The sequence below is a fragment of the Eumetopias jubatus genome, unplaced genomic scaffold (assembly GCF_037043125.1).
Source record: "Eumetopias jubatus isolate StellerSeaLion01/CBP00866 unplaced genomic scaffold, mEumJub1_p1.0 scaffold_105, whole genome shotgun sequence".
In the NCBI taxonomy this organism is placed as follows: domain Eukaryota; kingdom Metazoa; phylum Chordata; class Mammalia; order Carnivora; family Otariidae; genus Eumetopias; species Eumetopias jubatus.
In genome coordinates, this window is record NW_028274911.1 from 583,726 (window position 1) to 645,284 (window position 61,559).

At 49.5% G+C, this 61,559-nt stretch overlaps 1 protein-coding gene across 10 annotated transcripts; it reads right to left on the minus strand.

Annotated features, from left to right (window-relative positions):
• Positions 1 to 22,294: 22,294 nt before the first annotated feature.
• On the minus strand, positions 22,295 to 59,517 carry LOC148161652 (testis-specific Y-encoded protein 1-like). 10 transcript variants are annotated; one of them, XR_015767443.1, is made up of 16 exons: positions 59,378 to 59,517; positions 58,170 to 58,312; positions 54,093 to 54,177; positions 51,995 to 52,149; positions 50,487 to 50,624; positions 44,929 to 45,042; positions 44,241 to 44,401; positions 42,818 to 42,941; positions 41,901 to 42,022; positions 39,840 to 39,926; positions 36,964 to 37,090; positions 33,193 to 33,252; positions 32,900 to 33,054; positions 32,523 to 32,727; positions 27,299 to 31,819; positions 25,793 to 27,167 (listed from the first exon to the last, which is right to left on the minus strand). XR_015767443.1 is itself a non-coding variant. In XM_088020684.1 (7 exons), the coding sequence occupies exons 2-6, from the start codon at positions 25,779 to 25,781 to the stop codon at positions 23,151 to 23,153; spliced, it is 921 nt and encodes a 306-aa protein (XP_087876810.1). In that variant the 5' UTR covers positions 25,782 to 27,167; positions 27,299 to 32,630; the 3' UTR covers positions 22,295 to 22,507; positions 23,131 to 23,150. The 10 variants fall into 10 exon arrangements, 1 of the variants encoding a protein (XP_087876810.1); XR_015767439.1 differs by having other exon boundaries at positions 27,299 to 29,917; positions 31,007 to 32,727; XR_015767442.1 differs by having other exon boundaries at positions 27,299 to 27,573; positions 29,818 to 32,727.
• Positions 59,518 to 61,559: the final 2,042 nt, after the last annotated feature.

A 61,559-nucleotide genomic window follows, 5' to 3' on the forward strand; every position in this document is an offset into this window, starting at 1 on the left:
TCCACTCCAGTCCAGTGGTTTTGGGACTATGAACATGGAGCTGCCAGCCGCAGGCACGACATCACCAGCCTTAAATTCTTTTTCTTTTTGTTTTTTTAATTGTTTGTTGTTATGTTAATCACCATACATCACATCATTAGTTTTGATGTAGCATTCCACGACTCATTGTTTGTGCATAACACTCAGTGTTCCACGCAGAATGTGCCCTCTTTAATACCCATCACCAGGCTAACCCATCCCCCCACCCCCCTCCCCTCTAGAACCCTCAGTTTGTTTCTCAGAGTCCATCGTCTCTCATGGTTTGTCTCCCCCTCCAACTTGCTTCCATTCATTCTTCCCCTCCTGCTATCTATTTCTGGTTTTTTCTTATCGTATATTGCATTGTTTCAGAAGTATGATCTGTGATTGAACAGTCTTGCACAATTCACAGTGCTCACCATATTACATAACCTCCCCAATGTCTATCACCCAGCCACCCCATCCCTCCCACCCCCCATCATTCCAGCAACCCTCAGTTTGTTTCATGACGTTAAGAATTCCACATTTCAGTGAGGTCATATGATACATGTCTTTCTCTGATTGACATATTTCACTCCGCATAACACCCTCCAGTTCCATCCACGTCGTTGCAAATGGCAAGATCTCATTCCTTTTGATGACTGCATAATATTCCATTGTTATATATACAACCTCTTCTTTATCCATTCATCTGTCGTTGGACATCTTTACTCTTTCCACATTTTAGCTATTCTGGACATTGCTGCTATAAACATTGGGCTGTACATCCCCATTCGGATCCCTACATTTGTATCTTTTTGTAAATACCCAGTGGTGCAATTCCTGGATACTATGCTAGCTCTATTTCCAACTCTTTGAGGAACCTCCATACTCTTTTCCAGAGTGGTTGCACCAGCTTGCATTCCCACCAACAGTATAGGAGGGTTCCCTTTCTCTGCAATCCCGCCAACATCTGTTGTTTCCTGAATTGTTCATTTTAGCCATTCTAACGGGTGCGAGGTGGTATCTCATTGAGGTTTTGATTTGGATTTCCCTGATGCCGAACGATGTTGAGCACTTTTTCATGTGTCTGTTGGCCATTTGAATGTCTTCTTTGGAAAAATGTCTGTTCATGTCTTCTGCCCATTTCTTGATTGGATATTTGTTCTTTGGGTGTTGAGTTGGATAAGTTATTTATAGATTTGGTACACTAGCCCTTTATCTGAAAAGTTGTTTGCAAATATTTTCTCCCATTCTGTCGGTTGTCTTTTGGTTTTATGGACTGTTTTTTTGCTGTGCAAAAGCTTTTTATCTTGATGAAATCCAAATAGTTCATTTTTGCCCTTGCTTCCCTTGCCTTTGGTGATGTTGTTAGGAAGAAGTTGCTGCGGCTGAGGTTGAAGAGGTTGCTACCTGTGTTCTCCTTTAGGATTTTGATGGACTCCTGTCTCACATTTAGGTCTTTCAACCATTTGGAGTCTATTTTTTTGTGTGTTGGAAGGAAATGGTCCAGTTTCATTCTTCTGCATTTGGCTGTCCAAATTCCCCAACACCCTTTATTGAAGAGACTGTCTTTTTTTCCATTGGACATGCTTTCCTGCATTGTCAAAGATTAGTTGATGATAGAGTTGAGGGTCCATTTCTGGGCTCTCTATTCTGTGGCATATGCGGTGAGATTCCCAACACACACACACACTTTGCCACGGGTAATCCCACATCCACAACATACACAACCCTTCTCCAGTACAGAAGAATACAAAATTGTCACCGAAAACACACACACACACACACACACACACACACACACGGCGCATACTGCACAGAAACACTCAAGGAACACAAGGGTCCTCATTACACAGGCATGCACTGCTGGTCCCGCAACAACAGACATGCACACACACATGAGCTCATGCAAACACACATACATGCAATGCACACAGTGCCATACTTGTTTTCGGGACACAGGTGTGCACACATGACTACCCTAATACACACACATGTGCTAATTCTACACACACACACACCAAGTATCACACAGCCATAAGCAGTTGGCTAAAGAAATGTCCACCCCCCCACACACAATCACTGAAAGGCCTGCAAACACAGAGAAATACAACAGACACTCTTGCGCGTGAAAGCACACATACACTCAACCCTGACATGGAAGTTCTCTGAAACATTTCCATACATATGTAGCCCCACAGAAAGTCAAACACCCAGGTGCACCTGAAAATACACAAATGCCATACCCCCATGGACTTGCACACACAGCCAGGCAGATTTCTGTTCACATGCACACACATGTTCACGTGCACTGGGAAACACACACACCGCGCAACACACACACAGTGTCACTGCACACAGGCAATCACTCTTGGCCGCACAACACAGACCACCATGCGTGGGCAAAGACACAGGAAACACACACCCAACACATAGAATATCCAGTGCACAGGCATGCACACTTGACAGGAACACACACTGACATGCACAAGAAACACACACAAACACACACTCACCCTACACTGGGAAGCACACTCTCACCGGCAAACAGGCACACACACATGGCCACACACAGACACACAAATGCATGCAGGGAAACACGCACACACATGAAATAGAAACACACATGGTGCCCACACACAGGTATGTGCACTTGGCCACGCACACACACACACACACACACACACACAGGCCCATCCATGTGCAAACAAACACTCAGGGAACACCTGCCAAATCACAAGGTCTGTGGCACACAAAAATGCACACTTGGCCACACACCCCAACACATACTTGGGCATGCAACCAGGCAACACATAAAGACCCAGGATCCCCAACAGTGGCACACACATGTAGCCTCGCAAACACACACATCCATGCACGTGCAAACACATCCTACTGATATACACAACAAGACACATGGTCTCCAGTCCACAGGCATGCACTCTTGCCACACTCACACGTGCACATATGCAAACTCACACACACCACAGAAACAACATGATCCCTGGCACAGAGGCATACTCAGGTGGTCGCACGCGCACTCAGAGACACACAAACGAACACACGCGCACACTAACACAGCCAAATGCAGAACTCCCTCACACAGAGCCCACTCAAAAAGCCACAGTGCCTTCCACCTCTCACACCTGCCTTCCCTCAAACGTCATTCGAACTGTCCTCAGGGGGTGGGTTTTGCAGCCCGGTATGACAGGAGTACGCAGGGACCGTGTGAGATGGCCTCCTCTTTGGTCCTCCCAGGATACAAGGGTTTTGCGGTTCTCCTGACCGGACGCATACATGAGACCGCATTGCAGCCACACGGGGCCCGCTTCCAGGAGCAAGGGTAATTGGCCAAGCTCCCTAAGTGGTGTCAAAGCGCCGGAACCAGGAGCCACCTGGCCACGAGTGCCCCGCTCACCAGGACCCTACCACACCTGTGTGCCCTGCGCTGAAGAATAAGCCACCCATTAACAGAGGTCTGCCTTTTCCGCCCTCCTCCAAGAGCCTGCCTCATGTGTCCTCATGCCATGCCCTACCCTGCCCTATCCCCATGCTGAACATCACTGCCACACAGGCAATTCCACATGTCAGAGGTTGGAGGGTCCCACCAGGAAGACTGCCTACTCACCATGTCCTGGCTCAAGGACAAACCCAAACACAGTCGCAAAGCCCTTCTTCAATTGTTTATGTCTCATTTCCCGTCCCTTTAGATACGTGCTGGATACTCTCCAGAGCTGCCAATGGTGATCCTTTCCCCCATTTCTGTCCTGTGCAGGCAAAGCACCACGAAGACTTGTCCACCCATCTCTCACTGTGGTGAAATCCTCCTCGACTTCTTGTGGTTGGTCATACTCCTATGCTCTGCAGGTTCCACGTCCACACAGCTGCCGTGCCCCGGGCGTGCGCGCGCACACACACACACACACACACACACACACACACACATTAGGAACTCATGAAATTGCTTAATGCAAAGATAGCCGAGGTGGGATGAGGGTGTCCTCTGTCCTTGTGGGATCCCTCTTCATCCTCACCTAGAGATTCAGGAGCCTCCAGCCCATGGCCCAGTACCATTTCCAAGAATGGTCATGTGGCTGTGGGAGGCCACGGAGTGGTCGGGAACACAGAGGGAAGTGGGTGATTCTCGGCACAGGGGTGGGATGGGACAAGGGAGCCCGGCTGTCGCGGTTACCAGCACTGGCACTTCCGGCGGCAGCTCCTGCATCTTCTCGTACTGCTCGGTAAGTGCCACCTCCTCGTCTTCCGCCCCCAAGACCTACACCACTGCCATGATATACTCCACCACGATGACCAACTCCTCACCTGGGCCAGGCTCGCCTATGCGCTGCCAGGCCTCGCGCACCTGTACAGCATTTGCCGCCATCGCCCCTCAAATAGGGACTTCGGCACCCGAATCTCGCCTCAGGTGCCTGCCTCCCCATCGGCCCCTGCCTCCTCATGACCCTCTCTGTGGACTAAGGTGGTCCAGGATTCCAGGGTGGCCTGAGGTTCCCCGGACCACGCCTCGCTCTCCATTTGGACGTGGACCCGAGCCTCAGCACCGAGCCACGGTCTCAGCATAGGGAATGAGCTGGAGGTGTGAGCACGTAGGTTCTGCAAGCAGCCGGCAGTTGGAAATTTGGCGCTCAGGCCTAGAGGCGGGCTCGTATCAGAGGCTGGGTGCCTGCGGGATGCAGGCACACAATGTTTTGGTGCCACACAAACACACACACACACAACACTGGGAAGTACATACTATCGCTGGCACACAGGCACGCACACATGGCCACACTCATACACACATATGCACACACGCAAACACGCACATACATGAAACAGAAACACACACGGTGCCCGCACACAGCTATGTGCACTTGGCCACGCACACGCACACACACATGCCCATCCATGTGCAAACAAACACTCAGGGAACACCTGCCAAATCACAAGGTCTGTGGCACACAAAAATGCACACTTGGCCACACACCCCAACACATACTTGGGCATGCAACCAGGCAACAAATAAATACCCAGGGTCCCGACACAGTGGCACACACACATGGCCTCGCAAACACACACACCTGTGCACCTGCAAACACACCCTCCTGATACACACACCAAGACACCTTATCTCCTGTCCACAGGCATGCACTCTTGCCACACACACACACGAGCCCATGCAAACTCACACACACTACACAAACAACATGATCCCCGGCACAGCCCTCTCAAAAAGCCACAGTGCCTTCCACCACTCACATCTACCTTCCCTCACATTTCCTCGAACATGTCCCCAGTGGGCAGGGTTGCGGCGTGGGTTGACGACGGTCCACAGGGACCGTGTTGGATGGCCTCCTCCTTCATCCTCCTGGGACACGTGGGTTTTCCGGTGCTCCTGACTGGAGGCATGCATGAGACCGCATCACAGCAGTGAGGGGCCCGCTTCCAGGAGCAAGGGTACTGGGCCAAGCTCCCTAAGCAGTGTCAATGCACCGGGACCAGGAGCCAATGAAGCGACGGAGGCCCCGCTCACCAGGACACTTTGCCACCTGTGTACCATGAGCTGAAGAATAAGGCACACATGAACAGAGGTCTGCCTTTTCCACCCCCTCCTAGAGCCTGCCTCGGGTCTTCCCATGCCATGCCCTGCCCTACCCTGCCCGATACTGAACACCAACACCACACAGGCAATCCCAAACATCAGAGGTTGGAGGGTCCCACCAGGCGGACTGTCTCCTCGCCATGTACTGGCTCCAAGGACAAACCCACACACAGACACAAAGCCCTTCTTAACTTGTTTATGTCTCCTTTCCTGTCCCTTCAGATATGTGCTGGATACTGTCCAGAGCTGCCACTGGTGATCCTTTCCCCCATTTCTGTCCTGTGCAGGCAAAGCACCACGTAGACTCGTCTACCCATCTCTCACCAGTGGTGAATGTCTCCCGACTTCTTGTGGTTGGTCAGACTCTGATGTTCTGTGGGGTCCTCGCCCACACAGCTGCCATGCCCCACGCACGTGCGTGCACGCACGCACACACACACACACACACGTTAGGGATTCATAAAATTGCGTAATGCCAAGGATAGCTAAGGCATGTTGAGGTTGTCTTCTGTCCGCCGGGTCAGTGACCTCAGGGCCCACTCTTTGGAAGGCCAGGTGGCAAGGAGCTTCAGACAGCACCCAGGGGACAGGCAGCATGAATGCCTTCACCACCAGAGACAGAGGATCTTGTGTTGCATGCTGCCAATAGCACAAATGACCGGGAAGGGTTTCCCGGCTCATCTGGCCTTTAGAGGAGAACCCATCCACTCTCAACTTCCCCACTCCAGGCCAGCCGGGTGATACCGTGAGCAGCACAACTAGCCGGGCAATCAGGTCCACAGAGCTGGCCAACAAATGAGGTGAGAGAATGCCCATGTGGTTTCGAGGCAGCAGATTAGGCGTGGGGCTGTTGGTCTGGCCCCAATGCAAGCCAGTCTCTCCAGGCATCACCGACAAGCAGCGTCTCCTTGCATGCCCCCCACCCCACCGTCTCAGTCGGGGGAAGCATACACATTTATCCATGCATAGTCCCCAACCAGTTCTCTACGCTTATCCCCCAGTGTGGATTTCATATGCGTCCCCAGTCTTGGACCTTGGTTTCCATCTGTTCGGCCTTCATGTGGATGCTGTCCACGTCCACTCCCACTCCCAGGTGACATTCGTGCAATGACAGACTTCTGGCATTGTGCTTGTCGGGGAGGGAAGATGAGAGGGGCCACATGACAAGAGGTGTGCTGCCCGGGAAGGAGACTGAAACCCCTAGCTATTTCCCACACCTGGGACCATCCGTGCAAGCAGCACAGATGGGTGGTGTGCCTCACACCCGCCTGATAACTCCCACCCCTCCCTCCTTGCCTTGGCCCCTGTGCGTCTGTGCATCGAGAGGGGAGACAGACCACTGAAGAACCACGGAATGCACACGAGGCCTGTGTGTCTGCAGGGACGTGGCTGCCCTCGGCCTCTAGCCCCTTTCTCCATGATCAGCGGAGCTTGAAATCCCGCAGTCCCTCTCCTTTCTTCCCCGGGGCCTACACACACCCTCCTACACACGTGTGCACATGCAAATGTGTAGACACAAGACACACACGCATACGGTCTCCACACACAGGCATGCGCTGGTGGCCACACACTCTAACAATCACAAGACTGGAAACACACAGAGACACGCAACACACACATGAGCTCATGCATACACACCAACATAACACACACCCACACACCCAGGCTCGACACACAGGAAAGACGATGGACACACGCGCGCATGCAAACTCAAGCCCATGCAGACGGGCTCCGCTCTCTCTATCTCTCCCACAGATGTACGTGCATACACACACATGCACACACTCTTTGGCCCACAGGCATGCATGCGGCTACACACACCCACTTAAATGCACAGTTATGCATGTCCACACATTCAGATCACATAACACACAAACACACGCATCACACAAAAATGCATGCCCACTTGCCCTTACAAACACACATAGCTGCGCTCGCAAAAACTCACACAACACTCACAGAAGGTCTCTGGCACAGCCATACACGCATGACCCAGCACTATCACACACGCCCCTCCATAGAACTCACACAAACACACGTACAACAAATACACACGGGTTTACACACATATACATACACAGTTTTTCCTCACCGAAAAACACACATACCTGCCCTCAGGATAACCACAGGAAAAAGAAACACATGGTCTATGTCACACAGAAATACACACCGCTCCGCACCAACATACTCACTGCTCACGCAAACACGCACCCATGCACTCCACACAAAGTCACTGCCTCACTGGCATATGAGCTGACATTCCCAACCCACACACACACTTTTGCATGTATAGTCTGACACATATAGCATACACAAAACTTCTCCAGTACAGAAGAATACATAATTGGCCCCAGGAAAACACACAAACACACACACAAACACAAAGCCCCTACGGTACAGCCCCTCCACCTCCTGGCCCCTACGGTACAGAGACACTCATGGAACACACAGTAAACAGTCATACACCGCTGGTTCCACACCAACAGACACGCACACACATATGAGCTCATGCCAACACATATACATGCAACGCACACACACCAACACGTGTTTTCAGCACACAAGTTTGCACACATGATCACCCAAATACACACGCATGTGCTACGACAACAGACACCCACCAAGCATGCACACAGTCTCCAAAACCGAGGCATGAGCAGGTGGCTAAAGATGTGCGCACACATCGCCCCCCCCCCCAATAAACCAAAGGCCTGCAAACACAGACACACAATAGGCACCCTTGCGCATGAAAGCACACATACACTCAACAATCACACGAAAGTTCTTTGGCACACGTCCATACATATGTAGCCCCGCAGAAAGTCAAACACCCAGGTGCACCTGAAAACACACACACATGACATACACCCATGGACTAGCACACACAGCCATGCAGATTTCTGCTCACATGCACTACTGCCTTGCCACTGGTATTTCCAGGGTCTGGTCAGCATCCTGGGCTTGGCCATGGGGATCCAACCAGCCAAGGCCGAGTGCCAGGAGAACACATTCCCACGACCCAGAAAAAACCTGGCCCCAAACCATTTTGTGCATGCATCCCGCAGGCGAACAGCCTCTATTAGGTTCCTGCCACTAGGCCTGGGCGCCAGATCTCCACCTCCCGGCTGTTTGCGGGACACACGTGCTCTCACCTCCAGCTCACCCCCTCTGCCGCTCTCACGGCTCAGTGCTGAGGATTGGCTCCACGTCCAAATGGAGAATAAGGCATTGTCAGGGGACCCTAGGACTGCCCTGAAATACTGGACCACCTTAGTCCACAGAGGGGGCCGTGAGGATGGGGAGGGCATGGGGAGGCAGGCGCCTTGGGCGAGGCGGAGGTGCCGCAGGCGCTAAGTGAGGGGGGATGGTGGCACAGGCTGTGCAGGGGGCTGAGACCAGCAGCGCAGGGCAAGGGTGGCCCGGGGGAGGAGTTGTTCATCGTGGGGAGGATATCATGGCGGTGGTGGAGGTCGTGGTGGCGGAAGATGAGGAGGTGGCGCGACCTGAGCCAGAGAGAAGATGCAGTAGCTGCTGCAGGAAGAGCGAGTGCCAGGTCCCGAGTCACCCAGAGCACGTCTTTCCACACTGGATGTTGTTCTGTTAGCGCTCAGCTCTGTGGATGCCCAAGCTACCAGGGCCTACTTGTGGCACAAGCACAGGATGAATCAGAAGCGGAGTTCTCACCTGGCTCGCCGGAGGGCCATCATCCAGTGCATCTCTGGCTTCTGGGCCCAAGCCATATCCTTCCTCTGGCTGGTGGGGCTCGGCTGCTGTGGAGGAGCACCGGGAGGAGGGCAGCAGCTGAGCCATGGCCACGGCCATGAGCGCGGGGGGAAAAGCTCTTTGCCCCATTCTGTGTTGGGAGTGAGCCCCGATCCCTAAATGAACAGCAGAGGAAGGCGGGGCGGGGCATGGTTTGAACTCAGGGGCTGAGACCTGTGCAGACCGTGTGTGATCAGAAGCTGCGGGCCGAAGCTTTGGGGCTGCGGCACTCCCAACAGCCTTGCAGGGTTCAGGGAACACGGGTCAACACGCTTAGACAAGGAGTGTAGAACAAAGCACCCTTGGCTCAGAGCAGTATTGGAAGGGAACGTTTGCTGGGGAAATGTGGCAGACGGAGAGGCTGCCTTCCCCCCTTCCCTGTCCCTCAGAGCCTTTGTGGTTTTCCAAAGAGTTCAGGGCAGACCCACAATGTCGTCCACTCTCGGGTTGCCAAGTCAGTCAGTGGGCCGCCTTGCTTGGGCCGACCCCAGGAACACAGACATGGTGCTGCTGGGTTGCTGCAAACTCTGTCTCCACAGGCCCCACACAGCCAGGGCGAGGCCCCAGGCCCAGGCGACTACATGCACCTTTCCTCCCTGCCTGTCTCTCCCCCTCTGTGTCCTCACCCGCCCCCTCGCTCTGTCCTCTCTGCCCTCCCCCTGTGTCCATTCCTCCCGGTATGGGGTCTCTCTGTCCCTCTCTCTCTTTTGCTTTCCCCCTGCCCCCACCTACCGCTTTCCCTCCCTCCTGCGCTGACTCTGCCAGGACCACCCTTTGTGCCGTGGGTGCGCAGCCATGCTCCAGGTGACCCGAGCGGCCCCCTCCTGTGCACAGGAGGCCCCTCAAAGTCACGGGGCTTCAGGCAAACACACAAGCAAACACAGCTGTCAGTGTGGGACGGAGCACATCCAGCCATCCAAAGTAGTGACTGCCTGCCGGCTGCCCGCACTGGCCAGGGAAACATGGGAACAAAGAGCAATCATGCCCTCAGCCTTTCCCTGTCCAGTGCAGGCAGCCTCAGAGGTTCTGGAAGCCAAGGGACTCCCCAGGGTGGAGCAGGTGGGAAGAAAGGGCAGGAGCTGACGAGGTTGGAAGGGCGGCAGTGCCTGTTGTTTCTGCACTTTTGCACCTTCAGTTGGCTGCTCTCAGCTGGGAATTTTCAGGTTGTTCCTGGTCCCTTTCCATAGCACGTGCTGGCAAGGCTCCTTGACCCAAGGCAGATCCTGAATCACCCCAAGATATCAGCCGTGACGGGTGACCAGGACAGAGACGTGCTCAGCTACATGACCAATTGGGAGGTCAGTCCTGGGCGAAGGTGGCTGGGGAGGCCCGGTGGCCTTGGGGTTTGAGCAGGAGGGGGCCCGGCATAGTGGTTCAGTGCCGCAGACAGGCATGCAGCTGGGACACCTAGAAGACACATTCCCCCTCCCCTCCTCTTTCTTCGGAGGGGCAGGTGGTGGAAATGGGCCATCCCAAGTATCGCTGCAGGTTGATGTTTGCCTTTGGGAGCAACCCCTACTTCCAGAACACAGTAATCATTAAGGTGTATCGGCTTAGCATTGCCGGTAGGAGTGGGCTTCAGCTTTGAGATGGTGGAGAGGGGCAGGGGGCCACTTGGGAGTGGGTGGAGAGGTGCACTGTGTCCCCAGCATGTGGTGGGACCATGTCCAGGAGCAAGAGAGGCGGGAGTTTGAGAGGGAGAGAAGGCGAGAGGGCATGGGTTTTAGGCCGTGGAGAGCATCTCCTAAATTTTCCCTTCCTGCAGGATAGAGGGTGTCTCGTTCCATGCCAGTCCAGTGGTTCTGGGAAAATGAAGGTGGAGCTGCCAGCTGCAGGCACAACACCAGCTGTAACTTTTTCAAATGCTTGTGTGACCCCAGCTGCCCCGGGTCTAAGAGGATCAGCGAGGTGGGGCCACTGCAGGCCTCGTCAGCCATGGTGATGCCTGAGAGGGCCCCGGGCCCCATGCTTAGCTGGCCTGTTTCCCCTACCAGGTCGTCATTGAGGACCTGTGGCCCAATCCCCTCCTGTACTACCCGAGGCAGGAATCAGCTGTAGGGAATGAACTGAGAGGAGGGCCTGTCCGTGAGGCGCAAGGGGGGCTAGGTCCTGATGTGTATGTGTGTGGAAGTTACCAGGGGACAGGGAGATTAGTCGTGGGGAAACTGAGGCTCAGCGGAGCCTGGACCCCATCTGGCCCAGGGAACTATTGGCAGGGTGAGAAGGGAACCTGTGGCAATGCAGGCACACATCCAGGGCTGTGCGTCCACGAGGGCAAGTTCAGGCCTCCCAGGCTGGCACCTGGAACATCCCAGGTCACTCGGAGAGGCCAAGCTCCTTCACCCCATTTCTCAGAACTGTCACCCGTGCCCGTCAGCCCCTCTGTCAGGTCTCTGGCCGCTTGTTCTGTTGGGGATGACCTGCCAGTCTTTGGGAGTGGGGCTCCCTTGTCCCATCCCGCTGCTGTGCCAAGAATCCCTCACTTCCCTCCATGTTCCCGACCACCCCGTGGCCTCCCACAGCCACATGGCCATTCTTGGGAATGGCACTGTGCCGTGGGCTGGAGGCTCCTTTGTCTCCAGGAGAAGAAGAACAGGGATCCCACGAGGACAGAGGACACCCTCATCCACCTTGGCTATCCTTGGCATTATGCAATTTCACAAATCCCTAACGTGTGTGTGTGTGTGTGAGTTTGAGTGTGTTTGTGTGTTGTGTGCACCTGGGGCATGGCAGCTGTGTGGACGTGGACAGAGCAGAGCATCAGAGTCTGACCAAGAACAAGAAGTTGAGGAGGCGTTCACCGCTGTGAGAGGTTTGTGCACGAGGCTACGTGGTGCTTTGCCTGCACAGGACAGAAATGGCGGAAAGGATCACCAGTCCAGATCTGGAGAGTATCCAGCACGTATCTGAAGGGACAGCAAAGGAAACATAAACAAGTTAAGAAGCGCTTTGCGTCTGTGTGTGGGATAGTTCCTGGAGCCAGGACATGGCGAGGAGGCAGTCTGCCTGGTGAGGCCCTACAACCTCCGAAGTGTGGGATTGTATGAGTGGCGGTGACGTTCAGCGTGGGTGCAGGGCAGGGCAGGGCATGGCATGATGACATCCTAGACTGGGTCTAGGAGGAGGGCGGAAGATATAGACCACTGTCCGTGGGAGCCTTATTCTTCAGGGCAGGGCACACAGGTGGGGAAGGGTCCTGGCGAGCGGGGCCCCCGTGGCCTGGTGGCTCCTGGTCCCGCCACACTGACACAGGTTAGGGAGCTTGGCCCAGTACCATTGCTCCTGGAAGCGGGCCCCGCACTGCTGTGATATGGTCCCACTTATGTGTCCGGTCAGGAGAACCGGAAAACCCACATATCCCGGGAAGACTAAGGAGGAGGACATCCCTCCTGGTCCCTGCAGACCCTCGCCATACCACGCCGCAACACTCGCCCACAGGGGACAGTTCCAAGGACGTGGGAGGGAAGGTAGGTGTGAGTGGTGGAAGGCACTGCGGCATTCTGAGTGGGCTGTGTGTGAGGGAGGTCTGCGTTCGGCTGTGTGTGTGTGCAGAGTCATGCATGCGTGTGTGTGTGCTTGCATGTGCGGTCACCCAAGCATGCCTCTGGGCCATGGATCATGTTGTTTGTGCGGTGTGTGTGAGTTTGCATTAGCACATGTGAGTGTGGCAAGAGTGCATGCCTATGGACAGGAGACCATGTGTCTTGGTGTGTGTATAGGGAGGGTGTGTTTGCAGGAGCACTGGTGTGTGTGTTTGTGAGGCCACGTGTGTGTGCCACTGTGTCGGGACCCTGGGTGTTTATGTGTTGTGTGGTTGCATGCCTACATACGTGTTGGTGTGTGTGGTCAAGTGTGCATATTTGTGTGCCACCGACATTGTGAGTTGGTGGGTGTTGCCTGAGTGTGTGTCTGCACACGGATGGGCGTGTGTGTGTGTGCGTGTGTACGGCCAAGTGCACATACCTATGTGTGTGGGCAATGTGTGTGTTTCTATTACATATGTGTGAGCTTGTTTGCCTGCGTGCCTATGTGTATATGTGTGTGGACATGTCTGTGTGCCTGTGTGCTGGCGATAATGTGTGCTTCCCAGTTTAGTGTGAGTGTGTTTGTGCATGTTTCCTGTGCACATCAGTGTGTGTTCCTGTCAAGTGTGCATGCCTGTGCCCTGGAGATCATATGTGTTGGGTATATGATCCTGAGTGTGTCTTTGTCCGCACACAGTTATCTGTTCTTCTGCGGCCATGTGAGTGTGCCTCTGTGCGGGGACCGTGTGTGTGTTCTGTGGTGTGAATTTCCCAGTGGATATGAACATGTGTGTGCATGTGAACAGAAATCTGCATGGCTGTGTGTGCTAGTCCATGGGTGTATGGCATGTCTGTATGTTTTCAGGCGCACCTGGGTGTGTAACTTTCTGCTGGGCTACATATGGACGGACGTGTGCCAGAGACCTTCCGTGTGAGTATAGAGTGTATGTGTGTTTTCATGCGCAATTTTGTCTGTTGTGTGTCTCTGTGTTTGAGGCCTTTGGGTGATGTGTGTTGGGGGGTTGTGTGAACGCACGTCTATAGCCACCTGCTCATGCCTCTATATTGGAGACAGTGTGCATGCATGGGTTGTTTGTGTTGCATTATCACGTGTATGTGTATTTGGGTGGTCATATGTGCAAACTTTTGTGCCAAAAACACGTGTGACTGTGTGTGCGTTGCTTCTTTGTGTGTTGGCATGTGCTTGTGTGTGTGTGCGTGTCTGTGGGTGTGGGACCAGCGGTGTATGCCTGTGTACTGATGACCGTGTGTGTTCCTTGATTGTCTGTGTGCGGTATGGACCGTGTGTGTGTGTGTGTGTGTGTGTGTGTGTGTGTGTCTGTGTGTGTGTCTGTGTCTGTGTGTTTTTCCAGGGCCATTTGTGAATTCTTCTGTACTGGAGACAGTTTGTGTATGTTGTGGGTGTGGGACTACATGTGCAAAAGTGTGTGTGTGGTTTGGGAATGTCAGCACATACGCCAGTGAGCCAGAGACTTTGTATGGATTGCATGTGTGTGTGTTTGCATGAGCAGGTGCGTTTGTTGTGTTGGTTCAGACCAGTGTGCGTTCCTGTGTGACGCAGACCGTGTGTTTCTGTTCCTTGTGGTTATCGTGAGGGCAAGTGTGAGTGCATGTGTCTTGGTGAGAGCTGGTTGTTTAGGCATATGTGCCTAAAACTGTGTGTATTTGTTGCACGTGTGTGTGTGTGAGTTCTAGGACGGAGGGGGCCTGTGTGATAGTGCCGCGTCATGCGTTTATGGCTGTGCCAGAGAACTTCTGTGAGTGTTGTGCATGTGTTCGCAAGCGCAGCTGTGTCTGTTTGCACGGGCAAGTGCGCATGGCTGTGTGCAGGACGCGTGTGTTTGTGTTTTATGTGATCTGACTGTGTACATGCACAGGTGTGCATGGGAGTGGATTGTGCAGCCAACATGCATTTCTGTGGGCCGTGTGTGTGGGTGTGTGTGTGTGTGCAGGCGCACACCTGTGTGAGACAGCGTGCATGCAGCCATATTTCCCGTGTGTCTAGCCCGGTTGTGTGGGTTTGTGTCATGTGTGTGTGTATGCATGAGCTCGTGTGTGAGTTTCATGTGAGTTTCGTGTCTCTGTGTGTTTCCAGTCACATGTGATTGTGAGTGTGTGTGGCCACCGGTGCATGCCTGTGTGTGGAAACCGTATTCATGTGTGTCGTGTGTCAAAGCGTTTCCATGTGCACACATGTGTATGAGTGTGTGTAGGTCCCGGGCAGCAAAGGAGGACTGTGGGATTTCCAGCTCTGCTGATTATGGAGAAAAGGGCAAGAGGCCGAGTGCAGACACGTCCCTCAGGACACACAGGTTTCGAATGCATTCCGGGGATCGTCAGGGGTCTGTCTCCCATGTCCTTGCAGAGACAGAAAGGTGCCAAGGCAAGGAGGGACAGGTTTCAGTTGGCAGGTGGGTGTGAGGCGCACCACCCATCTGTGCTGCTTGCATGAATGGTCCCAGGTGTGGGCAATAGCTCAGGGCTTCAGGCTGATTCCCAGGCCGCACACCTCTTGTCATGTTGCCCCTCTCATCTTCCATCCCTGGCAAGGACAATGTCAGATGTCTGTCATTGCACAAATGTCACCCAGGAGTGGGTGTGGACATAGAAATCATCCACATGAAGGGCGAACAGATGGTAACCAAGGTCCAAGACCATGGGGACACATATGAATAACACTCTGGGGGAAACACTTGGGGAACCGGTCGGGGACTATGGTTGGATATAGGTGCACGCTTCCCCTGAATGAGATGGAAACACTCAGTGACTGGAAACACACAGAGACACACAACACACACACGAGCTCAAGCATACACACACACACGACACACACCCAGACCCCCGTGCTCGACACATGGACGACAAGATGGCAGCATGCACGCATGGAGACACAAACCCATGCAGACATCACCTGCTGGTCAGTGATGCCTGGAGAGACTGTCTGGCATTGGCGCCACACCAACGGCCCCAAGCCTAATTTGCTGACTCAAAACCACACTTGGGCAATCTCTCACCATATTTGTGGGCCAGCTCTGCGGACATGATGGTCCCACTTGATTTTCCGCTCACGGTCTAAACCAGGTGCCGTGGGGCCAGGGAGTCGAGAGTGGATGTGTTATCCTCTGTAGGCCAGACGACCTGGGAACATATTCCCGGGGCATTCGTGCCTTTGGGAGCATGCAACACAAGACGCTCCGTCTCTGCTGGTGAAGGTGTTCGTGCTGCCTGTTGCCTGGGTGCTGTTCTCAGCTCTTGCCACCTGGCCTTCCAAAGAGTGGGCACTGAAGTCACCAAGCTGGTGGACAGAATCCACCCGCTGCCCTCTGCACAGGTTTCACCCAGGCTTCCTCTTCATGGTGGGGCATCTGGTTCCACTTTGCTGTATGCAATTGGCTCCGGGAAAGGCAGGCGTCCCTCTGTCCTCCTTGCCGAACACACTGCATGTCAGTGTGACTGTGTGAAAGTGGGTTTGTGTGGGCACCCAGCTTCGCACCATTCCAAGGCTCACCGGCCTGGCTGCTGGTAAGAAAAGGGCGAGGGCTTTGAATTCCTGTGAAAGGAGCTGCTCAGAGATGCATCTGCATCTTTCTTCCGGAATCCTTTAGGTTTAAGAGGCCATGTGGCCAGAGGGGTCAGAGAAAGAGCCCTGGAAGAGAAAGTCAGAAAAGAGGATGGAGAGGAGAGCATGAGGAATGGACAGGCAGACCGATGGCCAGAGCACTCTTTGATGCTCTGCTCCTGACCAGCAAAGGGCACGCACTGGGACAAAATGTAGCCGCACATTTCCCCTAGCAGGCAGACCGCTTCATGGCCTCTTCTCCTGGAATCACACTATTCATACCCCAGGGCCTGGGCTGAACATTTCCAAGCACATCTGACCAGCCTACCCAGTGGTGCACACAGTGTCATGAGCCTTACAGGAATCTATTCGGGAAGGATGAGGGACCGCTTCCCACTGGCAGTACAAATTCCAGGCAGACTGCGGGCCTGATGGGGCTGTGGGAACAGCTCGCGCTGGTGTTGTGGGTAGGGGTGGGTTTGCGGCGTGGGAGTGGGTGTGCGAGGGGTGTTTGTTGTGGCTGGGAGGCCGAGGCCACCCTGGAGGGGGCGCATGGTCCGGCTCCCTGGCCAGCTGTCTGGCTCCCTATGGGGCGAGGGGTGGGGCCGGGTACAGCCCCAACCCCCGACTGGCCACTGGGTGGTCCCGGGGTCCAGTCAGCATCCTGGGCTTGGCCATGGGTTTCCATCCAGGCAAGGCCACGTCCTGGGAGCCCTTGCACCACCACTCAGAAGCGACCTGGCACACAACCATTGTGTGCATGCATCCCGCAGGCGCGCGGCCTCTGATAGGTGCCCGCCTCTAGGCTTAGGTGCCAAATCTCCACCTGCTGGCTGCTTGCAGAACCCCCATGCTCACACCTCCAGCTCATTCCCTCTGCCGAGACCGTGGCTCTGTGCTGAAGCTCTGCTCCATTTCCAAATGGAGAAGGAGGCGTGGTCTGGGAAACCCGGTCTGCCACGGAATCCTGGACCACCTTTGTCCGCGGAGAGAGGCGTGAGGAGGCGGGGGCCAATGGGGAGGCAGGCGCTGAGGCTAGGCATGGGTGCCGAAGGCCCTACATTAGGGGGTATGGCGGCACAGCCTGTGCAGGAGGGTGAGGCCTGGCAGCGCATAGGTGAGTCTGGCCCGGTGAAGGTGTTGGACGTCATGGTGGAGGATATCATGGGGTGGTGGAGGTCGTGGCGGCGGAAATGAGGAGGTGGGGCGAGCCAAGCAGTACGAGAAGCATCAGGAGCTGCCACTAGAAGAGCCATTGCTAGTTCCTGAGACAGCTGGGCTGCCTTGTCCCATCCAGCTCCTGTGCCGAGAATCCACCAAGTCCCTCCATGTTCCCGACCACCTCGTGGCCTCCCACAGCCACTTGGCCATTTTTGGCAATGGCACTGGGCCATAGGCTGGCATCTCCTGAGTCTCTAGGTGAGGAGGAAGGGGGATCCCATGAGGACAGAGGACACCCTCAACCCACCTTGGCTATCCTTGGTATTATGCAATTTCATGAATCCCTAACATGTTTGTGTGTGTGTGTGTGTGTGTGTGTGTGTGTGTGTGTGTGTGTGTGTGTGTGTGTGTGTCTGGGGCACGGCAGCTCTGTGGACATGGACCCCGCCGAGCATCAGAGTCTGGCCAACCACAAGAATTTCAGGAGGAGTTCACCGCTGTGAGAGATGTGTGGACAAGTCTACGTGGTGCTTTGCATGCACAGGACAGAAATGGGGGCAAGGATCATCATTGGCAGCTCTGGAGAGTATCCAGCACATATCTGAAAGGACGGGAAAGGAGAGATAAACAATTTAAGAAGTGCTTTGCGTCTGTGTGTGGGTTTGTCCTTGGAGCCAGGACATGGTGAGGAGGCAGTCTACCTGGTGGGGCTCTCCAACCTGTGAAGTTTGGGATTGCCTGTGTGTCGGTGTTGTTCAGCATGAGGGCAGGGCAGGGCATGGCATGGCATCAGGATACCCGAGGCACGTTCTAGGAGGAGGGCGGAAAAGGCAGACCTCTGTCCATGTGTACCTTATTCTTCAGCGTAGAGCACAATGGGGGAAAGGGGCCTGGGGAGCGGGGCCCTCGTGGTCTTGTGGCTCCTGGTCCCAGCGCATTGACACTGCTTAGGGAGCTTGGCCCAACACCCTTGCTACTGGATGCAGGCCCGCACTGCTGTCATGCGATCTCATGCAAGTGTCCAGTCAGGAGCACCGCAAAACCCATGTATCCCAGGAGGACGAAGGAGGAGTCCATCCCACATGGTCCCTGTGGACCCTCATCTTCCCACGCCTCAAAACCCATCCAGTGGGGACATTTCCAAGGACGTGTGAAGGAAGGAAGGTGTGAGTTGTGGAAGGCACCGCGGTTTTTGAGTGAGCTGTGTGTGAGGGAGGTCTGCGTTCAGCTGTGTGTGTTTGCACTTGCGTTCGTGTGTGTGTACTTGCGCGTGTGGCCACCTGAGCATGCCTCTGTGCCGGGGATTATGTTGTTTGTGTGGTGTGTGTGAGTTTCTTGTGCATGTGTGAGTTTGGCAAGAGTGCCTGCCTGTGGAACGGGGACCATGTGTCTTCATGTGTAACAGGATGGCATGTTTGCAGGTGCACGGGTGTGTGTATTTGCGAGGCCACATGGGTGTGCCACTGTGTCGGGACCCCGGGTGTTTACGTGTTGAATGTTTGCATGCCCACGTATGTGTTGGTGTGTGTGGCCAAGTGTGAATGCTTGGGTGTCACAAACCTTCTGAGTTGGTGGGAGTTCCCTGAGTGTGTGTTTTCACACGGATGGGTGTGTTGTGCGTGTGTGCACACTCAGAGAACGAGTGTGTTTGTAAGGGAGGACAGAGGGACACATAACTTTCCTGGAGCCAAGAGCATACAGGAAAGGTGACCCAGATGCCCCTCCCTGAAGAGGAAGTCTGACCCAACCCTGTGGAGAGGGCGGCAGGTGGATGCTGTCCGCCGGCACAGTGAACTCAGTGCCCACTCATTGGAAAGCCAGGCGGCAAGCAGCTGAGGACGGGACCCAGGCGACCGGCAGCACGAACGCCCGGCCCCCCACCCCACAGACGGAGCGTCTAATGTTGCATGCTGCCAAAGGCACGAATGCCCCGGTAAGGGGTTGCCAGCTCGTCTGGCCTACAGAGGGGAACGCATCCTCCCTAGCCTTACGTGCTCTGGCCAGCCGGGTCAGACTGTGAGCGGATTGGCAAGCTGGGCCATCACATACCCAGAGCTGGCCCACAAATGAGGTGAGAGATGCCCAAGTGTGGTTTGAAGCCTGAAAAATGGCATGGGGCTTCTGGTCGGTGCCAAGGCCAGCCTGTCTCTACAGGCATCACCGACAAAAGGGGCTTCTTACACGCCCCCCTGCCCCCGTCTCAGTCAGGAGAACCGTGCACGTATATACAGGTAGAGTCCCCGACCGGGTCTCCACGTATTTCCACCAGACTGGATTTAATATGCGCCCCCACAGTCTTCGGACCGTGGTTTGCATCCGTTCGCCCGTCATGTGGATGCTGTCCACGTCCACTCCCACTCCCGTGTGACATTCGTGCAATGACAGACGTCTGGCCTAGCCCTTGCCGGGGAGGGAAGGTGAGAGAGGCCACACGACAAGAGGTGTGTGGCCTGGGAAGAGGGTGAAACCCCTAGCTAATTCCCACACCTGGAACCATGTGTTCAATCAGCACAGATGGGTGGTGTGCCTCACAACCGCCTGCCAAATCCCATCCCGCCCCCCTTGGCTTGGCCCCTTTGCGTCTGTGCATCGACACGGGAGACGGACCACTGAAGAATCACGGAATGCACACGAGGCCTGTGTGTCCGGAGGGACGTGGCTGCCCTCGGCCTCTTGCCCCTTTCTCCATCATCGGCAGAGCTAGGAATCCCACAGGCCCTCTCCTTCGCTGACCGGGGCCTACACACACTCTCATACACACGTGTGCACGTGCAAATGCTTGGACACACGAGACAGACGCATACGGTCTCGACACACAGGCATGGGCCAGTGGCCACACACACTCATACTCACACGTGCCTGCAAACACACAGAGACATGCAACACATACTCACGAGGTCATGCAAACACACGCACACGACACACACACACACACATTCCCCAGGCTCGACACGGGAATGAAGAGGGCCGCATGCACGCACATAAACACAAACCCATGCGGACGGCACCGCTCTCTCTCTCCCACGTGCGCGCGCACACACACACACACACACACACAATCACCCAAAGCCTGCAAATACACACACAACAGACACCCTTGTGCCACCAATGACACTTACATTCAACGCTCACACGGAAGGTCTCTGGAACTCTTCCATACATACGGACCCCTGTGAAAGTCGCACGCCCAGGTACGCCTGAAAACACACACACACGCAATATACCCATGGAATAGCACAGATAGCCAGGCAAATTTCTACTCGCCTGCACACACACGTTCACGTGCACTGGGAAACACAAACACCATGCAACACACACACGGTCTCCGCACACAGGCATGCACATTGACCGCCCAAACACAGACCAACCCACGCATGGCCAAAGACACCCTCAGGAAACAGACACCCAAAATATTTGGTCTCCAGTACACAGACATGCACACTTGCCAGGAACACACACAGATGTGTACATGAAAGATACACACACTCACACAACACATGGAGGTACAAAACATCCCCGACACACAGAAACGCACAGTTGGCCACACACATACACCCATGTGTCGCATGCAAACACGCATTCCCATTAAATATAAACACACGGTGCCCGCACAAAGGTATGTGCATGTGGGCCCACACGCACGCGCACACACACACATACACACACAGACAAGCCATCTGTGTGGAAACACGCAACACACACCAACTCACAAGTTCTATGGCACACAAGCATGCGCACTTGGACACACACATTAACACATACGTGGGCATGCAAACATGGAAATGCAGCACATAAACACCCTGGGCCCCTACACACTGATACACACATGTGGCCTCCCAAACACACACACCCATGCGCCTGCAAACACATACTCTCGAAACACACCAAGACACATGGTCTTCGGACCACAGGCATGCACCCTTGCCACACACTCACGTGCGCATGCAAACTCACACACACTGCACAGACACACAAGATCCCCGGGAAAGAGCCATGCTCAGGGGGCCGAATGCACAAGCACACATACACGAACACACATGCGCTGACACACACCCGAAAGTGTACGTGGGCATGCAACTCCCTCCCACACAACCCACTCACAAAGCCACAGTGCCCAGCACTCAAACCTGCCTTCCGTCACACGTGCTTGGAACTGTCCCCTGTGGGCAGGTGGTGCGGCGCAAGAGGGCTTGGGAGTGCAGGGAGCACAAGGAAATGCCTCCATCTTCTCCTCGGGACACGTGGGTTTTGCAGTGCTCCTGACCAGTTGAACGCATGGGAACCGATCACAGCATGTGGGGCACGCTTCCAGGTAGCAAGGGTATTGGGCCAAGCTCCTCAAGCGGTGTCAATGAGGTGGTGCCTGGAGCCACCAGGCGACGAGGGTCCCGCTCGCCAGGACCCTTCCCCGCCTGTGTGCCCTACCCTAAAGGACAAAGCTCCCATGAAGAGAGGTCTGCCTTTGTCCGAGCTCCTCGTAGACCCTACCTAGGATGGGGGGTGCTCTGTCCGCATGCCGAGCCCTGACCTCCACTGCCCTGCCCCCATGCTGAACTTCACCGCCATACATGGAATCCCACAGGCCATGGGGTGGAGGGTCCCACTAGGCTGACTGCCTCCTCCCCATATCCTGGCTCCAAGTACAAACCCACACACAGACGCAAAGAACTTCTTAACTTGTTTATGCCTCTCTCGCCTTCCCCACATAGGTGCTGGATACTCTCCAGAGCGGGCACTGGTGATCCTTTTCACAACTGTGACCTGTGCAGGCAGAGCACCACGTAGATTCGTCCACACATCTCTCACAGCGGTGGTGGCCTCCTCGACGATTTCTTGTTGGTAAGATTCTGATGCTCTGAAGTGGACACGTCCACACAGCTGCCATGCACACGACACACACACACACACACACACGTTAGGGATTCGTGAAATTGCATAATACCAAGGATAGCCGAGGCGGTGTTGAGGGTGTCCTCTGTCCTCGTGGGATCCCTCTTCCAACTCAGCTAGAGCCTCACAAGCCTCCTGCTCAAGGCCCAGTGCCATTCCCTAGAATGGCCGTGTGGCTGTGCGAGGCCATGGGGTGGTCGGGACCGCGGAGGGAAGTTGGGATTCTGGGCACAGGAGCGGGAATGGAAGGAGGCAGCCCACTCGCAAAGACACACAGGACATCCCCAAATGAACAAACGGCAGAAGGCCTGAGAGGGGGTCGACGGGCACGGGTGAGTGTTCAGAGAAACGGGGTGGAGAAGTCTTCCTTCTCCGGAGTGACCTGGGACATTCCAGCTGCCATCCTGGGGTCCCTGAACGTGCCCGCATGGACGCACCTGCCTGGATGGGGACCCTGAGTTCCCCGAGGTTCCCCTCTCACCCTGCCAACCGCTCTCTGGGTGAGCTGGGGCCAAGGCTCCCCTGAGCCTCAGTGTCCCCGCCACCACCCAGCCTGTGTCCCGGCACCTGCCACACACACAAGTCAGGACCCAGCGCCCCCAGCTTCTCACCGACAGGCCCTCTTCTCAGTTCATTCTCTTCGGCTGCCTTCCTGCCTCCGGTAGTACTGCAGGGGATTGGACCACAGGTCTTCGATGATGACCTGGTGGGGAAACAGACTAGCTGAGCAAGGAGCCCGGGCCCCGTTCCCAAGCACCGGGGCCCAGGCATCACCCCGGCGGACGAAGGCCGCAGAGTCCCCACCTCGGCGATGCCGTCAGACCCTGGGGAGCAGGGATCACACAACCAGTTGAAGAAGTTAAGGCTGGTGGTTTCGTGCCTGCGCCTGGCAGCTCCATGTGCATTGTCCCAGAACCACTGCACTGGAGTGGAACGAGACGCCCGATATCCTGCAGGAATGGAAAATTTAGGAAAGCCTCTCAACGGCCTAGCAACCAATCCCTCTCGGCCTCTCTCCCTCTCAACCTCCCAGCCTCTCTCCCTCCCAGGCAGGGTCCCGGCCCTGCCCCCACCCGGGCCCCCCCCCCCCCCGCCTACCTCCCCTTCCGCTCCCAAGGGCCCCCTGCCCGACCCCAGCACCCTCGAAGCTCAAGCCCACTCTTACCGGCAATGCTAAGGTGATACTCCTTAATGATCACTTTGTTCTGGAAGTAGGGGTTGTTCTCAAAGAAAAACATCAACCTGCAGCGGTACTTAGGACGGCACAATTCCTCCACCTACCCCGCCGAAGGAAGAGGAGGGCACGTGGGAACGTGTCCTCTACGTATCCGGGGCTGCTTGCCTGGTTGCCACTCCTAACCACTATGCCGGGCCCATTCCTGCTCAAAGCCCACTCCCCTAGCCTCCGTCTCCCAGGACTGACCTCCAAATTGCTCATGTAGCTGAGCACGTCTCTGTCCTGGTCACCCGTCACGGCTGATATCTTGGGGTGATTCAGGATCTGCTTTGGGTCAAGGAGTCTCGGCAGCCCTTGCTACGGTACGAGAGCCAGGAGCGACCCAGCCCTTGCCGGCTGAGAGCAAGAGACCCGGACAGTGCATGTGCAGAATCACCAGGCACGGCCGGGCTCCCAACGTCCTCATCTCCTGCCCTATCTTCCCACCTGCTCAACCCTGGGGAGTGCCTTGGATTCCAGCACCTCAGAGGCTGCCGGCGCCCGACAGGGGAAGGCCAAGGGCCTGAATGCTCTCCCTTCCCACGGGCCCCTGGCCTGTGCGTGTGGCCTGCAGGCGGTCACTTCTTTGGATGCCTGGATGTGCTCCGTCCCACGCTCACGTCTTGTTTGCTTGTGTGTTTGCCTGAGGTCTGGTAACTTTGAGGGGCCTCCTGTGCCCAGGAGGGGGCCGCTCGGCTCACGTGGAGCACGGCTGCACACCCACGGCCCAAAGGCTGGTCCTGGCAGAGTCAGCGAGTGAGGGAGGGAAAGGAGTAGATGGGGGCGGGAGGGAAAGCAAAAGAGAGACAGGGACAGAGAGACCCCACACCGGGAGGAACGGACACAAGGGGAGGGCAGAGAGGAGAGAGCAAGGGGGCAAGCGAGGACACAGAGGGGGAGAGCCTGGCAGGGAGGAAAGGTGCATGTAGGCGCCTGAGCCTGGGGCCTCGGCCTGGCTGTGTGGGGCTGGTGGAGACAGGTTTGCAGCACCGCCGCTGCGCCGTGTCTGAGGTTACGCGGTCTGCCGAAGCGAGGCGGCCCACTGACTGGCTTGGCAACCCGCGTGCGGACGAGATGGTGGGTCTGCCCTGAACTCTTTGGAAAACCACGCAGGGTCTGAAGGACAGGGAAGGGGTTCGGGCAGCCTCCCCGTTTGCCCCATGTCCCAACAACGGTTTCCTTCCAATAGGTTTTCTGAGCCAAGTGGGATTTGGGCTACACTACTTGTCGAAGGCTGTTGACCCGTGTTCCCTGAACCCCGCAAGCCTGCTGGGAGAGCTGCAGCCCCAAAGCTTCCGCCTGCAGCTTCTGATCACACACGGTCTGGACAGGTCTTAGCCCCTGCGTTCTCACGCGCGCCCCGATCCGCCTCCTTCTGCTGTGCATTATCGGGACCGTGGGCCCACTCCCACCCGGGGAAGGGGGTTGGAACCCTTCCCCTCAGCGCCCATGGCCGTGGCCGTGGTTCTGCTGCTGCCCTCCCCCCGGTGCTCCTGCACAGCAGCCAAACCCCACCAGCCGGAGGAAGGATACGGCCTGGGCCCAGAAGCCAGGGATGCACTGGATGATGGCCCTCCGGCGAGCCAGGTGAGAACTCCGCTTCTGATTCACCCTGAGCTTGTGCCGCACGTAGGCCCTGGTAGCTTGGGCATCCAGAGAGCTGAGCGCTAACTGCACAACCTCCAGCGCGGCCAGCGGGGCCCCGGCTGGCTCTTCCTGCGGCAGCTCCTGCAGCTCCTCGTCCTGTTCTGCTTGAGTCACCTCCCCGTCTTCCACGGCCACGACCTCCATCACCGCCATGATATCCTCCGCCACCAACACCAACTCCTCCCCCGGGGCGGCCTCGCCTCTGCGCTGCCGGTTTTCAGCCTCCAGCGCAGCCTCTACCACTATGCCCCCCCAGCCTAGGGCCTGCGGCGCCCCCGCCTCGGCCCGGGCGCCTGCCTCCCCACCGGCCCCCGAGTCGTCACCGGCCCCTCCGCGGACTAAGCTGGTCAAGGATTCCGGAGCAGCCCCGTCGTCCCCGGACGGCGCCTCGCTCTCCATGGGGCCTTGGACCCCAACCGCGACAGCCGCGGAAGGTAGGAGCTGGGGGGGCGAGCACGCGGCGCCGGCAACCGCCGAGCAGTTGAAGCTCTGGCGCCCACGCTTCGAGGCGGGCTCCTACCGGAGAATGGGGGCCTGGCGGACGCATGCGCACAAAAGCCTGGGGACTCGTGGCGGCTGGGTGGCGTGGGGGTGGCGCCCCCGGCACGCATGTGCCCTTGGCGGGATGTTACCACCCCCCTCAACCCCTCAGGCCCAGGATGCTGAGCCGCCCGCGTGGTCCAACCAGCGGCACGGCGGTGGGCGTGGCCGCAACCAGCCCCGCCCCGCCCCTCCCGGGAGCCCGCCCTCTGCTTCATCTCCTCAGGGGTGGCGTCCGGGCCTGGACCGTGGCATTTTCTTCGCTGACACCTACCAGGCCATTCCCGGGAGTTCCCTCGTACCACAAACCTCGTGTTCACACTCTCATCCGTTCCACCGGGAACACGCTGCTGGCACCGGGAAATTCACAGCCAGCGGCTCAATAGGGTGGCCCCCGCCGCCCGGGAACCTCACCCGGCCCCTTCTTAGTCACGCCGGGGGAAGCCCTGCACTCATTAGCTGGTGCTCCAACCACTGCCACATGGCTGTCCACAAGGCTTCCACCCCTTTCGCCGCCCGGTGCGGGAGGGAGCCAGGAGGCGGCCCAGGAGGATCCAGCACGCAGGCTCGTCCCCGCCCCAACGACCCGCCTCTCCTAGAAAGAGAGGAACCGCACACAGATCATTGGCCTGGCATGAGCAAGGAGCCAAGGTCCGAGGCCACCTCCGTGCTCACACAACCACTGGCACAGCCCCAGTCAGTTCCGGGATTGGGACTCTATGGCATGCTAATGGGCGGGCCAGGTAGCCTAAAGAGTAACTCCGCCGGGGGCCTGGGTGGCTCAGTCTTTAAGCTTCTGCCTTTGGCTCAGGTCATGATCCCAGGGTCCTGGGATGGAGCCCCGCATAGGGCTCCGTGCTCAGCGGGGAGCTTGCTTCTCCCTCTCCCACTCCCCCTGCTTGTGTTTCTTCTCTCGCTGTGTCTCATCTCTGTAAAATGAATAAATAAAATCTCAAGAAAAAAAAAACGGTAACTCTGGGGGTGTTCTTTCGTCAAAGCCACTGGTAGGATTGGTTCCCACCGTACTTACCTCTGCCTGGCCCTTCATCTTTGCTTTCTCCCTCCTTGTCTGACCTCCGCGTTCCCTTTTCCTGGGTCTTTCTTCCCGCCTCACCATAACTGCCAGGGATGTCCGATCTCCAGCATAATGGTCCACGGAGACAGCTTTAATCCGCCTTGCTGAAGAGCTGTGGCTGTCTTGGCTGCCCCAGCTCTGCTGCAAGTTCTTCCTTGGTCTGTCTGTCCCTGAGTGGAGTGCCAGTCGGGGAGGGGATGGCAAAGTGAGCATTGGCGGCACACCCTGCCCATTCTCAGCTACCCACAAGGCCATTCTCGACACTCCCGCACTCCATGCGGGTCCCTGCAGGGAGGCGTACCGGAATATGGAGGATGTAGGGCGCCTTGGGTGCCAGGAAGGCCCAGTGGGTGACGGCAAGGATGAGGCGTTGGTGTCGTATCGTGGGAGGGCCTCAGGTACAGAAGAGGAATGTGTCGGACCGCCCGTGACGGGAGGGGTGGTTTTGAACCGAAGGAGGCAGGAGGAACACGCTTGGGGTGACGTGCAGGGTTCTGGATGGTAGGGCGTCAGCGTTTCAAACTCTACTGGTCAACGCAAACCAGGGACTTTGCAGGGATGACAACGCCCGGCCGTCTGGCGGGGAGAAGCAGAATTATCTGAGACTGTCCCTGACTCAACCCAGTCTGTGGGTTTACTGCTACAGTCCAAACTGAATTTGGTCTTGTATACATGCCCAGGACACTAGAGGAGCGTCCTGAGTAAATAGTGCACCCAAAACAACGCATCATGGAGATCGAGAAGACTGGGGGGCGGGGGGCCGGACAGGGAGCGGGGGAAGAGCGGGAGCGGCGCGGAGAAGGAGAGGAAGAGGGAGGGTGGACAGAGGGAGAGGAACAGAGAGGGAGAGGTGGGGATGCGAGGGAGAGAGGAGGGCAGAGGAGGAGGCAGGCCTGGGGACAGGGTGGGCGGGGGAGGGAGAGAGGGAGCGAGGACGGGCGGAGTCTGGACGGAGGCTGAAATCTGTACATTGCCAAGCCCACAGGCTGACAGCAAACATTCCCTCTTGGACGTCAAGAGGAGATCTGAAAGCACCCGTGGACCTTCAGACAGATCCCACTCGGTCATGCGGGGTTCGGTGGAGAGTTAAACCTCAAAGAAATGAAGTGAAGGGCTCCACAGAGGTCTGCGGGAAACCCTCATGCCCACGACTGACATGTACGACTCGGGAACGTCAGAGAGAGGTGGGGCAGAGTTACTCACGTAGCAGTTCCACGAAGACCTAACGTGACAGGGTTTGGAAGTTGCCCGACAACCCTGACTCTGCCCATCCAAGGAGCACTATGTGCGCCTAGCGGAAGACACGCGCCGAAGAGACGCCCAGGTCACTGGGCAAAGACACATCTCTCGGCAGTCTACAGAGGTGGGACTAACTCACCACACACTGGGGATCCTCAGGGAGAGGAAGAGCCAGCCTCCCCTTCGGATGCATGGAGGCCAGAAGGCAGTATGTGATAGGTTCGATATGTTCAGAGAAAAAAGTAGTATAACGTGCAGGCCATGTTCGGCACCAATGACTCAGAAAATTTTCACCAGACAGAAGGTGCAGGAGTGGGAGGGTGAGCCCGTGGCTCGGAGGGGGGGGCTGGGCGTGGAATGGAGCTGGCAGCCGGGGCTCTCTGCTAAGGAGGGTCCGGCCGGCCGAAAGGAGGCGTGTCCGTGATTCCGCTAAGTCAAGCTGCTAGCCTGAAATAAGGCATCCCCCTAAAGTACACCATAACCAACACCAGAGCAGGTTTTGCCTATGGAAATCCTCCGCGTTGCCTATGGGGCCCCAAAGGCAAATGCGTCCAAGGAGGCATCCGTGTGCGTACCTCTGCTGAGCACGCACAGACCTGTATCTTGGAAGCTGGAGTGTGCCCTTCCGTGGATTCATGAGAGACAGCCAGGCGCAGGCCCCGGGCGCCTTTCGCCAACCATGTCCCTGGTATCGACAGACCCGGGTCCCGCCAGGCTAAGGTGTTCACTCAACTGGGTGTGGGGAGAGCCCCGACGAAGGTGCGTGCAATGTAGATGCGGTAAAGCACTCTGGGGTACAGGAGTTTTCTTCTCTGAGTGCCCAGGCTCTTGGCCGCGCCGCTTCGAGGAAGGAAGAGGCAGACCAGACGAAGAGCGCTGGGCAGCAGGGAAAGTTTTGTTCAGCCGGAGGACAAAGCTCCCCGAGAGTGTTCCCGGGTTCCCATTCAGACTTGGGGGTTCTTTTGAGCTCTTTCCCGGACGTTGAGATTGCGCCCCCTGTGGATTACTCGCCAAGGTGTGCCAGTCAGGATTTGGAACACGCCCACGTCTCCGGTGCTGATGGGTCTTGTGGGCTGACATCTGGAGCCTAAGTGCCTCAGGTTGTGACAGCGACCGATATTTCATGGTTAGTGGCTTTGTTTTGGGTCGTCCTGCAAAGGTCCCCCCCTGCAGAGGCTGCCAGACAGAATGCCATCGTGGTCTTGTCTGAGCGTTCACACGGGAATTCTGCGTGGGTTTGTCTAAGCTGTCCCGGCACCCTGCTTTCCTGTTGGGGACCCTGGCCCCGAAGGCCTCAGCGTCCAATTGAGTCCTGACATCTGGGGCTCCCTGATCTCCCAAAGCTTCCCCCCCAAACCTCGCCTCACCCTTCTCTCCGGGCCGTGCCCCAACATCACGCCTTTACGCGACCGCTGGTGCGAGATGCTCCGAGTGGGGGACCCTGTGCCCACCTCTTCCCCCGAGCTTTACATCCTCTGCCAGTCCCTACCGAACGGCACAAGCGTAGAGGACTACCCTGCGGTCCCCCGAAATGGCCCAGGCTAGGACCCCTTCAGACCATGCGCCAACATGGGATCTGACCTGCTCCCGCTGCGGATTATGAAGTCACACTTTCTTCTGAGCCGCACAAGCAGAGCCAGGGGCCAACAGGCGGGTACACCGGCATTACCAGACCAAGCAGCTGAAAGGAAGGGCCCTTTGGTGGCTCAGTTGGTTAAGCCGCTGCCTTAGGTTCGTGTCATGATCCTGGAGTCCTCGATCGAGACCCACGTCAGGGGGGGGGGGGTCCCTGCTCAGCGGGGAGTCTGCTTCTCCCTCTGACCCTCTTCGCTCTTGTGCTCTCTCTCATTCTCTCTCTCAAATAAAACAATAAAATCCTATAAAAAAGGAGGCTGAGAAGACCGATCTCCCCTGCAGCCCGAGAGAGCCAAGCCTCCCTCCTAGATCCTCAGGGGCCTCCGCCGGCTCTCTAAGGGGCAAGCCTAGATCCTATCAGGGTCAGGGCTACTGCCCCTGCAGCCCTCTTAGCTGGGGATGGAGAAGAGTGTCATGGGGCGAACGCTGACATCTCCCCACTGTGCTGGCAGCAGATTCAGTCCTCTGCCAGCATCCCTAGGCCCAGGCGTCCCAGGCCAGCAGATGCCTGCCTGGGGGAGGAGCACCCCAGGGGCTCACCTCACCGCCTCCCAGGTGCGGCTTGCGACACCTACTCTCTATGCTGCGGGTCTTTCCTTGGACCTACGTACAGAAGGCTAAGGGATATCAGCCCCAGAGTCATCATGGGACAGATAGCACACGCGAGGTTGGCCCGGCCCTTACACTTAGCAACCGTCAAACCCTGTCCCTCCCCTCTCTCTGCACCCTGGCCTTAGGGAAATAGGGGGCTAGGGATCCTGGGGAAGCGTGCGTGCGTCAGTGTGTGAGTATCAAGACATGTGAGTGAAGAAGCCTTTGGATGCGTCAGTGAGTGAGAGTGTGCCTGCGTGAGGACTGAGTGGGCGTTTGTCAGGGGCAGTGAGTGACGGAAGGAGTGTGTATGTGGGGGGAGCCTGAGAGTGAGTGTGTGTGTCAGTGTGTGGGAGTGCCTGAATGAGTGTGTGGGGGTGTGATTGTGCACCTGCTTGTGCATCTGAGAGTGTCTGTGTGTGTGTGTGTGTCGGTGTTCCCCACAAACGAGAGCCTCGCCCGGCGCCTGAATGAATGTCGTCTTCCTACCTTCCCACCTCCCTCTGTCGCCTCTCCCACCGTCCCTCCATATGCCCTGACCCACCCTCGCTATTACTGTGGCTGGTCCTGAGAGTCCAACCGTGTCAGCAAGAGCCTGTGCGCGTTCCAAGGCATGAAGAGCACCGGCGCTGGGTTCAACGGAGTGATGAACCTGGGTTCTCCCCCAACTCCCCCGTGGCGTGTGCAGTGGATGTCTGAGGACACCCACCAGGGAGCATCCCTGGACGACTGTTATCTCCATCCAGCGAACGTGGGTCCTGCACCCGGTCGGCCCCGGCTCGTCGCTCCCTTTCCTTGAACGTCCTCATTTCCCCAGGGAAGAGATGAGCCCCAGGGAGCTGGCCTTGGTCCCATTTCCTCTCCCTGCTCAGCGCCCCCGCACCCCAAGGGAAGGACCTCTGGCCCCTGGGATGCAGTCCCCGTGCGTGTGTGCCCTAGCCCTCTGGGCAAACATACAGGCCAAGCCATTCCATGGGCTGGCGATGCCCAGGCAGAGAAGTCAAACACCCACACGAGGCCGATGTGCTCAGGCAATCCCCCGACCCCTGCCTCAAAGAGGAGCGCACGCACGCGAGCGACCCCGGGCGCGCGCGCACACACACACACACACACACAGAGGCACACACACGCTCACCCACACACACATACACGGACATTTGACTTTGTTTTTCAACCTTTTAATATTTTTCCAGGGTTCCTGGCGCCTCAATCTGCCGATGTTTCGCCCCGGCAGAGGACTTCAGTTACTTCCCGCGCAGATGGACCGGCCAGACCTTTCGGCTCCACCTCAAGCTTGTGGACTGGCTTCGGTCAAGTGCGATGCTCCCTCCTATTCATCTCAAATTCATGACGCTCCCTGGGAGGGACAGACACACGGACACGCAGACAGACACACACACACACCGGCACAAGGGAGGAGACACCTGGGTACACTCTCCGGGCCATAGGTTGCTTCAGGGTTTGAAGGCCCTCTGCGGGATCCGCGGTCACTCTCCCATGCCACTCCCTGCTGCTGACTGTGATCGCCTTACCTTTCCTCCACCCACGTATTCAACTAATTTGTGCACGCTGGCCAGTGCACTCGGCGCGGCTGGGGGCGGGGGGAATGGAGCTGCCTATGGAAATGAAGGGGTCAACTGTGGTGTCCAGACCCACACAGACAGGTGACGGGGCGGCGGGGTGAGCCTTGGTGCCTGGATACCCAGACATCTGTGCCAAGCGTGGCGGGAGGTAGCTCCGGTGGGCCCACGTGTAAGGCGGTGTTAGGAGAGCTGTGGGTGGGGTTTATGGACTCGGAATGGCAATTCCCACAAGTGCAGCTGGCTTTGACTCTCCAGCTCGGCTCATGGAGGCTGCCTGGCCCCGCCTGCCTCAAGCTTCGCCAGGCAGAAGCCGTTTGGCAATGCACTTATCCAGTCTTCCTGTCTCACGGTGATGCCCTTTGGACTCAGGGTCCCTGCGGCGGAGAGTTCCTCAGAGCCTCAGTGTCTCCATTGGTGGAGCCAGGTCCCACGGGCACCATGGTGCACAATTTGGCACCCACACCCCGAGCACCTCACCTGTCCTCCTCTCGGTTCCCTCTCCTGGGGCCTTCTTCCTCACGTAGTACTGCAGGGGTTGGGCCACAGGTCGTCCATGATGATCCGGCAGGGGAAACGGGGCAGGGTTCAGAGGCCCATCCTAAGCTGCCGCCGAACCCAGCGGGGTCCTTCCCGCTGTTTGTCGCAGGGCCCCACCTCAGCTATCCAGCTAGACCCGGCAAATCTGTGGTCAGAGAACCAGTTGAAGAAGTTAAGCCTGGTGTTGTGGTGCCTGCATGTAGGCCTCCCGTTCATGATCCTTGTGCCACTGGATGGGAGTGGAAAGGGACGGCCCGTACCCTGCCGGAAGACCAGGATGGGAGAAAGCGCCGGGTCAAGAATGGCGTTCAACCCACCTTCCTGCACCTGCGGCCGCCCATCCAGGTGGCAGCCTCTTAGCAGCAGCGCTGAGGGCATAATCCTTCTCAACGACTTCACTCCGGAAGTAGGGGTTCTTTGGAAGGAAGGGCAGGAGGTTGCAGCAATCACGGGGAAACCTGAGTTCCTCCACCTGCCGGGTGGCAGAGTGGGGGAGACGGGGGTGAAACCTCTGACCAGCAGAACCTCCCCGTCCTGTCTTCGGGGTGGATCCCTTCGGCACGCTTCCCCCTCCCGTCCCCCGCCCTGGCCTCAGTCTGCCGGGCCAGACCTTCAATTCCGTCATGTAGCCTAGGAGGCCTTCATCTTGCTTCCTGATCACGGCTGACATCTGTGGGGGGGGTGGTTCACAAAGTGCTGTAAGTCAAGGACCCTCCGAGGGCTGCAGATGAAAGTTCTACAACAACAGAGCAAGTCTGGACAGCAGCCGGGCACTGCTTCCCCTCTGCTCCCCCGTGTCGCACTGCCTCCCCACGGGCTGCGTCAATGCCCGCTGGCCCCCACAGCGGGCCGTGCATCCTGAGAGACACCCCTCCCGCCCCACGCCCCCGTCCCCATCTCATCGTCCTGGACTGACGGCCAGAAACAACCAGCTCATCTCCGGACAAGCACACATTCCTGCCTCAGGCTGACCAGGTGGGCACTCCCACCCGTTCGCCCGACCTGTTATGCCGAGGGGAACCCAAGCTTTGCCTGGATTCGTTTTGTGAGATAACGCCATGCTGTGCCTCCTAGTGCCTAAATCTGAGCTGGACGTCTGCTCCTACTCCCCCATTGGACTTCCAGTGCCTCGTGCGACTTCAAGGGCACCCTGAGACCACCAGCTGGCACCCACACCCAAAACGAGGATGTCGAGGCTGTCGGGATCAGCAGGGTAAGAGCGTGGCCACCACACCCGGCGGGGCTGGGAGTGTGTCTGCGGGCGGGGGGTTCACCAACTGATATATTTTGATACTCATCGTCTTCCTCCCTTCGGTTCCTCTTGCTCTAATCCGGCCACATCGGGGTCCCTCCATGACAGCGTCAAGGATACAGCCTTGGCCCAGAAGCCAGGGATGCCCCGCATAAGGGCGCTGCGGTGTTCCAGGGGACGCTGCCGCCTCCGACAACACCTGAGCCTGAGCCCAGAGTAGGACCTGCTGGCTTGTTTCTTCACACGCTGCAGCTCCGACTGCAGGGCCTCTAGAGCCTCGAGCGAGGACGGGTTCGGACCCCGCCGCCCCTCTGGCTGTTCTTCCCCTTTCCGCTTCTCCTGCACCTCCTGAGCCCCTCTTCCTCCTTCGGCCCTCTTCCCTCTGGTGCTCATGCTCAGCCTCCTCCTCACCCTCTTCAGCCTCCTCTCCCTCCTCAGGCTCCTCGCACTCCCCAGCCTCCTCTGCCTCAGCCACCTCCTCTCCAACATGCTCCTCCTTAGCCTCCTCCACCTCAGCCTCTTCCGCAACAGCCTGTTCCTCAGACTGTTCCTCCCCCTCCTCTTGCTCAGCCTCTTCAGGCCCCTCCACCTCCTCCTCTTCCTCGGGCTTCTCCTCCGCCCTTGGCTCCTGTTCAGCCTCCTCAGCCTCCTCCTTCTCAGCATCCTCAGCCTCCCCCTCCTCCTCCCTGTCCACATCCTCCTCCTCCTCCCCCTGCTCCTGCTCAGCGACTACAGCCTCCTCCCCCTCCTCCTCGGACTCCTCAACCTCCCTAGCCTCGTCCTCCTCCTCCGTGTCAGCCTCATCTACCTCCTCCGCAGCCTCCTCCATGACCTCCTCGTCCTCTCCGTCCTCCCCCTCTGAATTTCTGAATGATAGCCTTACTGGGTAGAGTATTCTTGGCTGACACCTATCAGGCCATTCCCGGGAGTTCCCTCCTCCCACAAACCTCGTGTTATTTCTGAAGAGAAATCGTGAGCAGAATAGAAGGAGAGATGAAGAGTTTCCCAAAAAAATAAAACTAAAGGAGTTCATGACCACTAAATCAGCCCTCAAGAAATAGTAAAAGGGACTCTGTGAGTGGAAAGGAGAGACCAAAAGTAACAAAGACAAAGGATCAGAGAAAATCTCCAGAAACAAGGACAAAACAAGTAATAAAAGTGCAATAAATACATATCTGTAAATAATTATTTTGAATGTAAATGGACTAAACACTGTAATCAAAAGACAGAGGGTATCAGGATGGATAAAAACGTAAGAACCATCTATGTGCTGCCTACAAGGCACTCATTTTACAATTAAAGACACCAGCAGACTTAAAGTGAGGGGATGGAGAACCACCTCTCATGCTAATGGACATCAAAACAAAGTCAGACTGGCAATATTTACATCAGACAAACCAGACTTTTTTGTTCTTGTATTGTTTTTGTACTGCTTTGGTATCAGGGTAATACTGGCCTCACGGAATGATTCTGAATGTGTTCCTTCTATTCCATTATTTGTAAGATTTTGATAGAGATTGACCTTATTTCTTTTATATGTTTGGTAGAATTCACCAATGTAAACAGGTGGTCTTGGGATTTTCTGTGCTGGGAGATTCCCAATTCCTAATTCATCTTTCATTCTTCTTACTGGTCTAAGAAAATTTCCTATTTCTTGGATTCACAATTCATGATTCAATCATGGTAACTTGTGCATTTCCTAAGTTATCTGATTTGTTGGTATACAATTGTTTATAGTAATCTGTTATCACACTACATATTTCTGTGGTTATCTGTTGTACTCTTTTCTCTCGTGTTTCTCATTTTGACTTTCAGTCTTCTCTCTTTTTCTTAATGTAGTTAAAGCACTGTCAATTTTGTTTATTTTTTTGGAAAAACTGGCCATTACTTTCAATGTTATATTATTATTTTGGTCACTATTTCAGTATTTCTGATTTTTCTTTGTTACCTCTTTTCTGTACAAATTTCAGCTAAGTTCCTTCTTTTTCTAGTTCTTTGTGGTATGATGTTAAGTTGTTTATTTGGAATTTTTTTCTTCATACAAGCATTTATAGCATAAATTTCACTCTAACATATGCTTTTGCTATATCCCACAGGTTCTGGAATATTGTTTTCTTTTTCTTTTGCTTTGAGATATATTTTGATTTGCTGTTTGATTTCTTATTTGGCCTACTGCTTGTGCAGTAGTATGTTGTTTAATATTTATATATTAAATATTTAATATTTACATTGTAGATTTTCCAGCTTTTTTATTATTGATCTTTAGTTTTATACCACTGAGGTTGGAAGATATACTTGGTATAATTTCAGTCTTCTTAAATTTGTAATATTTGTTAAGTCTCTTTTTATGTGATTTAACAGGGGATTCTTCTGTGTGTACTTAAAAAATGTGTATTCTATTTTTCTTGGATGGAAAGTTTTTTATAGATCTTTTAGAACGATGTGTTCTGAAGTATGCTTTTAAGTAAAAAATGTTCTTGTTGAAAGCGTATCAGAGGCGATGGGCGCCTGGGTAGCTCAGTCAGTGAAGTGCCTGCCTTCAGCTCAGGTCGTGATTCCCGGGTCCTGGGATCGAGTCCCGCATCGGGCTCCCCGCTCCACAGGGAGCCTGCCTCTCTCTCTGGGGGGGAGGGGGGAAGGCGGGGGGAATCGAACTAGTTCAAGAAAAACCCACCAACCAACCGAAAAAAAATAAAACAAAACAAGAGACAGCATTTTAACAAAGTCAACATAACAGAGTATTTCTAGAAGGAGTAAGCGGCCAACAGTGTCAAATCCTAAGCTGGTCGTCGCAGAAGGCCTCGTCCAACGGGATTTCTAGAGAGTGCCACGCTTTCCCTCGAGTCATTTTCGTTCCTGCTGTCCCCCTGGTAACCTACCCTGGCAGCCTGTTCCTAACCTACAGGTGGAACAGGCTGCACTCAAATGCACACATACAGAAACATTCTGCTTGAAGATGAACTCACATCATGGCCCTGATCGTCTACATCACTGACCCTCAGCCAGCTCAAAGTGCACGGCTACTGCCCTCCTGCTGTCTTTTTGTAACACATACAGTACACTGTGGATTTTCTGTGTTTTAAAGGAAGCCTCTTTCTGATGGCCGTGCCCCCCGAGCTCCCAGCCAACCTGCGTGTTCCAGCGCTTGTGCTCTCTATCAAGCTGACGGATCAGGACCTCCGCGGCTTGGATTGTCTCCTGCGCTCTGCTCACTTCAGCTTCCAGTTTGGCAGCTTCTGACGTCCTGCTCTGGAATCTGTAAAAACGTTAACAGCAATTAAAGGCAAAGGGATTTCAGAAAGATTTGACTGAATGAGCCTTAGTAAAGTGAGCTTTTCTCTAAGTTAACGGTAATACTGATAATATTTGCGTTCAAGATAGCACCAACGCAGCAGACACAGCAGCGTGCAGATGTGAAAGGCAGGGCTGCTCGAGCACAGACTCCTCCCTGTGACGTTCAGGGCCCTGTGGGAGGGCTGACCGCACCCCCACCCCCCCCCGCCCCGACCCCGCCGCCTCCTCAGTTTTCCCTCATTCAAGCCTCCCACATCAACCTCTGAAGGATAAACATGCTGTCCTCTTCTGGATAGCCTGCTGCTTCGGGACATCCCACGTGCCTGGAATACCTTCCAGCCCCTTCCTTACCCCACCCCCCAGCATTCTAACTCCTTCAAATACCTACCTATCAAAAATATAAAGAAAATTTTAAAACTCACTTCAAATATCCAATCCATTACATATATTCTTTCCCCATGTGCCCACTTGCCCAAATTTATAACCATCCTTTTAAATTTTCCTTAAAAAATACTTGTACAAATTTATTATTTTATTAAATAAAACAGTAACATTCCAGCTGATTACCTAGTACTTCAATAAATATGTAAGTACTTATAAAATGCCCAGGATTGTGCTAAGCATCAAAAACAAAACAAACAGCAACAAAAAAGCATGTAATGTAATCCTCAGAACAACAGCTCAAAATAAGTGTTATGATTCTCACTTTCCAAACAGATTCTCTTATAGGTTTCACCAGTAATCAGTAGAGGATCTAAAATCCACCCACGTATGGGTACATCTGACACTATGTTCCATGCAATTTACAGTGCATCTTATTGCCTCTCTAAGCACCCAATATCTTCTCCTACACATGGGAGTAAAACTCAGTTTTCCAGTATGGTAGCCACCAGCCACAAGTGGCGATTTAAATTTAAATTAACTAAAAGTAAACAAAATCTGAAATTCAATTCCTCAGTCATATTATCCACATTTCAAGGGCTAGTGGCTACCACACTGGACGGTGCAGACTACAGAACCTCCCATCATGTCAATAGCTCCGCTCGAGACCTGGAAGTAGAGCCCACACTTACTCACCCCAGCAAGTCATACTACGTACATTGTTCTGCCATAAGTATTTGCTGAATCAAGCTAACTTGAATGTTTCTGTATAAATTATACTAAAATGGCAAATGTCTCAATTCTGTCAAGTTAGAATTTAAATACTGATAGATCATACTTATTTTTTTCTTTGTACGTGTACAAGAAAATAAGACTGTCACTCACAATCTAGGGTCAATTAAACCTTAATTAAGAATCAAGTAAATGGCTATTAACCAGCATTGATTCATTATTGATAATCACTCTAAACCGGAAAATGCCATTCTGTTTTACTTAAAATTCAAAGTTAATTCTGAAGGTTTTTTTAAATAATCCTTCCACAATATTGACAGTATGGCGTAGTGATTAAAGAACAGGAACTTTATGGAGTGAGACAAATCTATGACCTAATGCTAGCTTTGTCACTTACTAACTGTTCAATGTAGGAAAATAAACCTTCCTAATGTGCAGGATGAAAACACCCACCTCTGGGTTTATGTGAAGTACTAAAAATGACGCATATGTAAAGTGCCCAGCACAACAGATCACACGTGTGCTACCATATGCGAACCACCCAATAAATACCGAACACTTGGCTGAATAGTAAGCACCAATTCTCGGCATAGGACACTGAAAGCAATGAATACTTTCCATGCTTCTCTATAATTATATCTAGAAGAAAATGATGAAGTTTCTTTCCTGTATCTATAACATACAAAAAAATTCAGAAATATTGAAATGACTGGATTTATGGGTTTGAGGCTTCTTTTTCATTTTTTTCTCTGTAAGTAAACATATATAAGTATAAACAAGATCATTATTTCCTGTATGGAGAAAAAAATAATAGTTTTCAGTCTGATGAATTTATTTCTTGGTACAGTAATTTATATTTCTTCCATAAAAAAAATGATGGAAAATGGAACACACCACTTGAAAAAAGGTATGTATTTAGAAAAGTTTGAGTCTTACAAAACTAAAAGCAAATGATAACATAATACAGTATTTAATCACATATGCTCCAGCTTTCCAATTTTCACAATTTTTAAAGGGAAACAGTCCCACATTTGCTATGATTCCCACACCAATATTTTCCACCCTATACTCTACAGCAATCACATGAAGCCAGAGGTTAAGGAATGGTTTTATGATTAATAATATTCATAAATGGTCCTGAAATTTAAGTATGATATTGCATAAAGGAATACGTTTTTAAACATTCAAGGTACAAAATTAAAAGGACACAATAGTTTCTAATGTGATCCTGTGCCTCAGGCAGATTACAGAACACGTCACGTGAAGTAAGTCTGGATAACACGGAAATGCAGACGCCAAATGTAAGGACTCTGGGCATGAACCTACTACATTCTCTCCCTCTTGCTCAAGTCCCCAGTGCTCAGGAATAGACACAGGGACAGCTCCACAAGGGAGACTTCAACTGTGTTTGTTCCTACCAAAATCACTATTTAAAAAAAGGAATACCTTCTATATTATTTCTTATGTTTCCCTATTTTAGAGTGATAAATCACTGAAGGAAGTGAAAATAACGATTATAAGATTTTCAAAACTGAAACATTAGTTTTCAAATATCCAAAATATATTTTTTTTCAAAATACATTTTAAAGTTAACTTACTTCTCTTTGAGTTCTGATACTTTCTGGCCAACAGAATTTAGAAGCTCCTCTAGTTTCCTTTTTCTGTCTTCAGTTTTCTTCAAATTTCTACAATATAATTCCATTTTATAAAAGTTTTTCTATTTTATATATCAACAATAGCAGAAACAACCCTTTCTATCCCTTCTAAAGCCCTACCAAATGAAACCAAGGGAATTAAAAAAAAAAAAAAAAAGATATTCATGCACAAAGATAAAGAGAATGAAAGAGAAAAGGGCTGCACTGGAGTAACTTTAATAAAATTTTGAAAGGTGGTAAGTGACATAATGGAATGCAAAAAGCCAAAAGTTGAGGGGCTGCAGGAAGAAAAGCCAAAGAATTCCAAATGCTCAGGAACTGAGGACAACAGGTCCTCTGAAGATAACACAGCTGAATACAGAAAGTTTTCCAATAGTTGATATAATCAATCCATCAACCTCAGATTCCCTCCCATGCTGAGAATGGACTATCCTCTTAACACATCCTGAAGGTCAAGCTCAGAACCGTCAGCCCCCCCACCCATAGCCTAGGCAGAAAGTAGGAAGATTCTTCTAGAGAAGACTAGACTTACCTCCTCCCCACAAAATTACCCACAACATCCGAGAGACTGCCGTCAAATGACCGGTTCCCACTGCTGCGAATCTGTCTTTGCACAAACTGACTAAAGGATTTGTCAAAACACAGACTGCAAGGCCTCGCACCCCGGCACTCCCAGCATCTCTGACTCAGAAAGCATGGACAGAGCTCAAAAATGGGGGCTCTTCCCAAGTTCCCAGGGGATGCTAATGTTGCCAGCCTGGGGATCCCACTTCGAGAACTACTGCAGTAGAATAAAGCCTTAAAAATTCTGAGATTAAACTACTTCTCGCCTAGTGTTGTACACCCAGGCCAATTATTGACTGGATATAACAGCATAATACAGGTAATTTTAGACGGGCAAGATGTCAGAACATTTTTCATCCTATATACCCTTTCTAATGTGCAGGATGTGTTCTAGAAAAATGAAGGACTAAACTAAGAAAGAGAAGGGCCCGAAACAAAAGAGAAAGAGATGAAGACGGTCTCTGGAACCATGGTGAGGAGAGTCCGAAGAGGACAGCTGTCAGCAGCAGCCTGGGGCAGACAGACTCACGTGAGCACAGGACGGAAGGCTCCAGAAGGGGTAACAGTAAGAAAGAACATACATAAATACACAGACTCTGAACGTGGGTTAGGGTCTGTTCTAAGGCTGTGCATAAATGCGTGGTATGTCAACAGAAAAAAAATAATCGATTTTAAAAATGAGGAAATTATTGATATTAAGAAAAAACAAAAAGATGTACAAGAAAGGAAGTATACCCATAAGATACAGTATGTCTCAGCTGTGGAAAATACTTATATACTCAAAATAATATAAATATTTAACATTATTCATTACACAAAAATATGTGGCAAATTAACACAAAAATTTCACATAAGTATATTGAGAAAAAGAAGTCTGGGCAGCTAACAGTCTCCTTGTCCAGGGTAAGAAGAGATGAGGTCACACAGAGATCAGTCGAGAACATAACATGCTTCTCGTTCTGCGCATAGAACCAATGCCCAGTTATGAACAACCACCAATTAAAAGTAAATGTTAAATTGTCCACCTTCCTGCCCAGACCATGTGTTATAAAATATACAACACATTTCCTAGAACTTAGAAGGAGAAAACAAATTTAAAAGCCCTAACTTTCCAAAACCTACTTTTTGTACCTTAATATTACTCATTCACAAAACTTAACCCCTTATAAAAGAACTTCTACCAATTTATCCTTCCAACAACATAATAATGGTAGGGGGAAAAAATGAGTTGGTTCTGCTCTCCAACTTCTTTTAATTGTGTTTTCTTTTGATCTGTTTAATTTTATTTAACTGACTCATGTTATATGTTTTAATGCTGTCAGCTGCCTTTTTAGGTATAAACAAGAAATATAACAAAAATAAACCCCAATAACTGAGTCATTAAATTGATGCAAATAAACAAAGGTTAGACTTCTTTATATTCGATATCCCGGAACTCACGATTCTAATCCTGCCTGCTCAGTTTCCAGAGGCTGAAGGCGCTCCAGGACGTGGGAGTACTGGACGTTTGCTCTAACCCACGCAGCCAGAGGGGCGGCCGCGGTCCTGGCTCGCTTCGCATTCTGAAAAATCCATCACAAGTTAGCCAGCACCCTAACTTCATTTCAAATAAAAGCAAAGGTAATCCTAGTCTATATTGCTTAAGCATTTAATAATTTATCCCCTCAAATGAAGTTTTTGGTTGATAGTTAAATAACAAAAACATGAATTGTTATTTTCATTAAAATAACCCTGAACTTTTGCTTCCAAATAAATGTTTTTGAGCCACATAAATCTTTAATAAAATTATATTTAATTGACATAAGCACTCCATCAGCTACATTTATAATGAATATGTCTGTCCACAATGATGTTCAGGCATCAGTTCTTCTCTTCTGTCCATGGGACACATCCTTATTGGATAAAAGCAACCCTGAAACCATGTTACCAACATCAGAGATGATGCACATAACATTTTGTATAAGAGATCTAAAAAAAAATACCAGCATCATGGAATTTAAACTGTTCACTGAAATAAGATACAAGTATCCTAAGGCAGGTTTCTGTTGTTATATGACAGATATACAGGAAGGAAGAAAAGCAGACCAGGCAGGCTGGAAGTTCAGAAATGCCAGACTGATAGTAAGATGCAAACATGTTGCACGTATGACACTGTGCTCTCCAGACCCAGCCTGGATTCCCGCCCACCTGTCTGCCGCTCAAGGCTTCTGACACACAAGCCCTACGGCTCACTCTTATCTTTTACTTTTAGTTTTTAGGCAGTGTAAATAATCGACAATGAAAAGCCATCACATTTTAACAAGCAGAATATTACAGACCATAGGAAGGGGATCAATGGCATAGCTGTTAAAAATTACCTTTGAATCAAAAGATCCCTTATTTTTATAAAGAAGTTCTTCAACGCTCTCTCTTATTTCCTTGGGAATATTTCGTGCATCAAAAGTTGCTATGTCTTCTCTTACGCCTCTTTTTGCAAGGAAACTAAAATTAAAACATTACTTCAAATAAGGGTAAATAAAATTTGCCACTTCTGACAATAACATCGATTTAACAAAATGCTGTATGCAGTACTTTTCATCCACTAGTTAACGAAACATAGGGTCCTGAAGTATCCCAGCTTCTCATGTGCTGCCAGTCACTTTGTAAAGACCACAAGGGAGAACTCCACAGAGAAGCCCCACGGTTCCTCGCCTCCTGTCAATAATGTGCAGCGGTGAAGGGCAGGGATCACAGTCCTCGGATTCTACCTACATCCCTTTCCGTGAACTGCTCTGTGCTTGTCTGTTCTAGGATAGGTCAGAAAATTTCCTGACTCTGTTCTAAGAAAGGGACTTCCAAGTGTTCCTCGACCTGCACCTCCCTTCCCACCTCTGGATATGAAAGGACTCCACCATGACCCCCAGTCCCAGTGTGGATCTGAGTGTGGGCACAAACCACAACACAGTCACCAGAACGTGAAAGCCGAAGCCACGCAGCTGCGTGTTTCATTAACGCCCAGCCTTTTCTCTTCCAGTGTGCATCTTGTATTATTTATGGGGCTCCTGCCCTCGCTCCTCCGGCCCTTGTCTGACTCCGCCAAGAGTGCAAGACTCTGAGAAGACCGACACTATTTTCTTCATCAGTAAATCACAGGAAACACAATGCTCTGTACTGTGGGTGGGCCAAATAAATGATGGCATTTATTGAGATGTTCTTCAAGATTTTAGGCATTCTTTTTTTCTCTCTGTGGATACTTATATCACATATTATGGAGAAAGGAAAATATAGATCTTGGTATAGGATCACACAGAGTATCTTTTTTTTTAAAGATTTTATTTATTTATTTGACAAAGAGAGAGAGAGAGACAGCGAGAGAGGGAACACAAGCTAGGGGGAGTGCGAGAGGGAGAAGCAGGCTTCCCGCAGAGCAGGGAGCCCGATGCGGGGCTCGAGCCCAGGACCCTGGGATCATGACCTGAGCCGAAGGCAGACGCTTAACCGACTGAGCCACCCAGGCGCCCCCATACAGAGTATCTTGAAATATTACAGCAAAATGTGTAACTAGGTAATTAATGAAGCACAGTTTGAGAAACAATGTAAGAAGTATTTAAAAATATGAAAGAGGCGCGCCTGGTTGGCTCAGTCAGTACAGCATGGGACTCTTGATCGTGGGGTTGTGGGTTCAAGCCCCATGCTGGTTGTAGAGATTACTTAAAAATAAAATCTAAATAAATGAATCAATCAATCAATGTGTACTTCACTGGTGAAATAATAACATTTTTCACAAATTAAAAAACGTACCTTTTCATGCTCACCCAAGATGTATCAAAGATACCCATCAACCTTAAAACGCCCTCAAGAATATCTCTGATGATATCAGGTGGCATACGCAGTGAGCGAATTTCTGAAAGAGATTCTGGCTTAATGTTTCCAACTGCTAGTTTAGCTTCATTGACTAGAGGCTAAAAGGACAAAGAGCATTTTTACTTTCAAAAAATATATATGTAAAAATCAATAACTCTAGAAGTTATTGAATATTTGTCATTTCATTAAAAATAACTCGTTATTAAAATCCTTTCTCTTCAAATATCAAAATGCTTTGAAACACACAAAATACAAAATCTTCAAATTCTTACCACCATAACTACAGGAGTCTAATTTAGAAAAAATCCCATTTGTTTTGAGACAATTTGCCATTTTCAAGAGGCTCCTTATATTCTATGACTAGCTGGCTAATAACCTAGTGAGGGGCCAAAAAAAGAGCCTAAGAGTTTGACTTAATTTCCCTACAACACATTTTTCTCCTCGACACTCAAACAACACGGCTCACGGGAAACGCAGATGGTTTCTGATGACCTTCCTTCCCCCGGCCGACCTTCCTTCCTGCATCTCTTCCATAAAGACCATGGTGTTGGAAGCCACGCTTGCTAATACTCCTAGAACTCCCAGACACAGTCAGTAGTCAGACAACGCATCCACTGTAGCCTACCTGCACTTCCTTTAATTCATTGTCAATTTTGTTTTTTCTTTCTTCAATTTTAACAACTTCTTCTGCTATTTTGTGCTTCAGTCTTTCAAGTTCTGTCTTTTGCTCACTAGCATCCTAGAGGAATATTTTAAATGATATTCCAATTAATTTTCATGCACTCGATATTTTAAAGCATGATATCAAAAATATAAATTATTTTAAAATAACATTTTCTTTTTTTTTTTTTAAGATTTTATTTATTTATTCATGAGAGACAGAGGAGGAGAGAGAGAGAGAGAAGCAGAGGGAGAAGCAGGCTCCCAAGGAGCAGGGAGCCCGATGTGGGACTCAATCCCAGGACCCTGGGATCATGACCTGAGCTGAAGGCAGACGCTTAACCATCTGAGCCACCCGGGCACCCTAAAATAACATTTTCTATTAAATGTTTTCCTAATGTTAATTGACATGAAAGTTTCTAAGATGCCTGGGAAATGAATGTTATAATTTACTACGTATTTACTATCAGGAAGTTTCTATGCTTTATTTGTTTTAATGTTTCCAAATAGCAAAGCAATAAATGCTTATTATATAAAAACCAAGCAACTCAGAATTGCAAAACTTAGAAAATCATCATAATATACATTTAACACTTGGAATAAATAATTCAGAGAGGTTGGAACTACTATGCTCATCTCATAAATGAACAAACTAAAGTCTCCTATAATTCTAACAGTAAAGACTAACAACTCTTAGAGACTACAGTGTATTAGAAGTTTGTGTTTCTACACTTTATTTTAGACAAAAATTGAAATCATGATACAACAATATGATGGTAAATATATAAACAAAAATCAGTACAGATTCAAAGAACAGTAAATTATTTACTAATAACACGTGAACTCTCTGTTCATGCATGCAAGTATCAAGGATCCCACATATGGAAGGAGAAAATTTGTCAAGAAATCTTTCAAGAGTCCTTACATCAGTGGTTCTCAACCACATTCTAGTCACTCAGGGAGCTTAAGAACTAATACCTGGTGTTCTGTTGCCAAGTATATCGAAATACTTCATCTGGGTGCAGGCAGGGTGCAGAAAGATCTAAAGACGCGCCAGGTGGCTCCAATCTGGAGCCGAAGCTGAGACTCAGGCACCGGCCAACTCCTCCGCAGTCTCACCCTGAGCTCCCTCACACGTCAGTGCAACTGGAACTGTGTGCTTCTCAGAAGGGAACTCACGTGCTCCATCACACACACAAACACCCTCCAAGGCCCAGCACGTGTGTTGTTCTGCCACCTGGAAGTGAGCCCTACTCCAGGATTTTACAGTATTTAATCTGTACTTTTCTCAAGTCACAGACCTGGAGCTGCAAGCTTTGCAAGTTTACACAATTTGATATTTAGCTGTCTCTCCAGACTCTACTTTGTTATAAAATTATGAACAGAAACGTCTGCTATTTATAGTCAAGCAAAATTATTAGCGTACAAGATACACAGCGACTCTTCTGTGTCTCAGATAGGCAAGACAACTAGCTACCATTGTAGAAAACCCTTCTGCAGAGGGCCGACCACAGGACAGCACAAGCTGTCCGAGTCTGACTGCAGCTCGCCGGCCTGATGGCACACGGGCACACATACTGCTCAACGGTCTCCTTTCATCAACAGCATTATCCTTCACACGGCCTTCACTTGTTTCATATTTCAAATTACTCTTCAAAGGTAAGGAGGTGACAGGTATTTTTTAATAATAACAATGGCTGTCTGCTTTACATAAATCTTTATAGTAATTTGTTTCCAAAATACCTTGAGGAAAAAGTGATGCTAAAGTTTTATAGTATGAAAATTACATTTGATTTTCTATTACATTACTTACCAGGTCAGGTACTCAATAAAATTATCCTGGAAACACTGAACGTGTACATAACCATCATATATCTGGAAATGTTATTGCTTTTGAAAGTTTCCCAAATGCCAATGGAATTATTTTGGCGTATCAAGGGAAATCTTGATTATGTCATTCGAGTCAGTCTAGATAATCCTCCTGTGAAGCTCACAGTCCTTAAGAACCCTACCCACACTCAGATTTCCAATGAAGATGACCAAACTCACAAAGAAAGCTTCTTTTGTGAATAAGAATAAAACAACCAAGTATGAAAAAGTACATAAGAAAATATAGTGGGAAACAGAAGATTTCATAAAGTACCCTCCGAGGGCTAAGTGGAGATGAGGCAACAGTGAAAGAGACCAATAAAAAGGGATGCTGCAGGGGCGCCTGGGTGGCTCAGTGGGTTAAGCGTCTGCCTTTGGCGCAGGTCTTGATCCCAGGGTCCTGAGATCGAGCCCCACATCGGGCTCCCTGCTCGGCAGGAAGCCTGCTTCTCCCTCTCCCACTTCCCCTGCTTGTGTTCCTGCCCTTGCTATCTCTCTCTCTCTAATAAATAAATAAAATCTTTAAAAAAGGCGGGGGCGGGCGCCTGGGTGGCTCAGTGGGTTAAGCGTCTGCCTTTGGCGCAGGTCATGATCCCAGGGTCCTGGGATTGAGCCCCGCATCGGGCTCCCTGCTCGGTGGGAAGCCTGCTTCTCCCTCTGTCTGCTGCTCCCCCTGCTTGTGCTTTCTCTCTCTCTCTGACAAATAAATAAATAAAATTTAAAAAATAAAAAAAAAATAAAAAAAAAAAAAAAATGGGGACGCTGCCAAAAGGAAGGATTTACAGGCTAAAGAATCTCCTGAGAGATAACATCAGAGCAGGAATGAAAAGCTCAAGAGGCGAATTAGAAAATGAAGAATTTTTAAAGGAAGTAGAGCAAAAAGAGAAGGAAAAAGGTGAGAAAACCTAAGAGAATTAGGGAAGCAGTCGGGGAAGCCCACAGTCCAAGTAACAAGCATCCCAGGAAGGGAAGACGGAGACATGGAGGGAGGGGAGTACGGCCACACGCCGTAAGGACACTTCCCGGGACCGCGGAGAGAAGTGTCCTGGGGCAGAGTCCACACGGTGTCCAACACAGGGAACGAAAGGAGACCTAAAGCCAAGGCAGATGGTGTCACCTTCAGAACAATGACTTCCACAAAGTCTCAAGAGAGGAAAAAAGAAAAAGATCACCTGCAAAGGATCAGACTTAACAGAACTTGGGAGTGTTTCGGTCACGACAACAGAAGTTGGAAGAAAATGTCTGGAAACAAGGGGATTACATTTCTTGATGACTAATCATGCTGAGCATCTCTCTGTGCATTTACTGGCCCTTCCTATGTCTTCTACCATGCAGGGCACCTTCAGATTTTTTCCTCATTTTTAAATTAGACTTTTTGTTTTATTATTGTGTTCTAATGGTTTCTGTATATTCTGGATACAAGTCATTTAGCAGATTTATGTTCTGTAAATAATTTCTCCCAGTCTGTGATTTGCTCTTTAATTTTCTTCAGAACGTATTTCACAGAGGAAAAGTTTTTAATTTCGATAGGGTCCAATTTCATCAATTTTTCTTCTTTTTCTATTTTGGTATCACATCTAAAAAAATCTTTATCTCACCCAACATCATTAACATTTTCTCCTGTTTTCTTCCAAAGTTTTATAATTTTATGCTGTACGTTTAGATCTATGACCCATATTCAGTTAATTTTTGTACAAGTTTAAGGTAGAGGTCTTGTTTATTTTTCTCTACATGGATATTTAAATACCATTTTTTAAAAAGACCATCCTTTCCCCATTTAATTGGCATTTTGTATAAAACCAATTAACTATGCACGTGTTAGTTTATTTCTGAACTTCATAATGTTCCAATGATCTGTTTGATTATCACTACACCAGTACCACACTGCCTTGATCACTATAGCTCAATAGTAAGTCTTTTTTTTTTTTTTTTTTTAGTATTTTCTTTATTTAGTTAGAGAGCAAGCAAGAGAGAGAGCATGAGCAGGGGGAGCGACAGGCAGAGGGAGAGGAAGAAGCAGACTCCCCACTGAGCAGGGAGCCGGATGCGGGGCTCGATCCAAGGACCCTGAGATCATGACCTGAGCCGAAGGCAGATGCTCAACCAAATGAGCCACCCAGGCGCCCCTCAATAGTAAGTCTTTAAATCATAATTCGTCCAACCTTATTATTTTATGAGTTTTTGTGCCAGTTCCTTTTATTGAGATTTATACATTAGTCTATTAAATTTTGAAGTTAATTTTAATTAAAAGAGGCATTAGACTTGCAGTAAGGTTAATAGTCACCAACATGAAGATGGAGAAACATATGAGATTTAATCAAGAAGGTAAACTTACAGAACTTAGTGATTCATGAAAGGTAGGGACTGAGAGAACATATGTCTAATATAATTTATAAGTTCTGTCTTGAACAATTAGCTATACTGTCAACAACGCAAGAAACAACAGATGTTGGCGGGGATGTGGAGAAACGGGAACCCTCCTACACTGTTGGTGGGAATGCAACCTGGTGCAGCCACTCTGGAAAACAGTATGGAGGTTCCTCAAACAGTTGAAAATAGAGCTACCCTAGGATCCAGCAATTGAACTACTGGGTATTTACCCCAAAGACACAAATGTAGGGATCCGAAGGGGTCCGTGCACCCTGATGCTTATAGCAGCAATGTCCACAATAGCCAAACTGTGGAAAGAGCCCAGATGTCCATCGACAGATTAGACTATGATTAGAATGTGGTTGAGAACCACATTGAAAATAGAGCTACCACATGACCCAGCAATCGCACTACTGGGTATTTAACCCAAAGGATATAAAAACACTAATTCGAAGGGGCACATGCACCCCAATGTGTACAGCAGCATTATCTACAATCGCCAAATTATGGAAGAAGCCCAAGTGCGCACTGATAAAGAAGATGTGGGATAGAATACACATACACCCTGGAATATGACCCAGCCATAAAGCTGAGAGACTTCTCAGAAGGCATGTCTAGCAGATTATTGGGGATTTGGGTCTGAAGCTCAAATGAGAGAGTAGGGCTGAAGGACGAGGGAGATGGATGTGGCGGGGGTCAGCACAGAGCAGCCTGGGAGGGCACACGGACACAGCGCCTGCGCGGACAAGAACGTCAAAGACGTCTCCTCTGAAAGGTTTGACAAAGGCAAGAAGGCAATGGCAAAAAGTGGACAGAATCAAAATATTAAAATATCATGAAAGTATAAGTAAAATGAATAAAGACTTATTTTGTAAATCTTGAGAATTAATATTCTGCCTTTATTAAGGCAGGAGAAAAAAAACCTTGAAGCCAGAAGGAGATAATTTTTTAAAAAATAAAAGGAAATATCAACTTAACTAGCAGAGGGTAAACAAATAAAATCGCTTACAAATCTATACCAACGTAAAATGTTATATATTTACAGGGTTTAGATATATTAGTATATGGTGAACTGAGAAGAATATAGCTATGATTTTAAAATAACATGGGAAAATACTATGCTTTTCCACAAAAGCTCTAGTACTTAATACCATCAGCCTGACTCAGCACAGACAAGCAATATTTTTCAAATCCACATAAGTAAAAATCTAAGTTTTCACAGTAATAATCAGGCAGATGTGGTCTCCCTACGGTCTGCATTTTCATGCTCCCTCGAAACATTACCTGCATTGACACTGTGATCTCTTGGAGAGCAGCATCTGCTTTGTCTTGCTTAGTTTTAAGTAACACACTTTGTTCTCCAGCTTTTCTGTTCAGCTCGTCCACAAGAGCTTTAGCTTCATTCAGTTTAGACACACCAGCCTGTACCAATAAAATTAACTAACATTTAAAAAAAAAGGAATTTTATACTCTTTATCCTGATGAATGGATAAAGAAGATGTGGGATATATATACAATGGGGTATCTTTAAGAAAGAATCAAGGAAATCTTCAAGAAAGAAAGAATCAAGGAAAAACCTAACTGTGTACACATCAAACGCTTGCAAGTGGACTTGGGTAGCTCCTTGCTGCTAATTATAATGACTTATTCAACCATATACCCATTAAGGTGTGGTACAAGACTCCACAGAGACATAAAAGAAAAACAGACTTTAAAACTGTCACAGTAAAGCCGAAGAGATCAACACATACTTGGGAGCTTCAAGACCAGGATTTTTACCCACTGAATTCTGTGAGAAAGAAAACAGAAAGCAAGGAAAAACTCAGCAAAGCTTTTCCACTTCTCAGTCTCCCTGACTACGTAAAACGACTCAAGGCCTACTCTTGGGTGGACATCTGACCCTGGGCTGGCCATTACTGCACCCCATCCCACTACCCGTGAGTAATCCAAGAAATGAACACAGAAATATTCCCCCTCTTCTAAAATATGAGTTGGGTTTTTGTCACCTAACAAATGAGAAGATTTCGGGAGATAGTAATGGCAAAAAGCAATATAACCAATATTTACCGAGCACCCAACAGAGAGGACAGCATCATGCTGGTTCTTTATCTAACTCACCCAATTAAGTTGCAGGTCAACAAGTCTGCATAATTTACCCAAAGCACCCCAGAGAACTAAATCAAGAAAATGACCTTCCCAAAGCATGTACAGTTAGTGGCTTGCTCTGAATGAAAGAGGGATAAAGATAACTTTGTCAATTAGGACGGATCCTACTTTATGAGACTACGACTTTGGAGAGGAAATGCTCTCAGACAACTTCCAAGGCTGGCATTTTAATGCCACATTTAAGTTGAAGCTCTGTAGTTGCAGAAATGGAGAAAGACAACTGTTCAGAATGTACTGACATAGATAAAAGTAATATTTTATAAGGTATAATTTTAATTTTAAAGGTTATTATAAAGCTTAATCTCAGATATTATGTTTTAATTAATAATAGACATTTCTGAATTTCTAAAAACACTTTGATTTTAAAGAAGCTTTTAAAGATCACCATAAACTATCAAAAGCACATAAATACCATCCAGTAGAGAAAAAACACAATTACTGAATCTAAATAAAAATTACAAAACCGTTAGTATACCTATGAGCAATACGGGTAGGTGAAACTGTTTTAAGGCATGTAATACAGTACTCATTTACACCAAATACATGCCACAGGCAACGGTTTGTAATATACATAATCCTTGTACCCCAGAGATAAGTAAAATAATTGGAGATTACCAATATTGTACCTGCAAATGACTTTGTCTTTTTAATAGTTCGTTTTTCTTGGTGCTACTGATGGCAGAATACACACGTAAAAAGGTCATATATCGGCTTGGGGTAGCACCATATGCTTTACAAGATTCACGGATTAATAAAAATGATTTTAGAAAATCAGGATCAACTAGAAAGAGAAAACAAAATGATTTAATATATACATGATCTATTGTGAATTAGAGAAAATCATCTTAACTACATTTATTTCATGCTAAATATTTCCACCTACAGAACTAGAAATACGAGGTATCATCTCTGCATAAAGGTACATCTATTCACAGCTCCCATGTTCCTTATGACTTTGAATTACTTAATTTCAGTGGTCTCTATCTGTCCACTGTGACATATTTGCTCTGAACACTTTTACTGCTGCAAGAGAGAGAAATCTACAGGTTGTCATAGCATATAAATTAGTTGGAACTACAGAACTTGTAATCCAGAAGCAAACACAATAAAAGCTCCTTGAATGGAAAAGAGATACCAAACCAAGCAACACAGATCCACTGTCATTTGACACAGGGTGAAACAGGACCTCAAAAGCCAAAAAATGAGGAGGCAGTTCACACAGGATTGAACACATCCATTACTAAACGTGTTATCTTCCTCTCATCACCTCAATCTATGTTCTTCCATATTCTCTACCTCGGTTAGTAAAGACAACTTCTCATCATTGTTCTAAGCCAGAACCCCGAGAAATGTCCTTGCGTCCTCCTTCCTCCAAGGGGTCCCCTTAGAGTGCCTCCTGGTACCCCCAAGTCCATTCCTTCCTCTTGGTTTACTGCAGTGGCCTTCCACAGGGCTCTGATCGCCTTCAGTTTCTTCTTACACCCCCCCTAGTTGCCCGTAATTGAGGAAAAGGATGGACCCAGACACTTTTGTTTCTACAGCAAGACCCTGGTTACGTCTCTGCTAAAATCGCTCCATGACCGCAGATCACCCACGAGTCAGAATCCAAATTCCTTAGCACGACACGGGAGGCTTGTCATTACTGAAGCCGCCTGCCTTCTCTTCACCTAGTACTCTACTGCTCACATGTCCATGTCTCAGCCATTGGGCTGTTCACAGATCCAATAAAATAGCTGGTTTATTTCTCGGAGCCTTTTGCATGTAGCCACTCTTCCCCAAACTGCCCATCTGCCCCTGTCCGTTTGCTGTAACATCTGCTAGTAAAAGCTGTCTCACTTTCAAAGGCTCTCCACATCAACTCCTACCATCATTTATCTCACTGTATCAGAGTTTATGTTTATATAGAACATAATTCTTGCTATTCTTTAGTGCAGTAGGAGCTCCTAAGTCATCTCTAGTATCCAGCCCAGTACCTAAGGTAAAACAAGTTCAACCACTATTTGGTGACTAGATGGTTAGATAAATAAATGAATGAATGTGCTATGATACTAAAAAAAAAAAAAAAAAAAGACCACATTCAAAATTAATTTGGAACTGGAAAAAATAATGAGAGTATAATTAAGAAAATATTGTGTCCACACTCAAAGAACACCATAAAACTTTTTCATGTGTGAGTTGCATGCTGTCACGTAGCTAAGTGAAAAGTGAAAACTAATAGAGAAGCTTAGCCTTCTAGCCAAAGACCCCAGACAATGTAAGTAGAACATCTGATCATCCGGGTCAAGAATATAATTGTTCAACTTCTTAAATGTAAACAATAGATAATGAGTTAGGTCCTGTAGAAAATGACATAAACATGAGTTTATAAATACAGAGAGCTTTAGTTTAGTTTTCATCCAAAGAAATCTTTGTTAGGAGGCACCTGCGTGGCACAGTCAGTTAAAAGTGCCCAACTCTTGGTCTCAGCTCAGGTCATGATCTCAGGGTCCTGGGATCGAGCCCCGCATCAGGCTCCACACTCAGTGCAGAGTCTGCTTGGGATTCTCTCTCCCTCTCCCTCTGCCCCTCCCCCCGCAAACAAACAAATAAATCTTTAAAAAAAAAAAAAAAGACTTTGTGCTAGTTTGTCATTATTCAAATTCATAATCACTGTGAATCTTTAAGGAATCTATGACACCAAAAAATGGCAATTATTTCACAAAGTCAATTTCATCAAAATACTACCTGAGTTTTTTTTCTTTTCTTCTTTCCTTTTTTTGTCACTGTATTTTTCTTCACCATCTGTTTCACTGAATAACATTTCAGGTGTCTAAAACAGGAAGAGCATGTCTTCAAACCTCAACTCAATAGCAAAAAGTTTAAATAAATCCAATATCAAAGGTTAAAAATAAAAAGAACACTTTTCTTCTAGATTTCTTACCAGAGTAAGAGAAATAATGAATATATCCATCTTCAGAATTTTTAGAATTCTAATATTCTAGAGTATTTCCTAGACAAGATTTTTGACACACATCAACCATTAATTGATTGCAAATTACTGACAACACCTCACTTGAAAAATGATTAGACCATATGAAATGAAGGAGATCACAGATCACAGTTTGGATTGAATTAGAAAATAATCACAAATGCCACTGAAAATCACACAATAAGAAAAATGAAAAGCTTTATTTGGCATCAGGGCATAAAGGGATAGTAAGGGTTCTGAGGTTTCCTGAATAAGAAGAAACGAAAAGTAAATGAAAAGAATTCCACAATTGGTAATTAACAGTTTTATAATTGATAATCTCAAAAACTGTTGTTGAGCTACCACTAGGATTTTGCCACTATCACAAATAAGATCAAGTTTCATAAACAGATCATTATTATAAGGGAAAGTATGATAATCTAATAAGAGTACTCATTTAAAATATACAAAAAAAAAACAAAAAAAAAACCAGAAGTAAAATATTCTTAGTTTCCTGGGAAGAAAATTAAAGTAGCAGAACACGGACATTTTTGCAACAGGAAGCCCAAGGTGTCCAGGTATGCGGGTCAAAGTCTCACTTTCTGAATCTCCCAGACTAAACAAAATGTCACACAAAAGACCCCTTTACTGACGAAGAATTTGAAAGTGCCATGGTTCGTGACCAGAGAATACTGTTTTTCCCTCAAACATCTTCACTGATTTCTGCCAAAACCCTGGAGCCTCTGGGAGAATATTTCAAATTTATCCTTTCAAATAAACTGAAATTTTTTTCTTAGGAAACTTGCTTTCTTTAAAATAGTCTATCCCTTATGTGAATTAGCTTGATTGTGTAAACATCGCACAAGATATACATATGTCCAAACATCACACTGTACACATTAAGTATAGACAACTTTTATTTATCAGTTTGTGTATCTCAATAAAGCTGGCTGACAAAACAACACCCTCCATCTGCAAAGCGTTCCTGGCTGGATGGGCCCACGCTCCCCTTCACCTCCATTCTCCCCCTCAGAGATAAAAATGCGTATTAACTCTATTAATTCCGATTAATACCTTCACCTCTCAATTCCTTCAACTCCTGTCCTTCTGGTGTCTTCTCCACCACCTTTTCCTCAGCTAATCACGCCCTACCTGCCATGGTCAGACCCTGAGACCGCGTCACTAACAAGAACTGAAATCATTCCATCATGTCACCTGTAAATATCCCAGGCAGCCCCAGCCCATTCCCTTCGTAGGGCCAATAAGCCTCATGCTCCACTAAGACCTGCGATCTATGAATTTGAAAATCGCCACACTGTCGTTCACCATCTTCCTTATCATGAGCTCGCAACTCCCTCAGCCCTCACTGACTCGGCTGTACTCGAGTAACAAAGCCCCAGTCCTGGCCAAGTGCAAGTGAGCACTCGCTGCAGGTGTGCCCTTGCGAGGGCACCGTGACTGAGGGAAACACACAGCACGCTGACGGCCTCCGCTCAACTCTCCCATCGCCAGCTCATGCCAACCCTATGCCACCCAGCCCTCATACCCCTTCTCCTCAGCCTTCCCCTCTTTCCGCGTATCTTCTTACATCCCTTCAGGACCCCACAAACTCTCCCCTCGGCTTTTCTCTCAGCTCATCACCTTGCTGTCTCTGAGAAAACAGAAACAATAGGAAGCCTGTCCACCACTCCCTGGTACCACACCTGCCCGCTTACCTGGAGCTGGGCCCCTGCGCCCTGCTTGCTTTGCTGCAGAGGCCAGTCCCTAGTCCTCTCATTTGTGCACCAGGCCGTGACATGGCTGCACAATGTTCCCCTGCCTTTCATATGTTCTTACTTCCTTGTTTGCATTCCCGACGGCATACAAACGTGTAATAGTATGTCCTACCTTAAAACTTCAAAAAAAAGTATTATTTTTACCTACTTCCTTCCACACGGATCCATTTCTCTGTTCCACTTTACAACAAAACCCCTCACAAGAGGTGACCACATTCACTCTCTCCAATCTCCTTCTCACTGTTTCTGGAGCACGTTCCAGTTGGCAGCCGCTAACTCAAAACTGCTTTCTTAGCCTCACGCTGGCCTCCCTGCTGCCAGAGCCGACAGTCAGCTCACAGGCCCCGTCCACCTGCCTGCGCCACGGCCCTGAAATGCAGTCTTTGCTTGTCTTCACACTCTGCCGGTTTCCCTCCCATTTCCCCACAGCAGCTCCTTCTCAGTATCCTTTGCGGATCCCTCATCTTCACGTCAACCTTTTCATGTTGAACAAGAGCCCAAGACTTCAGTCCTTGACGGTCACTCTCTGGTAGTCAACGCTCATTCCTTGGTGGCATCATTCATTCTCAGAGCTGTAAATACCACCCATACCCTGACAATTCCCTGTGTTTTATCCTGGATGCCTGACCCTTCTTTCCCCTGAACTCCAGACCCCTACACCCCGATGCCTTCTGCGTCCTGCAGCTCGGAGGTCTGACGTCTCGTCAAGAACACATCTACAACTGCAAGCCTCACATCCTCCCCTGCAAGTGCTCTTCTCGGTCCCCGTTCCCCGTGGACGGGTACTCCACCCTTCCAGGGACTTCAGCCAACATCCTTGGCTGTATCCTTCCAGCCTCACCTCCTTTTACATCTTAGTACAATCTGTCAGCAAATTCGGTTATTTCTACAGTAAAACGTGTTCAGAATCCAGCCACTTCCCACCACCTCTCCTCCTCCATCCCTAGTGCACACCATCCTTCTCTCTCACCGACTCCTGCAACAGCTTTGTAACTAATTCTACCCTTGCCTTTGAGAGTCTATTCCCAGCACAGAAGCCAAAGTAATCCCGCTGAAACATTAGAATGGTGTGTCAAAAGCCTCCGAAGCCTCCCTCACCTGTTTCCAGGAAAAGCTAAACTCCGCAGCGTGGCTCACAAAGCCCCACCCTAACTGCTCTCCTCTTACTTCCCTGACGCCACACCCCCAACTGCTCTCCCTCTGAGTCACTCTAACCGCTGACTGGGCTTCCGGCTGACTCTCAGAGTCACCAGGCAAGCTGTCAGCTCAGGGTCTCCCTGAAGAAGACATTCCCCCCCGCGACCCCCCAAAACCTTGTAAACTCCATGAGGGCAGGGACTTTCATCTGCTTTTTCTTTGCTATAACCCCAACAGATAGAACAGTGGCACATATTAGAGACCCGATAATTACTTCTTAATGAAGCCTCTCGTTCACGTGGCCTCTTAAGACTGGAATAATTTTCCTGTCCTTTATCTACTTCCTGGAATCTAACTAAAATATCACCTCATCTGTAAAACTTTAACTCTCATCTCAAATTACAGTCCTCCCTCTGACTCATGATAGGCAATAGTCCGTACTTCTTTACACAAAAATGAAGACATGAATGATCGAGAATATAAATATTATTCAAAGAAATAATCCTGAAAAATATTATTTATCAAACAAAACAATGGCAGAGGCTTCCAGTTAAGATGGTTCAATGAATTCACACTTCAAACACATCCCCCTCCCAACACTTAGCACCACAATGATAGATATTTTTTAAGATTTAATTTTTTTAATTCAAAAAAATGGCTAAAATTATTGCTACGATGTTTTTATCATAGGCTAGCTAACAACATGAATAAAATTTTTAAAGTACAATAAGTACCTCTGTAGTCCTTAAGCACATGAAGTTGTACACTCAACTAAAATGTCATATAAGAGCATAAAGAAAAGAGAGAGGTTTTCAAACATGTATAATCAGTGCCACCATTAAGGTAATATAATAACAAACACCAAAGCAAAGTCAGGAAAATCTGTAACTTCAAAAAGAAAATATGCTGTCTTTCATTTCCATACTTAAATGTTAAACTTACTTTCCTCATGCTGCTATCTGACCAACCCTCCATCCGCAACACCTGGCATTTCTTATGCAAAGCTGGATTACTCTCACAGTTTATTATGAAGTTTAAATTTGCAGAATCCATTATCAAGACAATATGCAAGTTTTGTTGAATTCCTAAAAAAATATAAGAAAATTATCATGGAAATTACAACAATAATAATTGGGGAAATCTATATATGGTCTGCTTTTATGAGTTTAAAATTTTCTAAAATGAAATGGTAGGAGCCATTAAGCAATATTACAGTTATGATTTTTATTTTTGTTCAGAAATACTTGTGTGTGTGTGTGTGTGTGCGCGCGCGCACGCGTGTGCGTGCATGCTAAGAGAAAAGATCCAGAAGGAATTCAGGAGGAAGGCAAGTGTCCATATACCAGATTGCTGTTTTGTATGTTACTTTTCAAATGTGAAACTGGATTCTACTTTACAATTTTTCTTTCAAGGATTTTGATTTCAGTATTCACAAGCAAATTGATCTCCAATTTTCTTTTAGGAGAAATATATTTTTCCTGTTTCACCAATGTTATTTTCCCTTCATGAAAGGGAGTTTGGAAAGTTTGCGTCATTATCCATGTTCTGAAACTGTTTTGAATAGCACTGGGATGATCGGTTTCCCAGAGGCCTGGTAGAGTTTCCTTGTGAACTGGAAGGAGAGGGAGGGGACGGTAGCTCTTTAACCAGTTTCTCTGTTTCAATAACAAATGTTCTTTTAGGGAAAGAAAGGAGCTAAGTGTAGTAGTGATGTCTGGTATTATTAGTGCCTTGTAACGACTTCTTCAATGTGAGATATCCGCAGTGCACATAAAACCGCTTCTGTGATCAGAAAGCTGCTGAGCTAGAAAAAACTAGAGAGTCTGGCAAAATCTAACCAGTTCAATAATTTTCTAAGATAGGAAGTTCTGAACACTAGTTTTACCACACAGAAACAAAAGCAGTGAAGTAAATATTCCAAGGAACATGAAAACACTTTCATCTTCCCCTTCTGCTAAAATTTTGCTAACATGCTTTTACTACAGGTTGGCTTTTCTAAAAGCACCGTAAAAAAGAAAAAAGTATAAATTACCAAATAGACCCAAGATTTAAGACACCTTTGCAACCTAATTAGAAAATATGGCAAATTAAATGGTACTTATTTCACATGAACCAGAGTTTGAATTGATGAATTCAATACAGTCACTTACTATATGTAAAGTAATTGACGACTGGTCCGAAAAAACCATCCTGCGAAGCCTCATCCTGAGGGGCAACAGCAAAGGCTCTAATTCTTCCTGGGTATAGAGTCCAGGAACTTCACCTACGGGACACAGCACTTCTCATGAATTTTAGCTGCATTACCCCAGTTGAAACACACTTAACATCCACAACACTTGTTCTATTTTTGTATCAGTCTGCTCTTATTCAGGCTGTTTCCAAAAATACATAACCCTATCACCTCTCTATTACTCACAAATCTCCCTCTGTTGCCTTCATTCGATAAAACTCAAACTCCTGGGCAAGCCGTTCAAGACAGTGGACCATCTAGCTGTCCACCTATCCTTGCGGGTTCTTCTCCACCCCTCCCATATGAGACCTTGTATTCTAGCCTCAGTGAACGTCTTTGTGTCCCATAAATATAATGACATACTCCCTCTTCCTGGAATTTATATGCACAGTCTTCCTCTGGCCTTTACCTTCCCCCCAAATTACCCTGTGTCCTAGGAGACACTGCTGTGCTGACTTCCCAGGTGCCGGGGAGAGCACCCCTTCTCTCTCCCACATCTAAACATGTCGCTGTTCAGCATGTATCACATCACAGAACCATGAATGAAGTATTTTCCTTTCCTGCTCAATTAGATTCTGAATTCCCAAAGGTCAAATATTTGATCATGTTTAATATCAACCTTAGACCATCCTTAGCAAAGTATCTGGAACATAAACATTTATTAGATGAATGAATGAATGAATGAACCTGTAGTAGAAATCAGAACTAGTCCAGGGCCTGTTACAAGGCAACAGAATGATGAAAGGCAATTCACACTGGATTAAGACCACAAGCATTGATAGGGGCACTGAACTAGGTCTTATTCACAACTACGAGTCCAGTATTTAGAACTGGGCCTGGCACATAACAGGTGTTTAATAAACATTTATTAAGCCAATATATTTAAAGTTTGCAAAAAACAGTAAGATTAAGCAAAAACCCTTTTGCTATGCATCCAAGGCAGTGCATTCACACAGGGCCCATCACAGCCTCATCCCTACCTTCCCTCAGGCCCAACTCAGAGGTGCCAGACCACATCTCGTCTGCCAAGCTTGTACATACCCAAACACATGCACACACAAATCTGCTCTATGTCTTTCCATTTCAGCCATAACAAGACACTTTTTTTTTTTTTTTAAGATTTTCATTTATTTATTTATTTGACAAAGAGAGACACAGTGAGAGAGGGAACACAAGCAGGGGGAGTGGGAGAGGGAGAAGCAGGCTTCCCGCCGAGCAGGGAGCCCGATGCGGGGCTCGATCCCAGGACACTGGGATCATGACCCGAGCCGAAGGCAGACGCTTAACGACTGAGCCACCCAGGCGCCCCAACAAGACACTTTCGATTCCTTAAATGTAGCAAAGAAACCTAGCTCTACATACATACTATCCACTACAGCAAATAAGAATTTGAAATAGAAAAAAGAGACAAAGGCCTGTTTTCTCTGAAAGCATTTTTCAAATACTTTTTTGCTAAAAATGGTAAAACTTAACTTACGATTTTTGCAGTTACAACTTGATAATAAAGACCAATTTATCTTAAGGTAAAAAGGTAAAAACAATAATTACTGCATTAATGCTTATGTGGATGTTTGCTTTCACAAACAAAACAAAACGAAAATCCTAGCACAAAGCTGTCTCTCTGCTTGACTAGGTTCAGCCATAAGGAACAGGCCTCCACCTAGTGACGACTGAAGCAATATGCAGGGACACACACCGTACACATGGACAGGAGTGGTCCTGTGAGCAGGCCCCAAGCCCCAGCAGCCCCACTCCAGCACCTGCCTCGGCAGGACTTGGGCCAGAGACTGGCCTGCTGACTGCCTAACCAGCATCCCGGCCTGCAGTCACGTGAACATGAAATGTAGACACTTCCCATTCTAAATCACACGTGTTCCTCGACCAGAGCTGTAACATTCTGAAGAGAAGACTATTTCATTTCAGAGCCCACCTAACATGACACAAAACAAGCATTTACTAAACACGGGGTCTGACAGGCGCATCACGGAAACTAGCTTTTAACAAGGTTTATTTTGTACTTAAATAACAAAACAATCTTGGTCCAAGTTTAAAACTAAGCTACCTCTTACCAATTCTAACAGTGACGACTCATAAAGAGATTC

Coding starts and splice junctions, on each gene's coding strand:
- LOC148161652 (XM_088020684.1), bottom strand. CDS start 25,781: ATGGAGAGCGAGGCGCCGTCCGGGGACGACGGGGCTGCTCCGGAATCC. Junction 23,797..23,942: donor GCTACATGAGCAATTTGGAG/GTCAGTCCTGGG, acceptor TCGGCGGGGTAG/GTGGAGGAATTGTGCCGTCC. Junction 23,223..23,323: donor GGTCTGACGGCATCGCCGAG/GTGGGGACTCTG, acceptor TTTCCCCACCAG/GTCATCATCGAAGACCTGTG.